Source organism: Lissotriton vulgaris, chromosome 3_1, assembly GCF_964263255.1.
Source record: "Lissotriton vulgaris chromosome 3_1, aLisVul1.2, whole genome shotgun sequence".
In the NCBI taxonomy this organism is placed as follows: Eukaryota; Metazoa; Chordata; class Amphibia; order Caudata; family Salamandridae; genus Lissotriton; species Lissotriton vulgaris.
The window spans coordinates 825,020,894-825,092,982 of NC_141689.1; positions in this window are offsets into that span (position 1 = coordinate 825,020,894).

Below are 72,089 nucleotides of genomic sequence, written 5' to 3' on the forward strand. Positions count from 1 at the left end.
TGGGTCTTTTTATTTAAATGTAACTCTGAGGCAGCTGCGGTCCCCTCAGGCTGTGCCTCACAAAAAGGCAGACCTCACTCCTCAAAAACCGCTGTCGCCTACACTGCATATTGGCCCCAGAAAATCCCTCATGGTGACAAAAGAGTTATATTTTGGATTGCTTTTGAGATTATTTGCACTCACCTAGCGGAAGGTACCCCACACCTACACAGAGCTGTACAGAAAGTGGCTGTAAAAATTGTAGGACTTCCATGTTTACAAGTAGTAAGTAAAATATGTTTATTTCGGGAACTAGCCCATAAAACAAGTCATACAACAAAGCCAAATAAATAAAACACAGATAAAAGATATAAACAAGTTCTAAAACAGTTGGCTAAAATTCTTTCACAAGCAAAGTTTGTCCAAACAGTATTACATCATGTTACAACCTAACAACTAGGATCACATGCTTGGCAATACATGTGGCAAATAATTCATAACGTTTTTCTACAAAAAACTGTGCACATTAAGTTCATTTAATACAATTCCATGCAGACGTGCACCGTGCCATGTAAGACCTTGTAAGGGTTAAAACAGCAGGGAAAAAACAGAAACGAGAACATTTAGGTAAACAACAATTAATTCAGAAACTGCAACATAATTTCCAATGATGTTCTTAATAACCAAACTGCATGCAAGTAGCTGCCAAGCCTAAGACTATGGAGGCGTTGCTGTCTGTCTGAAAAATTGGGTAAGCCACTTTGGAAGATCTCACGCCCAAGGAAACGCAAATTGTCTTATCCAGGTCCGCCTTGGTCTTGCACACGTGGGCAAAAAAATAATAGATGTTCTACGTCCTCAACTGCATAGTTACAAAGTGCACAATGTAGAGATTTAGATAGATTTGGTCTCCACTTACATGTAAACTCATTGACCTGCAGTGTGTCCAGCCTGGATTTAGAGCTATTGGCATTTTTTTCATTTTTTGTTCTGTTAAAAAACATAAATAAACGGTATTGTCATTTACAATGGCAATAGGTGAGCATTAGAGAGTAGTAGAGAGTATTAGAGGACACAGAGCCAAACACACAGAGAGCCACACACACACACACACACACACACACAGAGCCACACACATACTTCCTCACCTTACATTTATTCCCACTTCTCTCAATCCCTCCCTCGCATTCTCTCCATCTCTTTTCGCGTCCATCTTCCTCCTTGCTTCCACTCATCTTTCCTTTACTGCTTCCAATGTTTTGGTTCTTTTTTCCAGTCTTCTTTCTTGTTCTCTTTTCTCTCGTTTCTCCTCTGTTGTCTGTCTCATCAGTCACAACCTTTTCCCTAGCCTCTCGCTTTTTCTCTTTCTCTCCCTCCTTTTCTGTTCTTTTTCGGCTCACATGCTACATACCTCACATTGTCTCTTTTGCTGTCTCCTTTAATTGTAGTTTCTAAAATGTGCGATGAGGGTGCAGACACAGTGGACCAGCATGGTTAACCTCCCCCTTGAATGCGGGTTGCCTGGAAACCGCTTCTCTCAGTTTAAAAAAAGTTTTATGGAAGCAAAGAAAGACGGTGCCTTTATCCCTTCATCCCTGCCTTCATCAGTGCGATCTCGAGAACCACCCGGGGGCAGAGGGCACAGAGAGATTCAAGGAACAAACTCTTCGATGTGGTGCAGAAGAGAGTGCTTAGAGGCAGAAAAACGTGTTGTAGGCACTATACAAGACTACAAATGCAGACATAGGTACCGAGTGAGTTTCACACTGAGTGGCATCGGGTCAGGAAGCACAAACACAACACATTTTGCATCAGACATTAAAAGAAACTATAGAGGAAACATGGTCCTACTGCAGGGCTGAAAGACCCCAGATGAGCATGTTTGAGTTACATCTTACATCAGAAACAATACATCCCAGATGAGAAACAGAAGACCCACAGACACTGCCCTAGAAAAAAATGCACATTAAGCAAACTGTCGAGGTGATAATAAATGGCACAAGATCACAGGCCCCAGCAGGCCAATGCTGCCAAGGGTGATGGGAATGAAGAGGAGGGCCCTATTACCCCCTCCCCCACCTCACCCCACAGAGATAGGCTGATATTTATTTAACCCACAGTGCCCGGTGTGCAAGGGCTGCGTTACGGCTGCGCCACTGTCCTCATACTTAGCAAGCTAAACTTGCTGTGATCAGGCCTCTTAACAGCATGCCATGGTTTTCTGCAGCATGCCCAAGTGAAGGCTAGTTGCTCCCGGGGGGCTCACCTGTTACTTTTCACGATAACAGCTGCAGTCTGCCGCAATTACTCACTCCCCCTGCACAGCCCAGGCTACTGGGCAGCGGGTGAGGTCCAGGACATGACAAAGACGATGCCTCAGCCTCTCATGAATCTGCGCACCGCCGGCCATGCTGAGGAGTCACTTGTCGATGTTTCAGCTGGCCTGCCGCCGGGAAATGGGAGACCTTTCAGTGGGATCTGCGCAAGGGATTCACTCAAGCCTTACTGCTACTCATTGCCAATCTGCGTGGGGGGGGAGTGCACTTGCCTATCTCCCTCAAGCTCACAACCTCCGCCCTCCTCTCCTCTTGCTCCAGGACGCCGCCAAGCGCTCTCGGCGCCTCAGGCCGCCGACCCTCGGGAGACACCAACCGGCACCATTTTGGCCGCCTAATGGGGTCCAGGATTCCTCTGTGCCTCCGCTTGCAGCTAGGAAACTCGACCTCCGGGTGCTCTGGCAGCAGCCCAGCGCACCAGAGGTTCTTTAATAATGTTAGGTGACCCAAGGGCAGCACCTTGCTGTGCATAATCGGTGGTGGGCAGTGGTGCTCACGAAGGTCGCTACCGCTCTGCCTCCATCTCCATGCCAGATGACAATATCCCGTGAAAGAGAAACAGCACGCCCTTACTGTCCTCTTAAACAAGCGGGCCACATAGGGGAGCGAATCCCCGCCAAACATGTCACAATGTTCACAGTGCGGCCGAAGACCATAATCTCCCTCACCCCTACTTCCGTGGCAAGGCTGGCCCCATCCCTGTGCCCTCGCGACAAAACATGTATAATTGTAATGATCAAAGACCCCTGCCAGAGGGCGGAAACATCATACATAAAGATTAAAAGTGGTGAACGGACCCTGGGTAAAACACCCAGAAGAAAAGAAATGATCCGGGTATTGTTTTTCTAAAAGGTGGTACATTTTCATTCTGTTGAAACACTTCCGGGTCGCCGCGGGCAGCGAGGCGGTACCTTCAGGTCACTGCAGGCGGTGCGTCAGAGCGCTTCACAATAGGAACAGAAATGATCCATGAGAAGATTACGATACGAGTGAACACGTTACAAAAGCAGACGTTAAGTTACATGAGGCAAAAGTGACAATTGTGAGTAAACAAAATACAAGAGGTAGCAAAAGGTACATTACAAGAGGAATAGACTTGGACCTCGGCGAGAGGGAGGGTGTGGGGGGCGGAACTTAAAAAAGAGACAGAAATGCCCACGGATCGCATCAAGCCAGGGAAAAGAGTAATTGACACACATCTCTTCCAATGGCTATCCTCCATTTACGAAGCTAACCAATGGAAGAGAGAGGCGGGTTAAAGCCCCACACTGTTGAAGTCATGAAATCTTTGGCTCCGCCCCCACTGCTTCGCAGTGCGACGGTAGCCTCGACCTAAAAATGAAGGAACTCTTGGGCAAACTAAATAAAGATTTTAAGAAACTGCTTTCTTTGAGTGTCAAACAGACATGTTTACCAAATCCATAAACCATAAACCAAATAATTTACCTGCCACAGTGTTATAATTTTTGCAAGTTTCCTCTGCACAAGTGTCCTTTACACAACATGGAGGACCAGGGTCTCTCTTTCACGAGGGAAGAAGCAGATGCGATATTAGGGGACAATTCCCTTTTTTCTGACCCACTATTGGCACATGCCATTTCACAAACTGGTGACTGGGAAAAGCTGGGGGAACTTAAACGTAGCAGAATCAGGGCCATTCTACATGGAACCATGATAAAAGAATATTTGAATAATAACGCAGCCCCTAAAGGGCTATTGGTTACAAATGCTCCTAGAATATTTCTTGAAGATGCAGTCTTCCGCAGAGAATGGGCACAAATAGCGTGGCACTGCACGCAAGATTGGAGCATTTTAATCATTAAAACCGCGCTGCGCCTCTCTGATGCCCTGTTAGTGGAAATTCAGACCACCGAAGCCCACTTCAAAACCACAATTACTGGGTACAAAAAGAGATTAGATGAACTCAATAAGGAACAAAACGAGTTTACGGAGAATTTGGCCTAATCCAAATCACAGAAGCTACAAAAAGATCTGAAGAGGTGGTCCTATGCCAAAGTCTACCCCTACTCCACCCCTGATTTTACTCCTTCCCTGAATACAGGTTACAATTCCAATAGTTCAGTGGACTCCAACACTAGTGGCTCAAGCTCCGAGAACACTGGGAAAAGACCAATAGGGAGGGGGAGAGGTAGAGGTCATGGGCACGGGCAACAACAACCCACGGGTGACTACCACCCGCCCAACTGGAGAGCGCCTTTCCCCCAACAAACAATGGGCCCTTATCATCCCAGTCTTTTCCAGACACCTTTTCCCCCCATGATGGGTTGGAATCCTCACTTTATGCCGTATCCACATTTCAACCCCCAAGGATACCCGCATCCTTTTCAGGACAGGGGCAGGCGGGGCAACAGAGGGAGGCAGAAAGGTCCCAACCATGTACACTGGGACACCCAAGTAAGGACAGGGGATCCCAACAACCCAATACCGACAGATCAGAGACCCGGTCCCAGCAATGCAAAACCCTAGTGGTGAACTTGTCTTCTCACAATCTTTCTCAATCTGAAACAAAAGTTTTGGAGAAAGGATTAGGCTTCATCCCCACTCCCAAACTTGACCGCTTCAAACTTCACTGCGAGCTGAGCCAGTTTTTTAGGAAATTACGTTTAAAAAACTTTTTTGAATCACCAGAAAGAGAACAAGCGGAAGGTACTGAGAGTGACACAGATTTTAAACTAAAATCAACGTTTGTACCACCGACACATACAGTTGCACCAGAGATCCTAGCCTTCGAACAAGCTGTGTTCAAGGAAATAGAACAGCTGCAGGAACCGACCCCCTTTAAGAACTTGACCGCCGAGGAGTTTAAGGCTATACAATCCCTTAAAAAGAATAAGGAGATCGTCATCAAAAGTGCGGACAAGGGGGGCAGGATTGTGATTCTCAACAAAAAAGACTACGACACTGAGTGTCGAAGACTTTTAAGCAATGTTGACAACTACATTCCACTGGAGGTGGATCCAACAAATGACCTAAGAAGTGAAATCTGTGACCTGGTGTCAACAGCAGAAAGGGATGGCTGGATCTCGAAGAAAGAGGCTGACTTCCTGACGTTGTCAGAGGGACGGGTCCCTTACTTTTACATGTTACCAAAAACACATAAGAACGTGTTACCCCCCTTCCCCCAGGACGACCAATTGTCTCGGGTCTAGGATCTCTCCTGGAGCCTCTCTCACAGTATTGTGATTTCTTCTTAAAACCGATTGTACAATACACAACTACCTACCTCAAGGACACCAAGAGTTTTCTTTTTCTGCTCAACACAATCTCTTTACCGAATGCCCCCTGTTTCCTTGTCTCGATGGATATCGAGAGCTTGTATACCTGCATCCCGCAGGATGAGACCATTAAAGTGGTCAAGGAAGCGCTGGACCAAGCGGTGTGGAATTTCAACACCACCCGGGATTTTGTAGTTGATTGTGCCACCCTCGCTCTTAAACGTAATTTTTTTGAGTACGAAGGCCAACTTTACCTACAAGCAACGGGAACTTCGATGGGCAGCACTTTTGCCCCATCAGTAGCGGGCCTCTACGTTTATGATTTCGAGTCAAAACACATCCTGAAGCCTGCGAACCCATACGGCAACAACATCGCCGTATGGCGTCGATACATAGATGATGTGTTTATGATTTGGAATGGAGATGAACCCACCCTACTCGAGTTCTATGCTTGGATCAACACGTGTGATGACCATCTGAGGTTCACTCATGAACACTCCCGGGATGAACTCATGTTCCTAGACGTTACCATCAAGAGGGAAGGCAACCGACTGGAGACAAAAACCTTTTCAAAGCCGACAGCAAAAAACAACTTGTTGCATTTCACCAGTTACCATCCCCGGGCCCTACGGGAGAATCTCCCGTATGGGCAGTATATAAGAATACGGCGCAACTGTAGCACTCTGTCTACATATAAACAACAGGCGAGTGTGTTGACTAACAAATTGGAGAAAAGGGGATACCCGTCGAGGATCCTGAACACCAGCCAAAAGAGAGCACGGATCCAACAAAGGGAGGCTCTGTTGGAAGACAACATCCCTCCAGAAAGAAATGAGATCCCCCTAACATGTGTCACAACTTTCAACCCACTATCTAACGCAGTGAGCAAATTCATATCTAAGAACTGGAGAATCATCACCAGTAATAAGGCACATTGGCAAAAACCACTCTTTTCCTACAAAAGGGCCACCAGTTTGAAAGATTCCCTGGTCCATACACGACCAAGAGACAACAACAATCACAACCAACCACCGAGCGTTCTCAACGCTTGGGGGCTACCACCAGTAACGGGCCATCACCCCTGCGGTAACTGCAGCATCTGCCATCTGACCTCACACACCAAATTTCTGAACTTAACGGATGGCACACGCTGGGTTCAACGCAGCCACACCAATTGTAACACAACAAACGTGGTATATTTGATCACGTGTAGATGCAAGTTGCAATACGTTGGAATGACATCCAGACGTGTCAAAACCAGAATATGCGAGCACCTTAGCAACATTCGTTGCAAAAAGTCAACGACGAAACTCACAACACATTTCTTGCAAACCAACCATACACCTAATGACCTCGAATGGACTATTTTGGAACATCTGGAGGGCAGTTCAGAGTCCTTGCTATTCGAGAAGGAACAGCGTTGCGTGTACCGCCTGGGTACTAATTCAAAAGGCCTCAACGATGAGATACCGTTGGGCAGTGTATTACCCTGATGGGTGTAAACATGAGATTAAAATTTCTGAATACCAGCTAGAGCTCTCATGCCCCTAGTTAGGGACCCAGCCCACACCAGGTGGGAAAGGACACTTCTAGGTCCATAGATTCATTACTAACTCTGGGTGAGGACCATTTTCACTTACCCCAAATGGCTATAAATATCCTTGTATACTGCTGCTGGTGAGCACACTATCACAGCATCTAAACAGGGGACTTGGTTAATATTCGATCCCTCCCTTCCACTACTGTTCTCTAGCACTACCAAGATGAGGGACTTGTGCCTTCAGTGCAATACTCCCCTACTAGTGGTCATCTTACCCTGATACTGCTTGGCTTGATAGAAATTGCAACGTCTGAGCGAGGGACCCAAACCAACCCCTGCCCCCCTCTTTGGCAACCCGAATATTTTATTATTTTTTCTGGCCTGTTATTTAATATGCCTTGTGATTTTACTACAACCTGGCAATTAATAATCGGATCCGGGTTGCGACAAGAACTGGACACGAACCCCTAACCCCAGATCTACGAGCATCGAATCGTTGATTTACTCTGTCATTCCCACCTCCCACGTGGGGATCATCGAACCAATCACGCTGGTCCTTAAACCAATACTGCCTATCACTTTAAGACGCGGGGCGTACTATGGAGCCTCCGACGTCACGTACCCACGAGGGCCGGCCTAACCAATCAGGGGCATTAGGCATTTAAACTGGCCGGGTTTACTTTCCCCGCACTTCCGGGAGACAGCCGCTGACCGTGTAGGTACACGGAGGGGAGCCGCGGGCGTTGAAGTAAGTTAAACTCCACCCTGCCACCGAGGCGAGCCCTCGCATCGCGGTACTATTTTTTAACGGTCTCTCACCTTTCTTATTATTATTTCTCGTAGAGAAACGCCGCGTGAAGACACCCCACGCTGTCGTGGGTTTTGTTCATTTTATACATCCCTACCAATTGTGTAGCATGGTGTTGACGGACATTTTCAGTTTATTTACACTGTATATATCTTATTCACACTTTGAGCCTCTCGGGAGGGTGCGCCTTAGCGCGCGCACACCACCGGAGGACTTTTGATATAGGTCCTGAAGAAAGCTGAGCTATACGCAAACAAACAGCTGAAACATGTCGACCAATTTCTGTCTTTGACTTAGGATTCCGGTTCCTTAATTTAGAGCCTGGAGAGTCCGCTCACTTTGTTTTTAATCAATGCGGGCTGGCCATTATTAAAAAAAATTCTAAAGGCACAACCTTTGCATTTTTTTTATTTTTAAACACATTTGCACAATCACAGTTAGTCACCTCCTAATTTGGGCACTGTTGCACTCACCACATCCTGCTCCGCTGTAACCAGGCGTCGTAGCACGCTGGGGAGACATTCGGTCACCCCAGCGGGGACCCGATGATGAAGCATGTCACCAACTAGTGGTGAGTGAGGGTGCTTCAAAGAAGTAAGGTTCTTTCCCTCCGCCCATTATAGGGTGACCAGCAAGCGCCCAGACTTTCTTCCAGTTGAAGATAGTCTATTGGGCTCATTTAGGGACTTTGAGACTGCCCCGCTGTGTGTACTGCACGTGTGTGAGCATTGATCACGCGTGCGGCACACAGCGGAGTTTATTTCTTAAACCTTTAAACTATCACGTTTTTTATCTTTCCTTTGCATCACAGTCACTCCTTTGTTGTTTATAATACATTTAACCGGGGTACAGGAGTGTCTACGCCCTACCTCTCTGGTTGATATTGAATTACCAACTCAGACCCATGCTATGCTATGCTAGCACATGACCAAAGCCCCACTCTCCCAAGATTCAGCATACATACAATGGAAATCGCGATTGAAATGAAGATACATGCCAGCTGCTCCAAACACAGCTAGCTGCGAAGAGACGAAAACTACCTAAGTGTATTACGAATAATGACCCAGCATAGCCTACATCTGATATCCACCATCATCATCTCATAAGGACACCTTTACCACCAAAAGTAAAAGCCTGGCATGGATGCATGTCCAGTAGCCAATAATTCTAAATGCACCAGTGCACTGCCAGTAAAGAAGTGACAATATTAGACAGGTATTCAGGGGGGCATATGGATAGCTCCACAGAACTCAAGTGACATGATAAAATGGGAAATCGTGTAGCTACAGGACTTACCAAGGAATTAATTGCTTTTTACTGTGCCCATAAAAAGGGTATTTCTAAGCCACAGGGTCATCTCGATACATACACTTCGTGTCTGTTAATCTCTGCAGTGGTGACTGGGTTGTAATGCCACCCTAGTGTATCCAAATGAGACACTTTTTATCCAAACAGTATTCAGAGCATGATGTACACGTGAAACAAGAAAATGCTGTCTTGAAACTATGACCTTCAGTTAATCTCCTTCCAGCTGACTCCTCCTTCAACCACAGCATTAGACCTGCAAGAACCAAGCCTGAATAACTTGCAGCTGTGGGCACAGACAATAAGCCAATATTCAACTTTTACCATATACCCTAGTATGCAGCCTGGCAGGTTTTTGAGGGGCTCTGAACTTTCTGAACCCTTCCACCTGAAACTTTGCACTTTCCCCAAACATCCCCCACTGCGCTACACAACATGGGCACAGTACCTACCAAATAAATCTTCAAGACCTTGAACTAAAAGTGCCTTAAAATCTCAGGCTCTCCTTCTATTTCTCAGCAATATGTAACTTTAAACAAGTACTGGTCAACAAGAGGCAACATTTCCTTTTTCTTGAAGAAATCAACATTTCCAATCCTTACTCAGGGACCATAGAGACACGCTACACGACATCGCCGACAAGGCACCATTGGAATACCGACTTCTGCTGTCCCCACTCCGCAGCCTTGAGATCCCCCTCACATATAGGACATTGATAGCCACCTACCAGACCTCACTTGATAGATCACGGGGTGCTGGAATGAAGACAGGCAGCCACGTATAAGGACTGCACTACTATCGGGATATTGCCAGGTGGTGTTAGGTGACTGGCAGAAAGGGAAAAATGCAGCAGTGGTGGCACAGCAAAGCAGAGAGACATACTAGGTAGGTACTGCATTCCATTTCATGTACCAACTCTTAAAAGTACGAGATAAGACTGGCTGTGTCAGCTGAAATGCTTGATTCTTTGCAAAAGCAGAATGTGCTTGCACAGCCACTTAAAGAAAATCAGACCATTAGTGATACATACCAAAGCAATAGTGATGGCAGCAGTGGCCATTACTTTTTTGTGTTATAATTTTGTATTGACATTTTGAGAATTTCACCATAAGTACAATAAAGTTAATAATAACTTACAATTTGAATGATATGAATGCATATCCAAAATATATGGAAAAGAAAAAGAGAAAATGCATATATGATAAATACTATGCACCAATTAATAACACTTACAACTATAAAGATAAATAGTAAGGTATACAGTTGAATAAATATGGTGTGAGAAACGTTAACTATTTAAATAATGCAAGCAACATAGCAGTAGTCATTACTATGTGCGCAGATATGCCCTGCTCTCATCTGAGACAGTACTGGTGAACAAAGCTTTCTTTGGCTTTGCGTTCTTGTGTACAGGTTGTTAGGAATGTGTCTGCCTCATGTGTTGTATTGTCTTCAAGTACCCCTGCACCCCACCATTTAGTGCTATGCATGCTCTTGTATTTAAGAATAGCTCATTAACCACACATTGGTTAAATGATGTAGTACAGAGTCCATGGTCGGAGGCTTGATCCTGGTGGTAAATCCAGTGGGAGCAGGAAGGACCCTCTGGAGAGTTCCCAGTTACTTCTGTGCGCTTCAATGTAGTTTCCTGCCCAGTTCTTTGTTCTTTTTTTGTACCACCAGCAGATCCTCTGGGATAGTTGCCTGTTGATGTCTATATTTTGGAGCATGAGGTGAATCTGCAACAGGTCCCTTTGGCCTGTCCCATCGTCCCCCAAATATCGCTGCCTGGCTTGGCAAATTTTGCAACCTCGAAATATGAAATGTGTGGGCCAAAGCAAGCAACATTTGAGGTATTTTTTCAACAGAAAAATACAGTGGCCCAGGTGTAGAGCCAGAAAAGCAGCACCGTCCCTCATACAGGACAGAGCTGGAAAGAGGGACGCGTGGTGCAAGAGAGAGTACAGAGTCCATGGTGTGGGGGGAGCTGTTATTGTAGCTCCTTTTACCCTTCTTCCATCTTAATTTAAGATCTCATGAGAGCAGACAGGGCTACAGAAACATCTCCCTCCAGCACTATGTGCCTCACATGGGCAATGGTGTGTGAAGCAGGTGCTATGGTTTTGGACTCAGATCACAAGAAACTGGATGTCACTAGGGGGGCATGGCTGGAAAAGAGGTGTGACTGGGGAGAATAGGCGTCACAGGTAAAGGTGTGTGGTGCAGTACAAGCGAAGCCTGCGGGGCGTGGCAGAGATCAGGGGCAGCAGGGGAGGGGAAATAATAGGTCCCACCATGAAAGAGGACGGGTGCCAATTGGCAGAGGATAATGGGCACCACAGGAGAGGAAGGGAGCCGCAGTAGTGCCCAGGGGCCAGGTGAGGAGAAGAGGTACCTGAGGGGGGGGGGGGCAGGAGTATAGGAGCCACAGTTTGCAGGAAAATGAGTTTTAAGGGGCAAAGCAGGGGGAGCACTGCCAAAGGAGGCTGGATTGCTTACATACCTTCTGCCTCCAGTCTTTTCCTCCTGCCAGGGGTGGCAGATACTTGTGGAGGTGAGCTCTGCCTCCATGGGGCACTTGAAGTGGTGTCACAGGTAACATGGTACAGTTCACAGGAAGAAAATATCTCTTTTTTGTCCGGACTCCTTTATTTTGCCCTCTCAATTCATATGGTCAATCAAAATAGGGTAAAACCAAGGGTCTTTTTGTTTTTTTTAGATTTTGATTGGGATTTTGTAAAAATTGCGACATTTTTGCAAATGTTCAGACTTTGCTATTTTTTGCATGTAGTGAAATTGTATATTCTTGGAGGGTCTGTTTTGTGATTTAACTTGACTCCTCCATAGATCCTGATGAAAACATATGAATTCCTGTTTGAGCAACATTAATGTGAATCACATCTTGATATGTACCCTGTCGTGTCTTCTCAGTTCTCCGTGAGCTGAGCAGCAGCAGAGTGCTACCAGCCACGTCTGTCATCTGTCTTCAGGGTCTACCTTTGGTGGAAGTGAGAGGCATTTCTTTGGGAGTTACTGTGCAGGGGTGCAGTGTGGTGATATGTGTGCATATATGGTCCACTCGCCTAGAAAGACATAGCACGGGTATCCTAGCCTTTGCATTCTTGCATAGACAATGCTGGCATCCAGGATGCCTGCCGCATGCCATAAACAGGAATCATTAGGAGCACAGGGCAAAGTATGGCTGGGATTCAGATCCCAACGGAAGGTTAAAGGTGTGCATCCTTTGCGGATGAAGTAGATGAAGGGGAACCCATGAGGCTTCATGAAGCTGTGTGTTTGCCAGCAATGGCCCCTATGTTGTGGAAGCCGTTCTGTGCTTGTTGTTTATTATGTGGTTCTTGGATGAAGAAGAAATGGCAAGTAAGATGGGGCTTGAGTGCACTGGTGACTTGCCAGTCATCCATACAGACAGTTGAACAATGTTGACTTTGTCTCCTGTAACTCTCTGCAGTGACCCAGTGGTGTAGAAGTGTAGTCTGCATAGGAGTTTGGACTGGCGAGGTGCACTCCTCCTTCTCGTGATTTCCTTTATGATTATGCTGGAAAGCTCTGGCTCTGTTTCCCACATGTTGAAGTTTTAGGTATTGCAGCTGTGCCTTTCTAGGTTTGGTTATGCAGCCCATACGAAACAAGAAATTGATTGATTGTCGCATTCACTTGGTGGGCGTGCATAGTCCTACAAATCTGATGGCAGAAAGGTGCAATTAGCACTTGCTGGACAGTGTGCTTAAGCAGTACCTGCACTTTGTTCCTGGTGTCATTGATGCCCTTGAGGCAGAGCTGCTTTATACCTTTGTGTAGAGTTTGGCAGGCAGGATCCTAACCTCTGGCAGTGAGCAGGTCTTCGCTGGCCTTATTGAGAATGATTTGAAGTACCATGGCAGGAGCAGAAGACACAGGGGAATATTTACAAAAAAAGTCAAGAGCACAGAGCTGCGCCAAATTTGGCAGCGCAGCGCAACGCTCTATTTTGAAAATTAAGGGATGTGCCGCATTCACAGGAATACGGTGCACCCTTGTGTTTCCCCTAGCAACGGCACGATAAAAGCTGACTAGCGCCAGTGCAGGAACATCGCTGCCATGTTCCAAAGGTGCCTGCGCTGCAGGGACGATTGTTTATGTGCAGAGAGGGACACCTTCCAGCGCATAAACAATCAATAATGGCGATTTTCTCCATCTCTCATTCTGCAGCACACGTGGAAAGAGCAAAAAAAGAGGTGAAACTAATAATTTCTCCTCGTATTGCCCTTCTAACTTCTGGTATTCCATGGCACTATGCAAACAAATAACTAAGTGCATCTATCAACTACAACTATCAATGCTACCAAATATGATTCTAAAGTTCATCAGAACTTCCTGGTCCACAGCGGGCCTTTTGACGCTATTAGTTGATTCACTTGACACTATGCAAACAAATAACCGTATGCTTGCAAATAAACAGTAGTGCTCTATGCTAGCAAATAACCATATGCCTGCAAATAATCAGTAGTGCTCTATGCTAGCAAATAACCATATGCCTGCAAATAATCAGTAGTGCTCTATGCTAGCAAATAACCATATGCTTGCAAATAAACAGTAGTGCTCTATGCTAGCAAATATCCATATGCCTGCAAATAAACAGTAGTGCTCTATGCTAGCAAATATCCATATGCCTGCAAATAAACAGTAGTGCTCTATGGTAGCATATAACCATATGCCTGCAAATAAACAGTAGTGCTCTATGCTAGCAATAACCATATGCCTGCAAAAAAAAGTAGTGCTAACCACGCCAGCAAATACGATAAAATAGCATAGTAGAGCATAGCACAACATGACATCATCCAAATAACATCATATCTCCCAATCTGCAGCCCCTCTCTTGTGGCTGGGCGCTTTACAGTGTGTTTATTGCTCAGCACAGACCTCTGAGTGCTGTCAAGATCAAGGCGCAAGGTCTGCATTCCTCCCTCCTGACACAGCTGCTCCCAGCCAGGGATTTCTGCACGATGAAGTCGACGTCGCAGAGCTCTTAAAATTCCAGCCCAGTCAGATCCACAGTAACAGCCGAGGGGTCATTTTTCAACCACTCTCCTGCCTCCTTTCACTCCAGAGCGGGAGGAGGGGGCCTGAAAGGCATGCATGTCCTTTGGCGTCTGTCAGATGACTTCTTTTTCCAATACGGTGACTGATTCAGAAAGTTATTTTTTATTGGATCACATTTTCTCTCTGTACATGTCTGTGGCTGGGAATGTGTCTGGAATGCATGTCCCATGCATAACCCATTGCTTGTTTGAAATTGTTGAGTCTGGTGTAGTAGGAAAGTGTGAAAGGATCTGGCGCCCCTCATCAGAAATGTAATTTATGGTAAAATTATTTAATTGCGACTAAAATTAGGAGTAAAGAAAAGAGCAAATGTTTCCGAAGTAAAGAAGCATGACTCGCCAAGCAGAATGTTTAATCGAGCACCTATCAGAGATCATCGAGGATGTCAAGTCGCAGCCTGCCACAGATGGAGACATCTTAACCTTCATTCAAGGAGGCTTGGAGTTCAAATGATAGAGCACATCAGTGCAGGGGGCGGAAGCTTATACTGCACTATTGTGTACTGTAGCAGACGTATGGTGCTGCATAGCCCTGATGGGTGAACATTTGATAGGATGTCAGATGGGGTTTGACATAAATGACAGGTATAGGATGCGGTGCTTGTGCTTCAAAGGCATGCTTCAAACATGGTGAGGAAAATAGGGCTGTGCATAAGGTGCGGCGGAGAGTGTGAGACCAGATGCAGGGGCACCACCATTTTAAGACTGGTCAAGATCCTAAAGTTGAGAAAGAGAGGCCATAGGGTGGATAGCATGTGGAGAGGAGGGTTCCACCTGGGAGTATGTTATGTAAAGGCTACCCAGAAGTGGCAGGGGTACAATCCGTAGTGGCATGGTGAAATAACCAAGGTATATACTGTGCAGGTTACAACCAGAAGCAACCGGGCACGACTTCTGGAGGCACAGTTAAGAACCAGGGCGTATACTGTGCGGGATCCAGCCAGAAGTCACAGTGGCACATCACTGAGGTATGGTTAAACAACCAAGGTATATACTGTGCCGGGGCCAATCAGATGTGACGCCGCACAACCCATGGAGTGATGGTTAAAAAACACAGAGCGTATACTGTGCAGTGCCCAACCAGATGTGACAAGGTCACAACCCCAGTTAAATAACCAGGGCATATACTGTACAGGTCCCACTCCCAACCAGTAGCAACAGGGGCACATCCACTGGAGGCACATCTAAACAGAACATATACTGTGCAGGGTGCAACCAGAAGCAACAGAGGCAGAACCACTGGAGGCACGGCTAAACAACCAGGGCACACACTGTGCAGGGTTCAACTAGAAGCAACAGGGGCATAACTCCCAGAGGTATGGTTTAACAACCAAGGTATATACTGTGCAGGGTACAACCAGAAGCAACAGAGGCACAACCACTGGAGGCACGGCTAAACAACCAGGGCACACACTGTGCAGGGTTCAACTAGAAGCAACAGGGGCATAACTCCCAGAGGTATGGTTTAACAACCAAGGTATATACTGTGCAGGGTACAACCAGAAGCAACAGAGGCACAACCACTGGAGGCACGGCTAAACAACCAGGGCACACACTGTGCAGGGTTCAACTAGAAGCAACAGGGGCATAACTCCCAGAGGTATGGTTTAACAACCAAGGTATATACTGTGCAGGGTACAACCAGAAGCAACAGAGGCACAACCACTGGAGGCACGGCTAAACAACCAGGGCACACACTGTGCAGGGTTCAACTAGAAGCAACAGGGGCATAACTCCCAGAGGTATGGTTTAACAACCAAGGTATATACTGTGCAGGGTACAACCAGAAGCAACAGGGGCACAACCCCCAGAGGTATGGTTAAACAACCAGGGCATATACTGTACAGGTCCCAACCAGTAGCAACAGAGGCACAACCACTGAAGGCACGGCTAAACAGAGCACATACTGTGCAGGGTGCAACCAGAAGCAATACTGGCACAAATCATGGAGGTATGGTTAAATAACCAAGGCATATATTGTACAGGTTCCAACCAGAAGCAACAGGGGCATAACCACCGGAGGCACAGCTACACAACCAGGGCATATACTGTGCAGGGTACAACAGTGGCACACCCCCTGGAGGCACAGATAAACCACCAGGCATATACTTTGCAGGGTACAACTAGAAGCAATAGGGGCACAACCCCTAGGGTTACGGTTAAACAACCAGGGCATATACTGTGCAGGTTTCCAACCAGAAGCTACAGGGGGACAACCACTGGAGCACAGCTAAACAACCGGGGCATATACTGTGCAGGTTTCCAACCAGAAGCTACAGGGGGACAACCACTGGAGCACAGCTAAACAACCGGGGCATATACTGTGCAGGTTTCCAACCAGAAGCTACAGGGGGACAACCACTGGAGCACAGCTAAACAACCGGGGCATATACTGTGCAGGTTCCAACCAGAAGCTACAGGGGGACAACCACTGGAGGCACAGCTAAACAACCAGGCATATACTTTGCAGTGTACAACTAGAAGCAACAGGGGCACAACTCCCAGAGTTACGATTAAACAACCAGGGCATATACTGTGCAGGTTGCCAACCAGAAGCTACAGGGGGACAACCACTGGAGCACAGCTAAACAACCGGGGCATATACTGTGCAGGTTCAACTCCTGGAGGCACGGTTAAACAACGAGGGCGTATACTGTGAATGAGCCAATCAGAAGTAACACAGGTACGTCTGCTGGAGGCAAGGTATATGTGGAATTTTCCTGCGACAAAAGGATGATTTGTTCAAAAAGGATTTGGAAACTAGGAAGACTCTAGGACTGAGTCATATTAGATGCATCTGTAGACCTCATGCCAAAAATGTCATCAAATGTATAAAAGTGAAAAGGTTGCATCAAAATTAAATGAAGGAGTTTGCAAGAAGTGTGTGTACGTCGAAGTTGGAGGTTGAGTGTTCTTCATTTGATGTTCCTGTTTGTGGATATGAGCTACATTTGTTTTTGACCTTTTCAATGCTTTCCTCCCTTGTTTTCACAGGCCACGCTCTTATATTCACTATACTAATCAGTGCCAATAATAGGTTTGCACAAGTTTGTTTCGTTTCCCAGCACTTAGCAACTTAGAACAGCTGCAGGTCAGGTGTAACATAAAGGACGCTAGAGGCAGCTTCCTTACAGCACCACCACAAACAAGAAGACACATGATGATGCCAGTTGCCACAAATAGCCTCCAGTGGGCCTTGATGGTAGGTGATGGGGAGCACCCCAACAGCAAACTGTCATTTGGCCTGTGGCTCTCTGTGTCGTTGCACAGAGCTTAGCCCCGCAACGTACTGTCTGATGTGAACTGCACCTAGTTTGCTTCATTCCGAAATTCTGGATGGCCTATAGCCCAGCTCTTTAGCAGGTAATCTGGCATCCCTGTTAATTGTCTCAAAGCCTATGAATGAACACCAAAACACAGGATCTCTGAAACGGTGAGTAGTTCTCTATTGTGTCTGCTTTAAATGCCCCACACATCTATCCTGCCCCTCAACATGCTCTGAATGGCATCGCCTCGCACTGAACGCTCTATAATAAAAATAACAAATTAATATTTATTTCACACAGTTAGTTCTCCGCCCCACTTCAAACATGACACAGACCTGATTACATTTTTGTTTGTAAAAGAAAATTATGTTGGTTCCACTATAAAACTTCTCAATGTTGTAGATGTGGTGATTTTTCTTAACCTTCAAAGTCAGTGGCAGAATGGGTAAGGTCATACAGGGACTACGTATAATAACTCACATCAATCTGAAGTGGGACTAGACAAAGAACAACGCCTTACCAAAGGTTCTCTGTTCAAACACAACAAAGTGACAGACTTACATATGCAACACAACTTTAACAATTAGGATATAAAAGACTAGCCGCCCCGATTGACTACTTGCACAAACCTGGACAACGCCAGTAGGGTTGGATTTCTACATTGTAAAGAATATGGGTGATTTATATCGCTTTAGAGGGGCTGGATTTAGTTTGGGAAATTTTACTTGTATTGAATTTCCATAATCAAGCCTAAACGGCACCAAAGATTGAATCACTTGTTTGAAAACAGTCTCTGAATGAGTTTACTGCTTATAGAGCTTAATTTGAACTGGTGGTTTGCAGTGCTCGGCAAGCCACTTAATTGTCAACACCGGCACTTGTGACAATCTGCCACAAGGTGGCACTGTCTGAGATGACCACAAAAACAGTCTATTATTAATTCAATATACATTACAAATGACTATTACCTGCTGCCCAGGCAAATTGTATAGCTTTGGGGCCTTGGAAAAGTCTGAAGTGTCTCACTTGTAGGAGTGTGATGGTTATTAGTTGTGTTTGTACTGTCAGGGGTAATGCATGGTGCAAGCTGCAGTTGCTTCCAGGTGAGAGCCTTGATACATTTTTCTTTATAAATTAAGCACTTACCTCTTAAACTAGAGCTGCAGTGGCCTCCAGACGAGTGCCCTGACACTTTTATTTTTTTTACAAATTAAGCACTGGTACCTCTTAAGCTAGAGCTGGGTTGGCACTGAGCGAGGATTGAGCCACAACTGGAATGTGTTGGCAGGGTTCAGGGAGTGATCTGAACAAACTCTGTCACAAAAGGGTTGAGTTACAGAGGTGTGTTATAATCTTGATTGGAGTCACTTGTAGAGGACTTGTGAAAGACTTATGGTACATTGCAATATCTGTGAAGGAACAGGTTTTCCTTTATAAATGGGTGTTACCTGCACAAACATGGCATGCCAGGATTGACGGCAGGATGGAGTAGATAGAATGAAAGAGGGCCTATAAGATGCAGAATGTCCATGCTCATGCTGATGGCTTAGGGAAAGAGAAGGCCAGTTTTACATGTTGATGATGGGGTAAAGATACCCTCAAGGGATTTTAATAGACACAGGAATTTTGAAATCACTGAAAGGATGAGATCGTGTGGGCTTAGTGATTTGGACCCACTAATGCTGGTTATGCAACAACAAAAATGACATATATTCAAAGCTGTTACTTGTGAGTAATCAGTCAGGAGAGAGAGCAAAAAGAGATTGAAAAACGGGTGTATATAAACAAAGAGTATTTAATCTTTTTTTCAAATCAAGTTAAAAAGTTGGGTACAAGATAAACAGCAAAGATGTAAAAGGGTAATGCATCCACTGCTGTATCATTCGCTGCGTGAGGACGGACTCTGACACATTGAACTCAGAACTGACTACCTCACTGAAAAAGATTTACAAGAAGGCGTCACTATACCTTCGAGGTAGCCCACTATCAATTCTCAGTTTTACATGTTGGCACCAGTGGCGGCTGCCATGTACCAAGGAATGTGTGGCTGGGGGACCAAGGGGGAACGCAAAGAAAATAAATAAAAACAAAAACACGTACCTTGAGGCACTACGCGACGTCCCTCTCCACCAGTTGTCTTCTTCCGTGGGACCCAGACAGCTCCCCTAACCAATCCTGGCGCTGCTCTCAATGCATGAGAGCAGCCCCAGAATTGTATTCCACTGAGAGGCGGCATGGCGGCTCGTTAGAACGCGGAATTACTACGCGGAGAAGGGAGGATTTATAAAAGTTGGCATTTCCTTGATTACCTCCTAACGAGATTACACAGAGAGGGCTCGCAGCAACATCCTAAGCGAGTGGAGATTCTTTCTCCTATATAACATGCAGTAATTGGTTTTGCATGTTTGAAAATCGGAACATCTGATTGAGAATCCTCCAGGAGAGCCGTTTTCTTGAGAAGCGGAACCACGAACGCCCTAGTCCTGATAAGGCCTGAAATTTGAATAGGCTGAAATGCGTCAACACCTTTTGTTTTAAAGGCACCACCAAAAATTTTGGAATACTTGAAAGAAATTCATAGAGAGTACACATAAAAAGAAATAGAGATCTAAGATTATATCTCTTATACTCTCCTCTAAGATTGGTGACCTTTACGTATAAGGAATGCTTTTTGTTTAATAATAGAGTTGTAAGCATCCTTTTGTGAAATTTATCAAGGGCGAAGACACAATGTAGGTTCAAAAAATACTAAAAAAAATATGTATGTTATTATTTTTTTGATGGAATTGTATATAATATGTGTATGTATATAACGTTTTTTGTGTGTATATTGTATATATAAATGTATATTTGTAATAATGTTGTGTATATATATATATACATGTGTTTTCAAAGTAATGACTTAAACACTGTATTTTGCTGAAAAAAAGAAGGTAAAATAAATACCGCAAATAATTTCTATTTTGAAAAATTCTTTTCTGGTTGCCTTAGTTAAGGGAACAAAAGATATAGATTTATTTCATTTGTGTAAATACACATTGGAAAGGGATAATTAATGGTATCCTTTTTTCACAATTTGTTGAGAATATTGATCCCTAGGTATAATTTTCTTGTATTTATCAGAATTGGTTGGAGCACCCTCACTCAGTGCTCCTCAGAGCACTGGAGGCCTATGCTTTCTCTAGCCCAGCTGTCTAGGACAGCTAGGTTAGAACTTCAAAATGTGCACATCTGGCTGGCTGTCGCAAGACGGTCGCCAAAGGGAAGTGTGCATTTTAAAGTGAACAGCTCCCTGCTGCTGCCACTGAGCAGCACTGGCCGGCCTTGTCTTGACACTCAATTCAGGACCGGTCAGTTGCTGAAAAATAAAATGGTAATAAATTAACTTTATCGCCATTTTATTTTTCAGCTCTGGCGTGTGGAATACGCTCCTCCACTCAAACGGAGGAGCCTCCCCTGATTCTTGACACAGATTCTTAAGGTATGGTGAGAACCATCTAAGAGCTCATTTCATCAGTCACATTCTCAATGAATTCGTAGTAGAAAGATCAATTGTGTCAAATGCAGCCAACAGGTCCAGAGGGAAGAGGGAGCAGAAATTACCTTTGTCCCTGCATAAACTTGCATCAACTTTTCGGTTTGCTCTGCAAACATAAAAAAGTGAGTAGCACTTTGACATTTTTTGGTCATCAGATTTGCTTATCCATTTTGCTTTTAAAAAGTGTTGAAGTCGTTCACTTTCTCCATGTATTCCTTCTCCAATTCCATGAATTCAGGAAATCAACAGGTATTTGATACGTTTTTCATTCATATGAAAAAATGCTTTATGCGAAAATGAAAAGAAAAGTAAAAACTACAGCATGTGAAGAACCTTTGCATGCATTTGGTGCTTCGGGCATCTCTATAAAGGCATCAGTTGAAAGCTGTCTGCATCCGAAAGCATTAAGGTGTAACTCCAGCTGGCTTTGTCATCCATTTTTCGAGCAAAATAACAAAATTAACAAACCTATATGTTGACAACGAAGGTACCTTAAGTTGCTTTCATTAAGTTCAAAGGTGAATTTTTCAAATTTGCACCAAATTGTAACATTGGTTTCACTGATTGTGCGACTTTCTTTTAAATGTGAAATAAGAAAATTAAGTATTAAACCCTTCTTTGAGTTTATACACTTCTGTTGTATCACTACTTACTTTGGGTATTCACCTGCTGCATAGAATCGTAGATGAACAAATATTTGATGACCATCAAGGACCATCCCCAACCTCTGGTCTATCCTTTTTCACAACAAAGAAGAACCCCTGTTTTATACAACCTGCATCGATAACTACTGTGCCCGTGCCGGCTGTCACCTACAGCTTGTGGCAAGCCTAATGATCTATCAACATTTGGTCAAAAAAGGGGGTGCTCGGAGACGCCTCCCTTTAGTAATCACCAGGTGCCTGTTTCCACCCAACAGGGCTTTGGGCTTCTCACTCCTTGCCGTGCTCCTATCTATAAAGGAATATATAGCTGGGAGTTGTAATATATGTGTTCCTATGCCTATCCATGATACTATCCGTAGTACGTCTACGAGTTAGAGTATTAGTCTTTACCAATACGGTCTCATGACCAGTGGCGGATGCCTTGGAACGGGGGTGGTGAGGCGAAAAGGTGGGGGGGATGGATAAAAAACTTAAATACAATAAACTTAACTTCGCCTTTTTGCGCCGCCGCATCGTCTTTCCTTCATCCTCTTCATCTGCTGGTAGCACCGGAAGCACCCAGGCTCCCGTACTCTCTTGGCCAATCACGACGCTGCAGTGTCGTGATTGGTCAGAGCGGCCTGTTTGGCTGCTTAGACAGTGCCTGGGATCCTGGGTATGTTCTCCACTGGGCTGTGCAACATAGCTCAGTGGAGAATATCGTAATTTATATTACGGTTTGGCTGGCCAAACTGTCATGAGCACTTGGAGGTGTGCAACTCACTCCTCACACTGTTCTGGTATCACCTAGCCCAGCCTCACACCGGCCTGGCTCTGAGTCCTGCACAGAAAAAGAAAATGATAATAACATCCTGTTATTATCACTTTATTTTTATTTTTTGCACTGCTGAAATAGTAGTGGGGCGACGCGCCACCACCTTAGCAGAGGAGCCGCCACTGCTCATGACGACTCAATTAAAAATGTATCCAAGAGGAATGTTTGACCTGTTTTAATCGTGAGACCCTCATCAAATCCCAGAGTAAACATTAAAACCAAAGCAGAAACCCAGACTTCATTTAGTCCATCCTAACATAAAACTACAGTCTTTTCAAACCTTGACAAACCCCAACCTCCAACTCATGTGCGAACAGATAACAAAGCATTTCTGACTGGTGCTATTTCAGGTCCTTAACGGTAAGTTAAGGCAGTGTATTATGCCCTATTATGAAAGAACTTTCTGGAGGCGGTAATGTGTGACAAGAATATTTCTTCATCATTTTTTGACATTTTGGTGTGGGGGTGATGTGTTCTGTTGGAATTTGTTATTTATAATAGCAATGTTCTTTTGGACTGTGGTTATTTGGTACCCTGTTACGTTTTAAGTGTACTTTTTGTGTGTTAGTTGTGTACTTCAGATATGTTAAGAAATGATGCTATGTACAGCCAAAAGCAGCATGTCTCAGTGACAGGCTACTATTTACTACAAGTTATGGTCTTAAAAGAATGCTGTGCCAGCTTTTTAAATATTTACACCACCAATCAGCCAACAAAGAAAATTACAGTAGCAGAGACCATGTCTTTATTAAGTGCTACCAGTCCTCACTTTTTGTGAAACAGCTCAAAGTATCAGAAATATTTAAGAGAGAGGAGATGAGGTGACCTTACGGTTAGAGCAGTTGACCTTGCAGCTGGGGAACTGGGCTCAAGTCTCGGCAACGACACTCAACATCCTGTGATTCTGGGCAAATCACTTAATCTCCTCGTGCCTAACAAAAAATATTGTGCCCATCTGCAACGAAACTGGGGCTCATGTAAAGCGCGCTGATACCTGATATCTTCCAGTCTAGTTTGCGCTATATAAAACTCTAAAAAAATAATTTAAAAAAGGTCATAACTAAATATAACGCAACAATACAGACAGAGAAATGGCAAAGCTTGTGATAGATTCTTCAAATTAGTAACCTTTGTTGCATTTTTTTATGAAACACAGACAGAAAAATAAATAAAATCATCGAGAACTCGTCAGTCAGATTCATCCTCAAACTCCCACACCGAACTTACATCACACCACACCTCAGGGAGCTCCACTGGCTCCCAGTACACAAACTCAATTCACACTTCTCACACAAACATTCAAGGCACAACACAACTCAGACCCCACCTACCTGAACAGTCACATCTCCTTCCGCCAACCAACCAGCCACCTTCGCAGTGCAGGACTCCTACTCGCACACATTCCATGTACAAGTGGAAGCAGATCAGGAGGACTGGTGTTCTCTTACATTGCCCCTAAAATGTGGAATGGCCTCCCACTCCACTTCAGAACCTCCTCTCCCTTATTGAATTCTACAAGAAGCCATAGACCTGGCTTTTCCATTAACCAACCTAAAACAGGCAGAGCTAGGCACACACCCCTGTTCAGCACCAGGATACCCTTTGAGATGATAGTGCGCTTTACAAATATACAAAACATAAGACAGTGATTAAATGGAAAAGTCCAGTTAGGTCCAAAACAATGGGTGAGATTCTACAGGCAAGCAGGGATCACCACAGACCTCAGAACTTGTGTGGATAAGGATAGCTGGCAAGTCAATTGAGTGCTTTACCCTTGCAGGGTCAAATAAAAAAGAACAAAGGTGAAGCAAAAGGAAAGTGCTTGCTAGACTGTGTCAATGTCTCACTGCACTTTTAGCAGTCAATATCTCAGCAGCCAGTCTCCATCTCTGACGAAGAATTTGACAGGTTTCCATATATGTTTGCGAGCATCTTTAGTCATTAAGGGGCAGATGTATCAAGATACCCATTAGCGATTCTCAAATAGCGATTTTTTGCGAATCGCTATTTGAGAATTGCAAAGTGGTATGTATCTAGAAATTCGCAATTTTTTAACGATTTCTTAAAATTCCTTAATTGCGATTAGCAAATTGCTAATCGCAATTAAGGAATAACTTCCCATTCATTTCTATGAGCCAGGAGGCCCATAGGAAGGAATGGGAAGTTATTCTCAATTTTACGATTCGCAATCTGCTAATCACAAATTTAGAATAATTTCAAGGGTGCAAGGGTGTCTTAAGGACACCCTGCTGCACCCCTGAAATTTACATGTTTGCGTAAATGGCGCACATACATGCCCTAAGGGCATGTATGAGCGCCACATGGCACCATTACAAATGCCGAAAAGTGCATTTGAAAAAGAATTTGCAAATTACCACCAACTACTAGTTGGTGGTAATTTGCGATTTCTTAAGGGAAAATCGCTAAATTGAAATGCTTGATGCATAGCATTTAAGGAATCGCAATTTGCGATTCCTTAAATGCTTCGCAAAGTTAAGGAATTGCAAATTTTGCGATTCCTTAAATTTGCGATGCAATTTCAATGATAATTCGCATTTCCCAATTTTTTTGTCGCAAACGCTGCTATTTTGCGAATCGCAGCGTTTGCGAGAAATTTTTTTTTGATACATCTGCCCCTAAGTGTGCTCTCCAGGCAGAGGTTGTTCATTTGTCACATCCTAAACCCTAGATCAGCCTCCCATATTTTGCTCATGGGTTTGGTGCAAGAACTTAGAAAGTGCAAAGAGCTAATATGCTTTGTTTGTCGCCCACTTTGTTTTCTGTTTTCTGTTCCTTCTGATGCCACCTGAGATCATGGGGCAGATTTACCAAGATTTGGAAGCAACACAGTGTAAACATTTCCAGCCTTGTATTTCACTAACTGCCAAAGTTTCTGTTGAGTCGTATTTACAATGCACTGTACGTAGCTGTACAAACAGAAACAATGCCTTGATTGTGTGATGCTAAACACGATTTAACCTTGCGCATAGCGCAAGGGTTTAGTGTCTTTTATACTTGTAGCACACTCTCAAGTGCAATTCTCATCAAGCAGACAACAATTCAAGTGTAAACCAAGTAATATTTGTGTAATTTCTGTACTCGCAAAGTTAGACCACTTTATGTGAATTTAGAGGGTACAGCTTTGCTTAGAATCCAGTGTCTGTCTAATCTTGCCTACTTCGCATGCATTATCAGAGGCATTGCTCTAGGTAATGCAGTGTAGTTTAGAGCTGTGCTCACATTAAAAGCCATAGTACCTGGAAGTTGCTTGACACTATTGTTTGAGTCACCTAGGTTTGCTTAAGTACTTAGTAGCAAATCCAGAGAGAGAAGTAGAAAGAAGAGAGGCACCAGGACCAAAGAGTAAGCAGCAGCTACCCCTGGCTACCCTAATCGGCCTCCGTAGTGAAATCACTGCTGGGTGGATGTAGAAACAGTGCCACCAGTGGAAAATATCACTCTGGCCATCCCTGCTAGGGGTATATATTTCATCTAGCAGCCTGACTAATCATTAGAAAAAAACTTACCTGCACAACAATCTATAAATAAGAAATAGTAAGAGGTACCTACAGTTTGTAAAATATAAAAGTCAGCATTTTCACATTGTAACTCATTCTACACCAAAGAAGACAGTACTGTGAAGTTGCCTATAGATATATGTAAGATTAGCTACTCTCAGATGACCATCGATGAAGGAAAAGGCAGTTCTGGTAAACTCTGCAAGATGCTGAAACCAGAAGCATCCCATAACACTTAGGTGCAATGAACATTATCACATTGATTAGTTTGGTCCAAAATATATTGCAATGTGTGTTAGCAAAACTAATGCTGTGCACCAATTGTTGGGCAGTCCTGGCACAACACTGCACATTCCATTAAATCCACGTGGCTAGATGGGACACTTTTTTATCAAGGGTTTGTCTAACCCAAGAGGGCCCTTGTTCAGAAAACCTACTACACAGTAACAGCTCTAGAGAAGTGTTAAGAAAAGAGACTGGTGGGACATGAGTGGTGATGTCAGTGTGCATGCTCAGGCACAAAATGTGCATGGCCAGTTGTAATGAGTGGGTTCTTGGCAATACTGTGTTCATTAAATACAATAATATACATGTATAGTTACATTTAATAAATGCTAAAAATAGTCTGTTTATTGCTGTCCTCACAAAAGGCACTAGAAAAGGCAATTTGATATAAATAGTTCTTAGAAAGTGGGCTGTACTTAGATCAGTAGCATAAGTAAAGGCACAAAAAAAGATTAGAATCCAGCACCTGTGTTTCCTTAAAGATGAAACGCACACAGGTTTGCATGCGTAGGTTCAGGCGTTCCCAGGTCGCGCTGACGTTTGTGGCGTGCGTCCATGTTACTTTTTCCAGGATGTCCTTTATTCCCTGGAAAGGAACAACAACGTGTTATGCTTCCAACCAGACAAAGCGGAGTTGCCGTTTTAAAACACTGGCTCTAATTGTCCGTTAAATATTGACAAAAGGAACAACACAGATAAAATGTATAATCCTTCTTTATAAGTAGAAAATTAACTCGATTAACCCAGTAAAAGCTGTGACTCTTGGTTGGTTTGAGCGTACTGAGGAGGCCATGATGTTTGATCTTTATTGTAAATATTATTGGAAAAGTATGAAACAGGTAGAATGCAGCTAGTACAAAAGAAGATAGTTCAAATATATCACCAAGGCGACGACAAATGATAACAAAGTACAAAGTCATACATGCATGGTCACCAAAAATCATTTAGTTATTAAATTATTTAAAATCTCAGAAAGGTAGTCAGGCATACCAAGAAGCGGCAACAAATTGACTAAAGGGTGCCGCTTGTACACAGAGGTGATTCCTGCATCTTTCCCTGCCTGACACTTGCTACTGGAGTAGCTTCACTTCTTGCCAAAGTCCACTGCTGCCGAGGAAGGAGAAAAGATTAGCGAGGCCGCAGAGGAGGTGAGAGGCGCGGCCCCGGGACTGCGAGGGACAGCGTTATTGACACCAGCTGTCTCCTCTTCCCGAGGGTGCCGCGCCCCCTCCCAGTGCCCGCCCCCAGGCGTTTATAAGCTCTCGCGGCCCCCGCTCCACGGGTGCCGCTTGTACACAGAGGTGATTCCTGCATCTTTCCCTGCCTGACACTTGCTACTGGAGTAGCTTCACTTCTTGCCAAAGTCCACTGCTGCCGAGGAAGGAGAAAAGATTAGCGAGGCCGCAGAGGAGGTGAGAGGCGCGGCCCCGGGACTGCGAGGGACAGCGTTATTGACACCAGCTGTCTCCTCTTCCCGAGGGTGCCGCGCCCCCTCCCAGTGCCCGCCCCCAGGCGTTTATAAGCTCTCGCGGCCCCCGCTCCACGGGTGCCGCTTGTACACAGAGGTGATTCCTGCATCTTTCCCTGCCTGACACTTGCTACTGGAGTAGCTTCACTTCTTGCCAAAGTCCACTGCTGCCGAGGAAGGAGAAAAGATTAGCGAGGCCGCAGAGGAGGTGAGAGGCGCGGCCCCGGGACTGCGAGGGACAGCGTTATTGACACCAGCTGTCTCCTCTTCCCGAGGGTGCCGCGCCCCCTCCCAGTGCCCGCCCTCTCCTCTTAGACTTAAAAGCAAGAGCTAGAACGCGCATCGCGGGACGCGCGCGGGGCGCAGCCCGGGGCGAAGCCCGGGCCAAGGGCGGGCCCGTTTAAGCCCGTTCAAGCCAGGGCAAGTCTGGTCTGGGCCAACCCTCTTTCAACCGTATCTTCCCGCCTTGTACATTACCATCCGTACTGGGAGTCATCCACCACTATTGTTTTAGCTTTACACCCTAAGGGTGTTTCTCTGCTAACATGACTACCAGGGCAATGAGGAACAAAACGGCCCATGGAGTGGGTGAAGTAATTGGCCCAATCGACCAATTCATTACCAAAGCTAACGATGCTATCAATCAGGGAATCGTTTTGCTTGAAAGACGCGTCTCCCAGGACCTTGCTGCAGCACGGAGGTCTTCTATGGGCCTTCTCGCTCTAGCCAAAACACCCATCCACCAGGAAACCAACGCTCCTCTATTACAAGAAATTCGTGCTGAACTTCACACCATCCCAATGAGCGTCGACTTATCAGTCACTCATCTCTCACTAGGGGAAGCCTCTATGGATGACCTGGAGAAAACTCCTACTCTGGTGATCAGCCCCACTCAACCTGTGTCTTCAATTTTGATAGAGTCACAACCTCAGCCCTCACCCTTAGCTGCAGCCTCACCCCCGAAACCCGAGAAGGTGTCCAAGGAGGGAGCCATTCCCAAACAAACCAGTGTAAGGTCAATACCAAAGTCTAAGTTGCACTGTCCACCGAAGCGCACTAGGTCTAAAAAACCTCCACGTACTAACCTTCCAAAGATCTCCAGACAGTCATTGCCTGACAACGTGGATGACTCTTCTCTTTTGGCCACCTCGACGGAGGAGACTCATAGGGGTCATGACACTGTTACATCCAATCATCTAGAACTCACTGTACAAGTTTTTGACTCAATTAAGGATTTTATAAAATTGCAACTACTCCCAATCGAGCGAACGCTAAATAATATTGAGAAGCAGCTCGCCAGACTAACAAACCAGGTTAACCATCTCAAACCTTCTGTTACCACCGCAGTGCCATTAGTCTCTACGACCACCAAACATGTCCAGGCTGTTACTTTACAGAAACCAGCGCCTCAACCTACAATGCACAAAGCTCCCCCACCAATAGAAAAAAAACCAAAAACTCCAACTATTAATCAAACTACTTTTACAGACACTAAGGGTTCCACCAATCAAGTACAGGGAAAACTAGCAACAAGTGTAGATCCCACCAGTAAGAACTCTAAGCCCCCATCACCTAAACCCTTGGCCACTCAACAGGCTGCTGAAGCACCCAATAAACCAGCTGGCCCAAAGAGACCAGTCCATCTACCCCCTGAAGCAAGCCCCTACACCGTGATCCTTACAGGGGTACCAGAATTGGAAGAAAACATGAGTGAATCCACCTGGTCATTAAAAAATAAAGTCATGCAGTGGCTCCAGATTAACAGACCCCTTCCCTCACACTGCAAAAGTAGACTGTCCATGGTACGAAGAGTCCCGTGGATAGGGGATACAAGGAAAAGAATAAAAGGGGATTGTATCATCATCAATTTTGATAATCCAGAGACAGTGAGTTATATATGTTCCTGGTCAACCCTGGAGAGAAAGGGAAGCATAGACACCAACCGTCTGTCCTTCTTTTACCCACCGAGGTTTCCACGTGAACAAGATTTCCCCCAAAAATGGGGCCAATCCCCAGGCTGGAGTTGGTCTCAAGTCGAAACACGTAATAATAGGAGGAGGGACTGGGATTACCCGCCCTGGAACCCAAGAAGAGATCATCCATACGAAGAGGGGTGGAGAGGGGTCCCAACTAGTAACTACTTTTCAACTTTAGAAATGGTTGACTGACCATTAAAAAATTACTTACCGTTTAACAATAACCCAAGGTCCCCCAGGTCTCCTGTTAGCCCAGGGATGACCCCTAGCAAACATGGAAACCTTGCCCCTTCCCAACCCACTGAAGATTCCCTTAACCTGGCTCTGTCACACGGCCCTTCTGAACCGAAAAGCTCACAAACCAACGACTCCCAGATTTCTTTTTCAACCCCAACTACTGACCTGAATCACCCAAACTGCACCCCAACACATTCCATCGAGGACAATTATCTTTCTATTTTATCTTGGAACATAGCCGGGCTTTCAAATAAAATAAATGACCCCACCTTCCTGAATTACATACATACCTTCGACATCCTAGCGTTCCAGGAATGTTGGGATCTGACGCCCATAAATCTGGATGGTTATAGCACACATTTCACTCCCTCTACTCAATCCCATAGAGGTAGATCCTCTGGAGGTCTCTGCTTGTATGTTTCAAATAGATTAAACGCATCATTAGAACGCGTTGACCTCCCGCAAACTGATCATAGCCCAAAGTCCTTCGGCCGCCTACTCCAGGCCTTTAAAATATCTGGGAAAGAGGTTGTCAACTCTCTCATAATTAATCTATACAACGGTGCACAGAGAGACGATCAAACAAAATTCATGGAGTTTCTTTCTACAGTAATAAAGAAGGGTATGGGAGGGTCCTCTTCAGACCAGCGCTTGATCATTCTAGGTGATTTCAACTGTCACTTATGCCCATATAGTGGAACTAGGGTTTGTGACCAAAGAGCCCCAAATGGAGAACACACCACCCATTTCGAACATTCAACCATGGGCACTCAACTGAACAACTTATTACACGAGTGGGATCTGGGTTTCTTCAACGATCTAACTGTGCCCCCGACTGACTTTCTACCCACATTCCATGGAAGGGGATCGCTCACGACAATAGACTTTTTCCTCTTGTCCCATACCCATCATGGAGACGCTTTAGAACTTAATAGAGAGGAGTTGGTTCTGAGCGATCACTACCCCATCAGCATTAAAATATACTCCCCCTCCAGTGGTACTAAGTCTAGAAGCATCGTGGAAAACCTTTTTTCACACATTATCTCACTTTCGTCAAGAAATGGATACACCTTAAAATGGGCTAAAATTGACACCTCGAAATTTCTTGAAAATTTGATCAAAACGGCTCCTGACCTTTTCCGGACCTGTTTAGAACTCCTACCCAACCCTTTGGAAATTATTTCTGCCTTCGATCAAATCGCCTCACAAATTAGAAAAAACTTGACCAGAAATAACAATAAAATCTACACTCCTAAGAGCCAAAGTTGGTTCGATCACGAGTGTTCTAACACTCGCGACATCTTGAAGGCCAGTCTCAACAAAATTCCAACAAACCAGGTGGAAATCAGATCCGCCCGTGCCGCTTACAAACAGGCAATTAAGAACAGAAAAAAGGAATTGAAAAACGCGGCCTGGGAAGCTCTGTTGAAAGCCAGCACTTTAAGGGACAACACGGCATTCTGGAGGGAGGTGAACGCCCCTTTCTTTAGTGACAGGACAACCGACTGCATAGAAATTGCCATCACTGAAGATGTCTGGATAAACCACTTCACTGATCTCTATAAACTAGATGACCGAATCGAACCAATGGAGAGCAACGAATCGCCAATCAATAACCAAGAGCCGTTTCCACTCTCCATCTATTTTAACTACTCGGAAGTGGAACTGGCTATTCTTGAAAGTTCAAATGCCAAAGCGCCCGGCCCAGATGGAATCCCCATAGATTTATTTAAAGACAACATCAAATTATGGGCACCTATTCTTACCAACGTCCTTAATTCTTATGCCCGTAAAGGATTCCCTACAACATGGCAAGAAGCGATTATAATACCCATTTTTAAAAAAGGAGAAAGAACGGACCCAAAATGTTATAGACCTATCTCTTTATTGGACTCCATGATGAAGGTGGCCGGGAGAGTCCTTTTAAATCAACTACAAACATGGGCACAGGAGAATAACATTTTATCTAAATTTCAATATGGGTTCGTTTCTGGTCTCGGGACAGTGGAACAATGTTTAAATCTAGCTCTGATTATTGACAAACATGTGCTGGCAAAAAGAGGCAACCTATATATGACTTTTGTGGACTTAAGCTCTGCTTTTGATTGCCTCAACCATAGCTTACTCTGGTCTACCCTCAACAACATGGGCGTTGATCCAAACATCTTATCATTCATAAAAGAACTCTATCGTGGAGCTGGGGCCAAGGTTCGATATGGGAAGGACGGAGCATGCACCAACAAGTTCCCTATTAGAAAGGGGGTCAGGCAGGGCTGTATCCTTGCCCCCTTTCTTTTTAACCTGTATATCAACAGCGTCGCCGACTGCTTGGCCAAATTAGATGTGGATTATCCAAAAATAAACGGCCTTGCGGTTCCAATTCTTTTATACGCGGACGACGCTGTGATCATGTCCAGGACCCAACTAGGGCTTCAAAAAGCGCTGTCCGCCTTTTCTACCTTTATGGACATGAGAGGTCTTAAGATCAATGTAAGCAAAACTTTTACAATGTGTTGCAGTAACAAAAAAAACATCACTTGCAATACATACATTGATGCTAAAAAGATCAGTCTCACAAAAACTTTTACCTATTTAGGTATATTTTTTAGCAGGACAGGCACTTGGAAGAATGCTGTAAACACCCGAAACCTGGCCTTTACCAGACAAATTGGAGCCTTAAAAAAATTTGCGACCAAATTAGATGGGAAACCAGTAAGAATCCTGCTGGACATATATGCTGCCAAATGCGTCTCCACCGCAACATACGGAGCAGGTATCTGGGGCATGGCGGACTGCGGAGAGATCCAAATCAGTGAGAACGCGTTTTTAAGATTTTTGTTGGCTGTTCCCCGTTCTATTTCAACCACAGTCTGCCACAATGAGTTAGCACGAGTATATATCTCTGACATAATTAAAACCGCTCCAATCCTGCTATGGCACAAAGTCTGGTCCTCGGACAAAACGGTGTTAAACCAGGATATAATTATGGACTGTATGGCCCTAACCAACTCAAGGAAAATACCCTGGCTCGCCTATGTACAGAAATTTTTAACTTCCCTGGATCTAGTTGATTTGTTTACCAACCCCACAACGTGCCAAACGATTTCCAAAAAAGACCTTAAAGCTCGCTGTTTAGGCTTACTTATAGACAGACGCTCCTATCTTGAAGGGAACAAACAATCGATTGCTAAACACAACCTCTTACTACATGATGACGGCATCCCATCCTATCTTTCCCCCTTCATCACCCCCTATACGAGAATGCTGTTGACAAGGATGAGGACAGACTGCCTTTTCCGCCTACTAACATTTCCCACTGTAAACGATTGGTCGGTTACACCGGCGGTCTGTCCTTGTGACAATGTCTCCAAACAATCCAACATTCACGTTATTTTATTCTGTAAATTCTATGACTGGGGTAGAAGGAAACATCTTCTCCCGCTTCTTAAATTGTGGGGCTTAAGACAGTGCCGGCCAGCCTTACTTAAGCTATATATGCTGGAAGACGAACTTGTAATCAATGCAACTAGTAGCTTCTTGAAATTTGCAGTAAGGTGCAGAACATCAATGAATTAACTGTCTTCTGCTCCCCACCAGCCAAAAAACTTTACATGATTTTTTACAAACCTAAACTTTTAACCTGTTTCTAATATGTAGCATGTTTTTTCGATCGTATTTCATAGTCATTTTATATTGTATCATATGTGCTTTTATGGTTTTCTCTGCAAAAATCGAATAAAGCTTTATTTGACTTGACTTGACTAATTTGCATCTCTTTGGATTAGAGTGAATAATTGTGAGTTCCAACTCATTGGAAACAAGCATTTACAATGCAATAGGTCTCGCATTAGGAACGCTTGAGCTATTGGTATTGTAAATGACACATTTTTTATTTATGTGTTGGTTTTGAAAATAGCGAAATTAATAGCTTTGTCATTTACAATGCCAATAGTTATAATTTTCGCAAATGTGACACCTATAGCATTTGTAATGCAATATGTGTTGTATTTACATGACTTAGATGTATTGATATTACAAATAACAATAGCTTTTAATATTTAAAATAATTAATACTTAAATAAAAGTTATTGTAATTTATAATGGCAATAGCTTAAACTTTTGTAAATAACTTTTTCTGAAGATTATGTTCAGTGTATTTTATTGTGACGAAAATCCAAGAACAGAAGTGAAATATTAACATCTTTTTGTGACATTTGTAATAAAGCTTAAAACATTGATAGAACATATTTGAACCAGTTGTTGTTGAATGGTTGCACAGATTGAAGCTGTGGTGGCGCCGAGTGATGTTGTGGTGGCGACGAGTGATGCTGTGGCGTTCAGTGATGCTGTGGTAGCGCATATTGATGTTGTGGTGCCCCTGAGTGATACTGTGGTGGTGCCCCTGAGTGACCGTAACAAGTGCATGCGTTTTTTCAGACTCCTATTCAAAGAGCGATGCAGCAAGTACTCCAGACTGTGTCAACAGTCAGGCTGGCACAGAATCCGAACTGCAGGAACTATGCGGGGAGTGCACTGTTTGGCACTGCAGGGGGGAGGTGGGGAATGGAAGTGTGAAATGTTGCACTTTGTGCCAGCAGGGATTGTTGGTATGGCGCGGGTGGGAGCAGCGGGATGGGGGTGCAGGAGGCTCAGTTTGGGAGTTGTGCAAGTTCGGATTACGTAGCATCACTGTGGTTAGCAGAGGTAGTGTGAAGTTGAAATAACAAATGAAATTTGTGCTACAAAACACAGCATCTCTAGGCTCAGCAATTTTACTTTAACCAGACTGTACACAGCAAAGCAGACTCTACACATTCAACTGAACCATGAACCAGTCGTGCAGGGCCAGGCCAGGCCATGCACTGCCCCATTTCAGTTGCAGATGGGGGAGAGGGGAAACTGACGGCAGTGGGCTCAGTGATGGGAGGTACGGGGGGGCGACGTATAAATTGCACTTGTTTATATTCAGCTTTTCAATTCAGTGTTCTCTCTAGATATTAAGGCATTTTAGCTCAATCCAAAACAGTTTTAAATTGCACGTTAACTTTTTTTTTAATTTGGTAGGCGTTGCCTCTTTTTTGGAGCGGTTTTACTTTTCTGCTCAATTGAAAAAAACATTCTAATGCACAGGTGAGCATTAAAAAGGAAAGGGAGGGATTCCAAGCAAGAATACCTGTTGAAATGCTGGACAGAGGAGATGATTCTTCTGGTGATTCTGAAAAGAACAAGAAGTACAAATTGCAGAGTGTCCTTGGCGCTTGGGGATGGCTCCCAGAGATGCCTTCGCACGGGTTAAGGATTGGTCAAAGAAACAGCCAATTAGCCTCAGTCTCTAAAGAAACTTGAGGGCAAGGATAAAGGTGCCTGACCGGAGTGTCGTGGCATCACCCGAAGGGACCCTGAGGTGGTAGTCTAAAAGCCCTTGGTTTCTTATTGAAGACGGTCTGGATGGGTCGCTCATTAGTTCTGGTGTAGGCGGTGGGAATATATATACTATGCAAAACAGTCCACTGATTTATGTTAAGGAATAAGGGGGCATTAAACGAGGCCATGAAACTTTTGAGAGCGATTGGCTAGCACCAGCCAGAGATTAAGTAAATATGTACTATCTTTTTCAGGCAATTCAGCAACGGAATGTGAACAGGGGAGCTGGGCTGCTTCCTTTCAGAGACACAAGCCCCCGCCACGAAAGTAAATGGTCCCGCGCTGCGTGACTGGAGATGGCAACACCCGTCTCCAGAATGGAACAAAGCTTCAGAGGGGCGGCGCAGCGGCGGGCTATCGAGTAAATCTCTCATAGGGAACAAAAAAGGCTACTGAGAGAGGAATATGGCTCATTCGATCAGCAAAACCTCTTCCCATGTTGATGTATTTTAAAACGACAAGAACACAAAAAAAAGATCTTAAGCTAAAGCGGGTGCCGCAAATGGTTCAAAAGTAAAGATTTTTACAAAAAACTTTTTTCTATTTCTTTACTTTTTGAGCAATAGTGGCACCGCGCTTTATCTTAAGATCTTTACCGATAAAGAGCGAGTGACGCGATTATTTAAACCAAAATAAATAAAGAGAAAAAAAATCATGTTTGTGAATGCAACTAACCATAGGAAGGGTGCGTGTACCTTTATTCCTGCTGGGGTACCGTAAGGGATACATTTTGAAACGAGGCTGAAGGTATTGCCTTTCCCATGCTGAAAGGAATCCTGGCTCTGAATGCGATAGGAGGTAGTACATGGGAGGAGTGGTGGGAGGGGCTGCAATGGCTAATGCCTTTTCTCAAACTAGCTCTTGCCAAGCCATTGTGCAAATTAAAAACAAGAGTGCGGGTAGGAGGAGAGAAACACTTGGACAAGAGAGAGCAAAGTGAGGAGAGAAAAGCACGTAAGGAAGACAACTAGTAAACACATGTACAATAATGGGGTGCTTAAGAAACTAGATGGAAATATTGTAAGTGCCTGTGGAGGGTTGCCAACTGTGGTGTTAGAGAGTACCACAGATGGAAACACTCAGACATTGCCCTGCCACAGTAGCACCCCCGAGATTGAACACAATAGAGAGGCCTTGTTGTCAGTGGGGAAAGTGCACACAGAACAGGACATGTAGGACAGTGCACAGATTTGGTGCATTCAGGGCAGTGCACACGGGACGTGCACACAGGACGGTGCACATGCGACAGTGCACAGAGGTGGTGCATTCAGGGCAGTGCTCGCAGGACAGTGCACACAGGAAGGACGGTCCTTCGGTGGCGCGCTGGAATCCTTCACCGAGGAATGAATTTACTGAGCTTGGCGGCTTGTGCTTCAAAAAGCAGCAAGCGCCGCTCGGTGGAATGTCTGCCGGGTTGCTAGTAATAACAAGGGGATGGAGGGTGAAGCGAGCAGCTGTTGTGTAGGTGTGACGGGGGACAGATAGTGGCTCTTCTGTCACAAACACTCTACTGCTGCTGAGAATTGTAAGAAACTACACACTGCATGGAAATTACTGGGACAAAAAGCAATTTAACGTGAAGATGCGTGCGTTCCACACATCTTTGAAAGTGAATTTTGTGTAGGATTTATTGAGGGATGCTGTGTGTGGAGCATTCATGAGCTAATAAGCACTGATAAGGAATGCCACAAAACAAATAGGGAGGGAAGCGCTGGCGAAGCGTCGCGCTTCAAGAGCCTGGTGGGGGGGCGTGGGAGCCAGCGAGTGGGAGGGATGCAATGATGCGAGGTAGGCGGCTCGGGGAGCAAATGGCAAGCTCGTGCACGGTCACATGCACTCGGCACAATCTGCCTGGTTTAGCTTTCCTGGTTTCAACTCTATAATATCGACATCTGCAATGCCAGAGTCATTGGCAGAGGTCGGGACCTGAAAAAGAAACTCATGCTAGCAAGCCCTTGGATCAGGCTCTTCATGCTGCAGCAACGCCCTAGCAATGCACAATCTGGCCACTGTGATCGCATAGAAATAGATCAGTGCCAGATCGAATGGGATCGAGATCAAATGGCCCAGCATAATTAGCCTAGTCATAATAAGCATTACCTCGTAGCAAATTATTTAGTCTATGGAAAACAGAAGTCCAATATGAACTCAAGGAGGGGCAAGTAGCAAAGATGTGAGTAGCATCTACCCCTGGCGTTAAAAACCTAAAGGAGATAGAACATGGCTTTAGGCCCATTTTGGACATTCTATAAGGTGTGTAATAGGTATCAAATCATGTCTTTAAAAAATGGGCCTTCAGTGGAGACACATTAAGTATTCCTTGAGCCAGGTAAAAAATAAAAGGGATATCCCCTTCGGTCACCACTGAACCTAAATTCTTAGTCCAGTTATCTGCCAACTGTTGTAAATACTGTGTAGTTGGGCTGAAGAGGAGAAAAGTATTGTACAGAGTACCAATTGGCTGTTGTGTGGGCCAGTGATCAATCAATCAATCAGGGGTTGATAAAGCGTGCAACTCAAGGTTCTGGGGTGAAGCAGCTCTGGTTCAGTCGAAGAGCCAGGTCTTGAGGTTCTTCCTGAAGGTGTGCAGGGTCGGGGAGCGTTTGATGTTAACTGGGAGTTTGTTCCAAGTCTTGGCTGCGATGTAGGAGAAATCTCTTCTGCCTACACTGTTTTTTGCGGATGCCGTGGTCTCTGCCAGGGCGAGGTCGGCAGAGCGGAGGTTCCTTTTGGGTACGTGAAAGGAGACTCTCTCGTTGAAGTATTTGGGTCCGATGTTTTGGAGGGAGTTGTAGGCTGGGTGAGAAGTTTGAAGGTTACTCTCTTCTCAACGGGGAGCCAGTGGAGGTCTTGTAGGTGTTGGATCATGTGTTCGTGCCGTGGGGCCCCGAGGATGAGTCTCGCTGCTGCGTTCTGGATGGTTTGGAGCATGTGTAGAAGAGTTCTGTTTATTCCGGCGTAGAGGGCGTTGCCGTAGTCCTGTCTGCTAGTTATGAGTGCATGGGTGACGGTCTTTCTGCATTCGGGTGCTATCCATTTGAAAGTTTTTCGGAGGATGCGAAGGCAGTTGAAACTGGTGGAGGCGATCGAGTTGATCTGGCGGGTCATGGTGAGGGAGGAGTCAAGGATGATGCTGAGGTTCCGTACGTGATCTGTGGGGGTGGGTGGGCTCCCGAGGGCAGCGGGCCACAAGGTGTTGTCCCAGGCGGAGTTGGAGGGTCCTACAACTGTTTCAGAAATAAATTAGGGTGCATAGAAAAATGCTCAGTCGACAAGTTACTGATAAAATCCTTAAGTTGGAGGTAACTGAAAAAACCTGTCGACGTTCCCCTTGCTGACTCTGGATTTCCTTTAAAGGACGCACTATGCCATTAATAAACAGTTGACCAAGTTGCTTAATGTCTATCTGGTGCCAAAACTGTAACTACCTTTCTTGCAATAATACAGGTAAATTGGGGTTGCTCCCAAGGGAGGTGAACTTATTAAAAGCAGAGATTCCACAATATATTTTAATTGCATTCCACAGCTTATGATAAACCGCCAGTGTCTTAAACCTTGTGTGTCTGAAATGGACTGTGTCAATCAAACCCGTTGCCAGTTGTGGTGCATAGATAAAAGCCTGATCATCTGGAATTAGGTAAGATAGCTGCCATTCAGTCATCCCCATGATGGCCCTAAGTCGAAGCCCAAAAGTGGAAAGCAAATACAACCACAAAGAAGGAAGATCCATGGACCCCATATCTTGAGGAAGCTGCAAATTCCAAATAGCACAACAAGGTTTCTTATACCCCCATATGAATCCCTGCTAACTGGTCTCTATCATTTCAAAGAATTTCGTAGGAAGATGTAACAATATGGACTGAAAAGGATATAGAAACCATGGCAGAATAGTCATTTTAATAAGATTGCAGCTTCCAATCATCCAATCAGTCGACGTTTGTCCCATTGCTGAAAGAGTATCAAAGATTCATAGTATATCCCCACAAAATTGCACTTATTCACATGCTCTGTGCATGGGGAGACCCAGACCCCTAGGTAGGTGGCTTCCATAACTTTACAGGGGTCAGCAAGGACCACAGTAGAGCTAGTTACAATTTGAGTTTTGCCAATATTCAATTTAAAGATACGGTGCCAAAGTCAGCCACCACGGCCTCAATACCAGTCAGGGCCTGAGCAGAAGATAACGAAGAGATGGCAATGCCATCTGCGTTAGCCATCACCTTGGCGGTAAACTGATTTAGGTGCAATGGAGGTATAGCATCCAATAAATTCAACTCTGGATAAAGGGCTCCAGATATAGTGCAAACAATAAAGTCAAAGTAGGTGTTAAATATGGTAAACATATCCCTGCCAAAACCCCTCTATAACTGCTAATGCAGGGGAGCTCTCCTCCTGATAAATTGCTGCATAGAATTACCAAAAAGCAGATGGAATCGCGACCCGGCTGCGACGCACCTGACCTGAGGAATCACGAATGGCAGCAATTACATTCTTTGATTGTTTGTCCCTGATCTGAAAAGAGAGAATCCGTTCCATCTCCTCACTGTTTTCAAAGCACAGGGCCTGATTTATGCGCCATCCCTCTTAGGACGTATTCCAAATTTCCTTCTGAAGACTGAAGCGGTTGATAGTTAAATGGTGTAATACTTGTTCTGCTTCCGGAGGAGAACCTGCAACCACTTTTTACGAGTATTTTTTTTTTTTTTTTTTATTTTATTTGTGCAATTTTATATAGCGCGAACTTTACCTGAAGGTGTCAGTGCACTTTACATAGGATCCAGTTGAAAACATAAGGACTGACTGTTACATGCGTAAAAAGATTGCACATTTTTGCATTACATAAGAACCAGTTGAAAGCATACGGACTTAGGATTACATGCGTTACAAAAAAGGTACAAACAGAAAAATTTGCAAATGTACAAGAGATAAAATCACACAAGGAGGAGATACAAATGGATATACTCTAGGCCTATACTAGTGATATCTCTATAAACATAGGGAGGGGATACACATGGATATACTCTAAAAGTCACATAGGAGGCTGGTCGTTAGAGTTATCTCTATATACATAGGGAAGGGATACACATGGATATACTCTAACAGTCACATAGGAGACTAGTCGTTAGAGTTATCTCTATATCCATAGGGAAGGGATATGACTGGATATACTCTAAGAGTCACATAGGAATGGTGGAGAGCACAACGGTCTACAGCATATACTAGTGATTAGAGTTATCTCTATATACATAGGGAAGGGATATGACTGGATATACTCTAAGAGTCACATAGGAATGGTGGAGAGCACAACGGTCTACAGCATATACTAGTGATTAGAGTTATCTCTATATACATAGGGAAGGGATAGACATGGATATACTCTAAGAGTCACATAGGCTACAGCATATACTAGTGATTAGAGTTATCTCTATATACATAGGGTAAGGATACACATGGATATACTCTAAGAGTCACATAGGAATGGTAGAGAGTAGAAAGGTCTACTGCATATACTAGTGATTAGAGTTATCTCTATATACATGGGGAAGGGATAGGACTGGATATACTCTAAGAGTCACAGAGAAGGGCAGGCAGGTGAGATAAACGAGAGAGGGAAGCAGATAGTGGTGAATAAGACAGTGAGGAGTGTGTCAGAGGCAACAGGAGAGACAGTAGGAAAGTCGAAAGGACAGAGGGGGAGGTCAGAGAACGTTAAAATGGCAGAGGAGAAAGGTAGAAGAAGAGGTGAGTCATACAGAGAAAATGGCGGGGAGCACAAAGGTCCAAGTCCGAAAGTCCAGGAAGAGGGCTGACATAGCCAGCAGGTCCAGGGGGAGAAGGGCAGTCCCCAGCAAAGTCGCAGCCTCATCGCTCAAGAGGAGCTGCGGCAGAGGAGATCAATCCGGAGACCAGAGGGTCAGGGGAGAAAGACCACAGGCGTCGAGGTAGAGATGGGAGGCAGCAAAGTTTGAAACAAGGTTTGAAGGGAAGGAGGGGCCTCTCACCAGAGCCCAGTTGAGCACAATGTGGGTGGTGGAGTTGAGCGTGTGGGGTGAAGGCCGTGTTGACGCGGGGGATGCAGCTAGAGCCCTACGTACCGCTCGGGTGTCCAGCGCCTGTCAGACTCGCCCCCGGCAGGACGTCTTAGTGCAAAAGGGGTTCACGGATCCACGAGTGCAGAGGGGTCGCAGGTCCGAGTTCACCGGGGGTTCGCAGTTCCAGGCGTTGGAGGGGAGGGGTTATTGTGCGCCTGGGTCAGGTCCTCTGGTTGACCAGCTTCGGGGGTGCACAGGTCCTTCGGTGGTTACTGAAAGGGGGGCAACAGGTTTCGGGCGCGCAGCTCTCCGGGAAGCTGTACAGTTTCGGGGTGCGCAGAACGTTACAGTTTTAGAAGCGGAAGTCCTCGGAGACTGCAGTATTTTGGAGGTGCCCAGGTCCGCGGTGGCTGGCGTTGCAAATGTTCAAATGAGGCTGCAGTATTAGGGGGCGCGCTGGTCTCCAGGGGGTCGTGGGGAGTATTTTGGAAGGGGGGCGGTGCAGGGCTGAGGGTCCCCGGAGGCTGACGCTGGAATCCCACCTCCCTCACCCTTAGCTCAGCAAATCAATTCTTGTTCCATAGTTAACAAATCTGTTCTGCCTTATGTCTATTCCTTTTTTCCCACTGGATGGTATAACTAGGAGTTTGATAAAAAAGCTTTCATCGTGTCCCACACAATGGTTTCTGTTCGTGCTATCACACAAAACCTAAGCTCCTGTTCAATGGAATTTGTTTCTTCCTGGTAGCCTGCAAGATTCTCTGAAACATTACCACTGCAAGTGGATTACTGTTTTTTCATGTTGGTGGTAAAGTTGCACCTGGTAAACACCATTCCCTACTGAGTAAACTCGGGCTTTCACTCATACAAAGTAAAAATGTTAAAAACAGTACAATAATATTCATTGAATGTACATCTGAACACAAAGTATTCGTAAAAAAATGGTACATTAGAACTCTCTTGAAAGCATTCTTTTGTACCCACCCTTAGCACATTTTCTATACCAGCCTTGGAGAGAATACTTACTGCAGGTGTTCTAACAGTCATGATCATTTTACCAACTACAAAAATAAGAAGGAGGGCCGCTAAAATAACAGTTCCTAACTGTTACCACTGCTAAGATACTTGGTATGGATGGCAGAAAACCACTAAAATACCACCCATGAAAAGCAGACACATTTCTGAGATAATATCCGACAACAGTAGGGGCCACCTTTACTAAACTTTCATGCAACACAGGGCATGAAGCAAAGTTGCTGCACTGTGTTGCGTGAAAAGGGAGAGGGCAGATATGCTCCGTATTTACAAAGATATGAAACATTTCTTCTCTGGCCTCGAGCTGGTGCGCTGTGACTGTGCAGCCGAGCACCAACGCAGGCACCCTTGCATCATAGTGCAATGAGGCCTACTTTACAGGTTTTTGTGCTCAAAGGGACACCTTCTTGTACAAAAACAATCCTTAGATGTATTTTCCTCTTTATATGCTGCGGCACACATGGAAAGAGGAATTAGCGGAGAAATAAAGATTTTTCTCCTCGTTATGCTTCACTTGGGAAGGCACAGTATTTTGACGCATCCCCGGGTTTACAGGTTTTTGTAAATCTGGGATTGTGCCAAAATCCATGGGCGGATGAATGGGAACACCCTTGCTCCACCCATGGAAAACTTCCCAGGTTGGAATGTAACGTAACAGAGAGCAAGCAGCTGCCTTGTGTTACATTCCTTTACAAAGCCACTCAAGGTCACGCAGACCAGACCTTGCTTGGCTTTGTAAATATTACTTAAGCCTTTGTGTTGTCCTTGCATCACCTGGCCTGATGCAAGGACAATGCAAAGGATTCATAAATATGGGCCTGGATGCATTGCTAAGATACCAAGTATGAGAAAATAGAAATGCAGCTGAAACATCCATCATGAAAAGAACCACTGCTAAGAGACCAACCAGTATCAGGAGCCAAAGCAACACACCAGTCACAAAAAGTAGACACAAAAGCTAAGATATCAACCATGAAAAATAAATACACTTCTGAGATACTAGCCCCACAGAGCAGCTGGAAGGAAGGCATGGTCAGTTGAACAATAACCTTTTCTAAAATAAGTTATGGGCTGAAGGTCATGAGTTTCATTCCTAGCAGAGTCAATTTTCTACCTCTCTAAGGTCAGTAAACTGGTTAATGCATTTGATATTTATAGCACTTAACAAGAAATCTGCTATATGTAGCACCATATAAAACAGAAACTATTATTTCTAATGACATTTTTAAAGATACCAGACATGAAAAGTAGATGCAGAGTCCACCCCTGAACAGTAGATACAAAGCTAAGATACCAAAAGTTATAACCAGCACATGCATAAGATACCTGCCCAGCCATTAAATTTAGTTCCACTTCTATAAAACCAGATTCCTAAATTAGATGTGGTTTGATTACTGTATTCACAGCTACAGTACCAGAAGGGTCACCTTTACATTTCCTCTACACGCCTGAGATTGTCAGTGTAGGGAGTTAAAAATGGAAAGCTGGGGCAAGGCACGGTTAAGGCTAGCACTGATACCATTTCATTTTCCAAAACCAGTTTGCAATAATTACAAATACTCCAAAGCTATATAGTAGAGGAAACAAGGTTTGTCTGACGCTCTGTACAGCAAGAGCCCCTCAGCTCCATCTCCTGGGGTAACTATTCAGTCTGTGTGCTAACATTCCAGTGGAACATATTCACATTCCAATCAGAACATTCGTATAACACAAGATGAAGCAAGTACAGTAAAGAGTGCTTGGAGAAGGTATGAGCAGGGTGGAGCTACGGGGGGGAGGGGGGGTATGATTTGGAAAAGAACAGTTCTGGTAAACCTTTTATGAAGGAAGGAGACGATTTGCCCAGAAGAAAACTCACAAACGGACCTTCTCTGGAATGGATCCCAGGATCTGGAATGCTTTGCCCACAGAAACAAGACTGAACCCTTCTACCTCATCCTTCAAAAAAGAAGTGAAAGCGATTCTCATGGCTAAATTCACTTGGATTACTTACGTATTACTGTAATATAATGACTAGTCTGTATTAGTGATCACCTTGTATCGGAATCAACTATATTTACATTTTTCTATGCTTGCACCTTTTTCCAGCATCTTCCATGTAAAGTGCTCTGATACCCACAAGGGTCTTATTTGGGCTATATAAAACCTTCAAATAAATAAATAAATCATTGCAACCCTTGAACAGGTTGTTGCATCATAGGTTATCTTGTGGTAGGACCTTTACATTCTGTGTCCAGGGTACAATTTTATGCATGGATTTATCTATTCAGGTGTCTTTGTGACACATTACTTAGTACAAGCTTTAACATTCTTGCATAGAATATTGTGCAGAAATGTCTGTGTGCATCTGTCAGCAAAGGCTTCTGTACAGTTACAAATAAACAAGAAGCTTAATCTCTGATCTTCACTCCAGGAATTAATTCCGGCTTCTGCATAGGTTCACACACTCATTCTGAGGTTCCCAGCTCAGCTCTGATATGGGCGCTGTCCTGCATAAGAAAGACTTATTCTGGATTTAGAAGGAGTTGTTGACGGTTGTGGGGGCGTTTCAAGATGGCGGAGTGAGGACGCCCTAGAGCACAGCTTGCCGCCGGGGCTCTCGGACTTACCCGTCTCCTGATGTTTTCTGGGCTGTTCGATCCTGCGAGGAGCTTCGTTTGCTGCTCATTCTGCCCTTTTGCAGTCGCCCTTGCTTTTCTTCAGCTGAAGCTTTCTGAGGGGAGAGAGCGTTCACAGACGCCGGCGTGCTGTCAGTGGTGCCGCAGGCGCTGGCTGCAGGGGTCTGCGGAGGTCTGTGTGCGGGGTGCAGCCGGTGCTCCTCTGCGAGCTGACGGCCGCACTACATTGTTGCACCGGACGGACTGCACTCAGCATCATTGTTTCTTTGTTGTACCGGATGGGTACCGAATGCTCTGGCTCTGGGTAATTCGCCGCTTGGGGCTGCTCTCCACTTCCCGCCTGACTCATCTAGCCCAGAGCTCTGCACTCGGCTGGTTGCAATTGCAGCATGGACGTGTGCCTCGGACTGCTGAGGCGGAGGGGATGGCTCCAAAAACGTCCCCAGATCTACTCGAGCAACCAAAACGGCGGTAATGGATCAAGTTACAACATCGCCTGGGCGAGCTACTGCTATGACTACAACAACAGCTGGGACAACTACGCTGAAGAACATTTTTTGCAACTACGGGGGGACAATACCAAACTTCAGAAATCACTGACTGAAATGACTTCCAAGTTAGGCGGGATATCACAGGAAATAGAAGAACTTCATCAGAGAGTAGTCGGTATTGAAGAGTGCTCAGCCCACACCGAGACTTCACTAAAGGAACATGAGAGCCAGATTCTGGTACTACAGTTGAAGGTCGAGGACTTGGAAAACCGTCAACGCCGATCAAATTTGAGACTTTTTGGTGTACCGGAGGGTGTGGAGGGGTCAGATGCTAGGGGATATGTGGTGGCATTACTAAGAAATACTCTACCTGATCTAGCTGACTGGGATTGGGACTCTCAGGTTGAGAGAGCCCACTGTCTCCCCCCATTTCAGAAGAAGAGAGATAGTAAATACCCAAGGCCTTTTATGATTTACTTTGGGAATTTTCTTTTGAGGGAGGCAGTAGCTCTTAAAGCACGCCCCAACTCTCCTATAAAATATATATGAGAATATGTCTATATTTGTTCGCTCAGACTTGAGCAAACATACAATGGATAGGAGATGGAGACTAAAAAAGCTTATAGAACCCTTCAAAGCTATTGGGGGGCGAAGTATTTTTGCAGGAGCCTGCCCATCTCAAAGTCATTAAAGGTGCTCACACCTACTACTTTTCGGTTGAATAAGAAGCGCAGAGTATGCTATCAAATCTGAGCTAATTGCTGGGCTAAAGATAAGTGAGGGAAAGAGAAAAAAGAGAAATTTAAAGAAACAGGGAAGGTAAAGGGAGAATAAAAAGGGAAAATAAAGAAAAAAGATATAAAATAAAAAAGAGAGAGAGAGAGAGTGTGGGTGGCCCAACAGCCCAAGTGCTACTGTGTTCTGTGCTGCCCTTCGAACGGCGGCAGATAAGGAAGGGGCTCTCTCTGGTTCTGGGCTGAGGGAGAAGGGAGGTGTGGGGTGGGCCCAGGTTCTCCGAGGGGTGGGTGGTATGAGAAGGGTTAAAATATCTAAAAATTCAGCACATTATGATAAAAGCTTAAACTTGAAACGGTTGCACTGTTGTTTTTTTTGTCTATTTTCATTGCTTTATAATATACAGTATGGCATAAGTGATTTAGATTATCCACAAAAATGGATACATTAAAATGTCTAGCGTGGAACGTAGCCGGCCTAAATAATAAGAATAAAAGAAGACTTATATCCGAAGAATTAAGGCTTTACAATCCTCAGTTAATTTTTCTATCTGAGACACACATATCGTATAAAGACAGAACATTACTTAATCAGCTAGGCTACGAGGTTATAGTCTGCTCTTCTCAAATGGTCTCTCTAAGGGGGGTTGCCATATTAAAGGATAAAGATCTAGAATTGAAACGATCAGATCTAGCACCGATAAATTGGGTCGATGGGTGATTGCTCAAGTTTGTATTGGTGATTGTAAAAGTGTACTATGTGGAATCTATGGCTCTAACAGTGACAAAGCTTTTGTTTTTGATGAACTAAATGTGGAATTATTGGGTTGGGAGGGCGAACTAATCATGATGAGGGATTTTAATTGCATTATTGATTACAAACAGGATACTACTAGACCGGGGACTTTTCAACGCATGCATAAAGTTAGGGCTGCCATTTTAGATTTAAGCAGCATACACAATGTTAAGGTTGTATGGCGCTCTCTTTATCCTGATATCCCTGGTCATACGTTTTACTCAGCTCCCCATAAACTCTGTACGCGGATATGGCTTGGGCAACAGATCTAATTATTTAGAACAGTTTTATGGAAATCTGCCCCCGGGTGTCCTCGGATCACAACCCCATTTTACTAACCTATAGCTATGATGAGGGTCAAAATAACACCAGATTGTTTTCTTTCCCCCGCTATTTACTGACAGACACAGTTTATATCTCTCAACTTAAACTTTATCTTTCTGAGTTCAGCAAAATAAATCTTCATACTGCCTCCCATATATGTGTTTGGGACACATGTAAGGCCAGTATTAGAGGCCATACGCAACAATATATTCTTAAACAGAATTCTGAATGTCGGAAAGATAATAATAAATTAATAGCAGATATTAGGGAATATGACATTTTATTGGTTACGGCGCTTTGTTTGCGATCTACCAATATTCTAGAAATAGAACTAAAACTGGGATCATTAAAATCTAATCTTTAAACCACTTTAATGGAAAAAAACTGTGACAAAATGCTTAAGACCAAAATTCAGTGTTATAAAGGAGAGGATAAGATCGGTAAGCTATTGGCCTATAGAGTAGCAGATGACAGAGCCCAGACTCGTATCAAATGTATTAAAGGTGCAAATCAAACAATGTATAATCAACCGGCACAGATTTTGACTCAATTCAGAGATTATTATAATACTCTCTACACTCCGGAGAAACAACCCTTTACATCTGATATACTAAAATACCTAGAAAGTAATATCAAGGGAAAATCTAATTTACCAGGCTTAGAAGATCTCTCGGATGATATTACCGAGCTGGAATTGAGACATGCTATTATATCTCTGCCAACAGGGAAAGCTTCAGGGGAGGACTCAATTCCTTTGGAAGTATATAAAATTTGTATAGAGGAAATAATTTCTCTTTTTCTCCTTGTAACACAGCACATAGGGTTAACTGGGAAAGCCCCGAACTCTTGGAATCTAATGAAAAGAATTTTCTTTTCAAAAAAAAAAAAGCCGGCGGAGGAATGTTTCTCTGATCAACTCTGACGCAAAGGTTTTTGCCAAAGTGTTGGCAAATAGATTGGCCCTGTTTATCCCTGGGATTGTTAGTGAACAACAGCACAGCTTCGTACTGGGCAGAGATACAACAACTCACATCAATACAGCTATCACAGCCTTTGACATTGCAGAAACTGAAGACTCCCCACTCGGCATGATTTTATTAGACGCCGAAAAGGCTTTTGACCGAGTGGGGTGGGATTATCTGTGGGCTGTGCTGTCTTTCATCGGTCTCAGGGGTAACATAGTCAGCTGGATCCAGGCCTTATATGACCAACCTATGACCAACCTATGGCTAAAATCAGTTACTCAGGTCTGTTATCCTCTGCCTTCTCCATCGCACGGGGCACTCGCCAGGGGTGCCCGTTATCTCCTTTGTTCTTTTCAATCTCTATAGAGCCATTTCTATTAGCACTCCTGGCTCAGCCCAAGATAATACCATTTAGTTCCGGACCCCATTGCTTGAAATTTACTGCATACGCGGACGACATCGTGGTATATTCATCAAATGCTACATCAGCACTAGAGGGTATCATGGTTGAAGCGGAAAAATTTGGCAATGTCTCTGGCTACAAATTAAATACGAATAAAACTCAGATAGTGGTTAACTATGAATTATCGGGGGGAACTATGGGGGTTTGTATGGCAGCTTTTTATCTGGGGGTTAAAATCTCATCTAAGATTAGTGATATAATTCCCATTAACTATGATGTGATGGTCAAATCAACTAAGCAGCTTTTTAAAAAATGGCACAAACTACCATAAAATATTATAAGTAGAATAAACTTAATTAAGATGAAAATCCTGCAGAAATTTCTTTATCTTTTCTGTTCTATTCCTTTGGCACTGAACAATATTTTTTTTAAAAAGCTAGACGAAATATTAGCAGCTTTATTTGGGGTTATAGGAAAGCTCAAACAAGTTTATCTTCATTAAAAGGATCTACTGATTTGGGAGGTCTTTGCTTCCCAGACTTTAAACTTTATTTTTGGGCAACTTCTATAGGGCGCCTTCGTTCCTTACTTAATCCTGAGCTTAATAATTTTTTTTTCATACTATAATGCTGAATTTAGATGCAAGAATGTTTCTGCTCAGATTGAACGATCCAAATTTTTAAAAAAGAGTTAAATTTAAGACAGCTCGAGACACAGCTAAGATCTGGTTTGGTATGATGCTTTTTTGTAAAACCTCTTTTTATCACTCAAAATTGAGGCAATGGGATAACCCAGGACTTCCGGGGACTTTTAATGATAGTAGGGCTAGTGTTTAGGCAACCCATGGTATTTTAACCTTAGGGGACATGTATGGTACTTATGGCTTTTTAGATTTTGAGACACTAAAACATCTGTATCATCTGACAGAATCTATGAGGTTTAACTATATCCAGATGAAAATTTTAACCGTCTCAGAATATGATATCTGGATTGCCTCTATTCCTCTAAAAATAAATCAATAATAAGCACTGGCTATAACTGTTTACTTTCTTATGTAAAACAAGACTGCTCCAAACTAGCGGAGAATTGGAGCTCTAAACTTGGAACTACAATCAATCCGGATCAGATCTCACACTCCCTATCTAAAATAAACAGTTTGGTTCACTCAGCTAGCATTCGATTTCAACAGTTCAAAACCTCTTGTTTGCTATATCATACCCCGGAAGTGATTCTTAAATGGTCTTCAAATTCATTATATACTGATCGTACCAAATGCCCCAAATGCGATACTGTGGTTGCAAATATAGAACACATGTTATTTTCTTGCCCGCAATTGAAGGACTTTTGGGTAAATCTAGATAAAGTTCTGAAATTTAAAATAGTAAGACCACCAGTACTGTCAGCTTCTGCTGTACTTTTAGATATACACAGTATTACCTTACCTCAAAAAGCTTTAATTACTATTTTGTTATCCTGTGCCAAACTCATTATAGCTCGGGCATGGATCTCGCCACAGCCACCACAGATTATGCAGTGGTGGTTCCTGGTTAATGAAATCCACAACATGGAAGCTGGATTAGCTCGAATAAGGGGTACCAGATCTATGCTTAAATGTGATAAAACTTGGGGCAACTTTATTTAAAACCCTCTTTGCAGGGACTTTATTTTATTTTATTTTTTTATTGTTTGAATTTTTTTGTTGTATATTCTCTAATTTATTTTTTCTTAGTTTATATGTCAAGCCTTTCTGTATAGCTCTGTGTAAAGATTATGATGGTATATATGTATGCTTTTGTTCAAGTTTTCATTATGTGCTGATAATAAAAATTAAAAAAAGAAGGAGTTGTTGACATGAGAGGGGCTCAAAAACATTAGCAATGGCTTGTGAATCTGAGTGGACACCAGAAGGAAAAGAGTGTAAAGTTTCAAGGTTATATCTAAGAATGAGAAATGTGGCCATCAAGGAAAGAATACACCAAAAATTCTTACATTTACTGCATCAGTTGGAGCTGGTGAACGGTTGAGTAAATGCTGAAAGCCAGTTTGGGTATTGAGGTGACTCCAGAGATAAGCCAATGAGCAGATCTGTTGGGTCTGGTGGTCTTCACTTGTCACCAATTTCTATGCATCAGTTTAAGCTGCGAGTAAATCAAAGACACCTTGTTCAATTGCTCTGTATTACAGTTTTCGTTGTAATGGACTGTAGTCTATTGCATTACTGACCATATATGTATGCAATCATGTTCTGATGGCATTAGTGTGAAAAGTTAGAATGTATAGAAATCCAACATTTCAAGTGATGAGTGATGTTAGAGGTGGGGATATCTCCTGAACCATGGAAACAAGAGCAGTTTATATATTACCGCTACATTGTGATTGTTCATTTCACGGAGATGTTCATGATTCAATGGTACAACCGTCTCACAACAGTTACTTATTATGAAGGATTTCCATTAGTTTTAGCAATTATAATTTCCAGAATGATGTTCAATTGATCACATGCTGTTTCCTTTCAACTTGTCAGGGATGTGAGCTTTATGGTAGACCATTTACATATGTTGCAAATCTACAACTTAGCATAAGGGGCCTTGCTAGACTTCCACCCCATGTGTCAGCATAATACGCCTGACACCTGGGGCAGCTATCAGGGACCCCATAGGTACACTTTCACTAATCCAGCTGAAGTGCTGATGTCTGATGGAGTTAATTTTTGTACATGTAAAGCTTCTGTTTCTAGAGTCTTTTTTAGTGTGTTGTAGATCCTGAAGCAAATCTTCAGAATGGATATACCTATCAGAGTGTCCCATTTCTCCTTGGTCATAATTAAGTCTGCATAAAATATGGGGGCCTGGGTGTTGCAAAGCCTTGTGAAATATTATCTATGCATGATAGGCCAGGAACTGTCCTGCGTCTATCTCATATTCCTCTGCACGTGAGTCTAGTGTATGAAACATACTATTTGTGTACAGGTCACTAATCTTAACTATATCAGTGTCCACCCATAGTTTCTTGCCTAGCGTCAGAGTAAGCATACAGAGTACTTGAAGGAACCATAATAGTATTTCTGGAGAGTAAAAAACCATGTAATCTTATTGCCTCAGACACAATTGCTATAAATGCTGAACTACTTACATAGCATTAGGAACATCACTCGTCGTTTCTCCATCTCCAACCTTAATCCGCTTGTGCATATTAATATACCCTTCAATGAGCCTGATCTCAATGTGCTAAAGAGCCAGGGCGTCTCCTACTCATTTGACGCCTCACTGCAGCGGTGCTGCTAAACAGTACGCTTTGTAATTAGGAACTCCCGCACCGCCCTCTTCTAATGGTATTCACATCTTACTTAAAGACAATTATTTATTTCTGCTCCCTATATAATATTGAATAATTCTCCCCAAAAATCTTTGTATTATGATCTGTGAAGCAACAAAATTGTACAACAACTTTTCTTTACGGAGTTTTAAATAGCGCAAACTTGATCCGGGTATCGGGTATCAGAGTGCTTTACATGAGAACCAGTTGCGTTACATGAGGACACATTCATTTTTTGTTAGGCACAGGGAGATTAAGTGATTTGCCCAGAATCACAGGATGTTGTGCTTTCTTGCTGAGACTCGAACCCGGTTCCCCAGCTCCGAGGTTGACCGCCCTAGCCATTAGGCCAACTCCTCTCCCCAACAACTGGAGGAGTATGATAATTTTAGTAACAGAGACATTACCTACGAAGGACAATGGTACCAGAAAGAGACAGACTAATCCAGGTTACCGCATTCCAAAGATTAGTCTGACCACCAGGCTGGGGTATAAACAATGGATTATTTTGATTATAACATCACTGATTGCTATGTTTCTTAGTACGTCAAAATAGGTATAGCTAAAGGAACGTGTAGAGACGTCCTCAATGTGAAGTGAGGTGACGCCAGGTATTTGGTCCGCCTCCTTGGAGACATCCATAACATAAAACAATTGCCTCAGGTTAAAATGGGTGTTTCCACAAACTATAAACCCTTTTATCGCTGCCAGCATCAGGGGCTCATCTAGTTTTCTGGTTGTTTCCTGACTTATTCGGTCAAGGGTATATCAGTAAGGTGTGCTTGAGTGTGTTTGTTAGAGGTAGTTGAGAACAATAGCCTATAGTATTGTATTAAGGCATTGTTAACACTTCTCTGTGAAGTCACCATGTCCCCGATCTCTGTACCTCCAACACAAATGGATCTCCTCTCCATTTCTGCATTATTATCAATAGCAAGGACAACCGCCGTCCTGCCTAGTCGCCTTTGGTGTTTGTCTATAAATGTATTGTTTATCATCCACTAATCGTAGCCAGCCTACAAAGGTGCAATATTTTGTGTTTGCAGCCAATAAGTCACCCATACCTTTATGATTATTGAAAAGTAATTTTGGGGAAGTTGAATAGCATTCGCTGTTTTTCTGATTTACCTGGTAAGTGCCAGCGTCATCCCATAGATGGTTTAAATTGTAATGCCCCAAATCACTAATTAGAGTGCATCCCATTCAAACTCAGGTGCTTCCACTGTACCTGTTACTTTAGGAACCTCTGCCATGAGAAACTGTCCGCTTGAACTCACTCATGTGCTCTTGCAAAAGGACCCTTTTTGAAAATTATATACACTGGATGGTTCGATGATCACCACCAATTTGCTATAATATGTGTCTTCTTGGTGCTGGGTGACAGTCACCCTATACCAACTGATCAATGGACGAAGTCAGGGGTCTCCAAACTGGTCCTGGAGGGCCGGATCCATGCCAGATTTTTTGGATATCCCCATTGATATACATGTAGTTATTTTAAAAATTTGGCATGGATCCGGCCCTCCAGGACCGGTTTGGGGACCCCTGGACTAAATGGACTGACCAGATGAGGTGACCCAGGAGGTGTCACTCCGGAACTTGTGAATTAATATACAGTGGGAGACCGAACAAGAGTGGGGTGAGACATTTTCCTTGTTTCTTTGGAGATCTTTCTCCTCGCGGACTAGGAGACATGGTTCGTTCTTTACGGACTCCATTGGCTGACGCATATGCTGTGTGCCCTATTCCCAGACTCCTTTCCCTTATGGGAGAGAACCTTTGAGCTGAGATGCTTCATGTCCTTTCCTGAACTCTTCTAAAGATTTGGTAATTGATGGCCCACAAAAGAATACATTTGATTATTCTGCACTCCTAAATTTGAACACTTGATATTGATTTATTTACTCTTCTTAAATTACTGATAAAACTAAACCATCCTCATATTCTGTTTCTGTCTCTCTATTTCTCATCTTTGATTGTTGATTGTGCATTCCAATTGAGTATTAATGATCGACGGGAATCTTAATAGAGAGATCTCTGGACAGCAGATTCTAATGTTACTGTTCTGCTTAGCCCTAACTGAATTATTTGTTTCTATGATTTTATTCTGTAAGTCTAGCTGGGATAATCCTGTATTTTGTATAGTGTCATTTTGAGGGTTATATATATATTTTTTTTTTCTGCAAGCTGTAAATAAAGGAAAAGGATTCCAACTTACCTGTGTGGCTCTCGTCTCTCAACAAGTGGGGGACTGTTTGGTCGTGGTGTGTAGTGCTGGCCACAAGCACAGGAGCCCCCATCCCTAAAGAAAGTTTGGCGGAGTGTGGCAAAACGAAGTGGTGTGTCTCAAAGTGCTTGGGAAACCGCCAAACCACCTGGTGCCACAGCGATCGACAGGCTGGATCACACTGGGTCATGACCTCATGAAGTGCCCATGCTCACTGTAGCGGTGGGCGCCGTGCCACGCTGTGGGCAGTGCAGGTGGGGTGAAAGGTACGGGAATCCCGCTCCGTTCCTGCATTTAAAATGCGGGCTTTGGAGGTGCAGCTGCGGACACCGCCCACTGGGGCAAGGACTTCAACATGATTCTCCGTGGCGAAAAAACTCGGGGCAGCGAGTCTGGAACATCAGCCCTCCAAACAGGCAAGAGTGTCTCCTCCAATCCATGTGAGGCACTTTGATTTTAAAAGCGGACAGTGAATACAAGAGAAAAGGACACGAGACATCTGAGGAAGGCAGGGATGCCGAAATGCATTATGTCAGTCGCTTTTTTTCTGCAAGCTGTAAATAAAGGAAAAGGATTCCAACTTACCTGTGTGGTACTCGTCTCTCAACAAGTGGGGGACTGTTTGGTCGTGATATATATATATATATATATATATATATATATATATATATATATATATATATATATATATATATATATATATATATATATTTCCGCACTTTCCACCCTTTCTGCGACAGACCTTCAATCCTCAGCCATCGACCAGAAAGAACACGGAAGACCCAGAGTGCAGGTGAGTTTTTTTATTTCTCAGTACACCACGCCAGCATAACGTTTCGGCCTACACAGAGGCCTTGGTCACATATATATTGTAGCAGGGTTTCCGTTCTCCCACAGAACTGTGCATAGAGATCTAGAACCTTAGTGAGTTAGGATGATCCAAAAACTCATCTCAGTGTCAGAAATCTAGTTACCTAGCTAGCTACAGTGTCTCATGGATCATTATGGAATGATACATGTATTAGACAAACCAGAACATGATCTTTAGAATACCTCAGGAGTCGTGGAACACATGAACACTCTTTCGTTATATAATCATTTCAAACCAAAACTGAGAGTCAAGAACACAAGTGCAAGTTTGAAATATTTATTATTCAATGCAAAGTTCTCAAACGCAGTATCTTGTATAATACCAAAATGCAGATTATAAAAATCAGAGTTAGCAGCATAGTCACTAATCCATAGTAAGCAAAAGGTGCTAGCATGTTATAATGCAATTTCTATAGAAATCTATATCACCTATATTTCGCGCACCCTATCTAGCATATTATATTATATCTAAGAAGGTCTCATTCGGGTTTTAGCAGGGCGACCCCATACCTCTCAATGTCAGTAGGAGCAGTTCACATCAGCATCTACCAGTTCTCTTCATGCGCAGCACCAAGTGTCTGCGTTCATTCCGTGTAACTCTATCTTAAACCCGCGTAGAGCCCAATATGTTGGCATCAACATTATTTGTGTTATGTCTAATGTCTAATGTGGTGCGAGGATCAGACTTCCCAGCAACCTTGTGTTAGGTTAATCTTAGAGTGTGCAGCTCTCAGTGTGCAGACAGTTGTACCAAGTGTACAAGGCAAAGCTGATAGCATAGGAATAACATATTATTCTCAAATAAAACACCTCACCACTTCTAGGCTGAAAGCTACAACAACAAGTACGTGTCGTGTGCAAAACTGAAGCCTGAAGGCAAAACGGCTGTTTAAACATGTAATACACTCATGCTAACTTAACGCAATATATGTAATGAAGTATCCATATGACACCCCCCCATTGGTCCGAGCACCGCCAATCATAAGGGAAAAGGCAATACTAAATCAGATACACAATTTGAAAGCAAAATTCAATAGTTTTGAGCTAAAATAAGCTAAAAATATGTATGAATGAATATGTATGAATGAATATGTATGAATGCCTACAGTGGCATCAAATCTAAAAAAAATATCAAAAGTCTTGAACCAAAAGTCTTCCGCCCGGTTCAAAAATTATGAAATGTATGACCAGGTCGCATCCTTTCAAATGTTTGTAAGAGAAAAAACCAAGGCACTCATCCGATATCCAAAGTCATGTGCCACTTAGACGTTATCTCCAGCAACATCACGTGAGCGAACTCTCCATCAGCTGAACATAGTCCATCCCTCCAATTCAGCGAGGGGAAAGTTATATTTCACAACAAAGCATTCCTTCCAGGCATCTCATGATTGGAAAGTATATGCAAAGAAAGTTGCAACAGCCTCCAGTATGAAATCACTGCCATCATCCGAAAATAGTTCAGCCATCCAATTTAGCAATGGGAAAGAACATACGTGCTCCTCCAGCATCGGATCCTCCTGCAACGTCAGAGGACAACTCGGTGGGTTCACCAGAACGCTGTGTGTCAGAAAGGCATTCGCCGCTGCAGAGATCTCCCATTGGCCCAGAACTCCATTTATCGCTGCCAAGGCCATAACCCTCTCGCCAGAACAGATCAGCTCGTGAGCCACAACGGGACGCATTAGCTGATCAAAATCGACGTCAGGAGCAGTCCTCAAGCATAGGCACAAATCAATGGCCCAATCGAACTCGCAGTTTAGGCAGTGAAACACAGGTTGGACACACGTGAAGTCGGTGAACCGAAATGACAATCTATAGGCCGTGCTTAATGCTGCAAGCGGCAAAGTTCCATAGTAATTGAGCATCCGATTACGGCACAGTGTCAGGAGGCGTTGAACGGCGTCTTGCGCAGGATGGGCATCCATGTTTTATGAAGAAAAACACCAACAGAAAGCCTGCGGCCACAGCCAGCAATACAGGTATTCCACCAAACAAACTCCCAAAAATAGTGTGGAAAAACGTGGGAATGATACCAAAAACTTTTTCAAACGTAGTCACGAGTCCACTGCTTACTAGTTTAAAAAAGTGTGCCAGCCCAGTCGTTGAAGAAGCATTAAAAATCTGGTGTACCAGCTCGCAGAAATGAAATGGCAAATCAGTGTTTAAAAGCGCCTGCACCTCTGTGCGGGTGTTAGCTATGTGAAGGACATAAGTTTCCCGGGCCGAACTCAGGGTCACTTGTTTTTGAGACAAAAGAGCCCTTATTCTGCTTAAACCATTGAATTTCGCTTCCAAGGTTGGGATCCGAGGCCAGATGGAGACATCTGAAGAGCCATGCGTGGGTGGGTATAGAACATTCTTGCAGCACACTACACGCTCTGATACAGTAACTATATAAGCCACACCAATTAATAAACCACAACATAATTCGTTGTTTAAAAGCAAATAACTACCATTAGCTAATAATGTAAATGTGGGCACTACTGCTGGAACTGGCGTGCCTTTTAAAACACATGCTAAATTTGGGCGGTCCTGATTACAAGAACCGTGTAACTGAATGTGTCTGCATATTAATGAATGGTCAGGTGACTGTGTGCATTCCTCACCATTAAGATTCACTTCTTTTCCATCTTTCAGACATCTGTATGTGTATGGTAATGACCATGCCTCATGTAGGAATGCATTGCCTAGTGGCTCATATCGTCCTATAGCAATATACCGCATACAGTTAGTAAATTTATATAAGGGAAATGGTAATGTAATTAAACCATGAATAAGCCACGTGGCAGTGGTGGTTTCAGCAACAGAAAAAGGTAAGGATTCTAGCTTCTCAATATGTAACATAGAAAACGATGCATCACGCATTGAAAGCATGCGCTGTTTATCAGTAAGATTAAAAGGGGCAAAAAGTGATGAAACGTTCAATGAGGTCCAGGGAACTCGACCAGCCTTAATTGTCTGTAGAGTCCAGGCAAACTGCATTACAGAACGTAATTGATTTTGACCATGGTATAACGTGGACACTTCATCATGTACAATATCAACAACAGAAGAAACAATATTATCCAAGGTGTAAATTCTGGAAGAAAGCGTGTTAATACTATTATCAACCACTGCAAGCACTTTTTCCAAATTGGCTTGATCAATAGCCCTCAGGCGTTTAGCTGCTTCGACTCTTGAAAATTTCCAAATTTCATTGTAAATAGCATAAATAAAGCGTTTAGACCTACCCATAGTTGGGCCTTTTATAAAATCATTTAACTCTATGTTTTCATTCAACTGGGACAGATGCAGTTTAACTGCAGCTAAAGTGGAATGTTGTAACCAGTTCTGACACAATTTGCCTACTGAATAAGTTGTAACAGTGTGATCTTGGTCAAACCTGGGATCCGGCCTGATGTGTGTAAAACCGTCAGACAAACCCAAAAAACGACTTTGGCAAGAATCAGAGCTTCTTTGCCATAAAAGCCACCCATCCGGATCAAAACTGGAAATATTAAAGGAGGAATTTTGCAAAAGTGCTTGTATCTGATTTATGGACAAGGTAGTGAAATTACTCCAACCTGAATATTCTTCCAAATCAGGGATAGTAGGGGTATTTAATCTTTTAGATGTAGCCAATCCAAAACACGTTGTTTGGGAAATAGTCGAATTTAAAAACAACATGTGATTTGGGATGAGACATGCACGATGCAAAGCCTCAGTGCCTTGTACCTGCCAATCTTTGGTACCCCAAACCGATTTAAGGTCAATAACATCCTTCCATAACTCATAGCCATCCACAGATAACCTTTCTAGAAAGGACTTTGAATACAACAATTTTGTGTCAGTCAGTCTAACTTTTGGCATTGATTTCTGTTTCACCTTGAAGTAAAACGACTCAGGATTTGATTGATTAAAATCTGTAAAGTAAGAGTATTTTCCCAAAAAAGTACTTGAGCTCCCCTGTAAAGGAGCAGGGCAATGTTCCCACTGAGTGTAATTCACAGGAACCCGCCTGGAACTTGTCTTGTGCAAGAAATGATTTCCATAATGTTGGTAACAAAATAAATCACCATAATTGACAGAATCTAAATACAAATCCTCATCATCAAAGGCCGCATAATATTTTAAATCAGAGAACAATGCTTCTACTGCCTGAAGATCCCAATCATCAGAACGAATATTTTGCTTAATCACATCTCCCATGTTTACTCTAAGCACATTAGGAACATTAATAACTTCTGTGGGGCCATGTATCTGAAACCTAACCGCATCCCACACAATCCCATCAAGGACAGGCCAAGCAGTAATTTGTACTGAATGTAAGTCCCTCTTTAGTCTGTGTGCTGAATGCGAGGAGGAGTGTGGGGCCAATGTTCCATTAAGGTACCGAATTCCTGTTCTCTCTTTCACATAATGGCCATCAATCAGGCGGAAAAAATAAAACACAAAACCAATTGACATAAAAAGATAAAGCGAAAATAGTATCAGCCAAACGTATGTCCAAGGCGGAATTAAAAAATGTTTTTTAAACAACGTGGCATATTTTGCAATAGTTGATGGTTTCTTTGAAAGTTCCGAAACAGAGTCAAAAGAGAATCTGGACTGGTTAGCCAAACGTGCATGTAAATCGGACATGGATAAATCAGCAGGATCTGCATAGGTCACCTCATCAATGTTAGTAACAGGAATAGTATTTAATAAAGGACTTGACATGGCAGGCATCTCGAGGGACACCTCCTGATCTGCACCGGATGTAATAGCCAGCACAGAGTGCCTCACCATGGAAGGACAGGATACAGCCGGTGTCATGCTATGAAGAATCGGCCACCCTGTGTGTCTTGACATTGTCAATAGAAATAAATCTGTTTTCTTTACGACCTGGAAGTGGTGGTAAAACGACTGTTCTTGTGCCCTTCACTCCAAGGACCCGAACTGGCGCTCGATATGAGGGACCAAATTCCTTTTTGTTATCGATCTTCTCTCGAACCAGTTCTCCAACTTGGGGTAGCCAGCCAACTACCGGGATCTGCAACGCATCATCCGACGTGGAGGGCAAGTGTTCCTTTGCAAGACTGTCTCTGGTCTTTTGTAGATCCTGTAAAACATTGCAATGTTCATCTACGTCAAAGGCCGCGGCCTGGGCCTGGCAGTCTGCACCATCAAGGTCAGGGACGTACATCTTGATACCAAAGAGCATTTCGTATGGGGTCCGCCCACCCAGAGACCTTCTAGGGAGATTATTAAGCGCACGCTGCACGCCATAGAGGTGGGTCAGCCAGTTTCTACCAGTGCCTATAACTCGGGCTGTCAAAGATTGCTTTAAGTCGCGGTTCATTCTTTCTACCACAGAATTGCCCTCAGGCCTGTAGGGGCTTGAAAACTTCACCTGTACTCCCAACGAAACCATAGCATCCTTATACGCCTTAGAGGCGAAAGCCGGACCCTGGTCCGAATGGAAAGCACCACAAGCAAAGATTCCCACAAAGACACGCAAATCCTTAATGACAGTCCGTGAATCAGCGCTGCGATGCGGCCATAACCACACAAAGCGTGTGCATGAGTCAACTGCTACTAAGATGTATTTATACGCAGTATCAGAAGAAAAAGGACCGCAGTGATCCAAATAAACACAACCAAGCGGTTTATTAGAAATGTACAACTTTGTCTGAGGCGGACGCGCAGCAGTAGAAGGCTTAATCTGCTGACAAATGTCACACATAAGGACATAATCGCGCGTCTGTTTGTACAGTCCCCGCCACCAGAACCTCTGTTGTAGCTGTGATACAGTGGCTGAGACGCCCGCATGCGCAGACGCCACACCTTCATGAGCCGCTGTAATCAGAGAAGCTCTGCGATCCGAGTTGGGAATCAGACGCTCTCCAACTTCAGGAATTTTCACATAAGGAACCTTATCGGGACTTAAGTGGTATGTGTATTTCGAAGGGAACCCCGCAGGATATTTACCTCCCTTCGCCGTGGCAGCAACAGCCGCCAAGATGTCGTCATCTATTTTGTTCTTGGACCTCGTGACCGCTGCAACTAAGTATTTTGATACCGCAGACTTCGCTGCCTCATCAGCAAGCGAATTGCCAACAGCGTGGACTCCCACGCGCTGGTGGCCGAGAGTATGAATCACAAACACGAGCGGCAGCTTTTCTTTAAGTTCCGCCACTCGGACCCAGATCATTTTATGTTTTATTGTGCTACCTTTGGAATCACGAAAATCATTCTGAATCCAAAAGAACAAGTTCTCATTGTAAGACTGGACACAGTAGTAAGAATCACTTACGATTAAAGTTGTCACACTAGGATCTGCGTACTCCAATGCGAGCATAAGAGCACGGAGCTCTGCTAATTGTGCGGTGCAGTCTCCAAGTGTCTGCGTGTGCACGACACTGGACTTGAACTCATCGTTCACCATGGCACCGACCACAATGGCGCAAGCGGAAACGTAGGCATGTTTAGAGCCATGCGCAACCTGCGCCGAACCATCCGTGTAAATGATACAGTGGAAATCCTCCAACGGCCGCATTGCTAAAGGAGCAGGATGAACAAATTCATACTGTAAATACTCCTGCGACCGTAAAGCGGCGTCAAAAATAAACGTGACATCCTGAGATGTCAAGGAAGTAGCCCACTGAATCCACCGAGGGTGCAAAGCTTTAGAATTAGGTACACTGGCTTTCGTGACCGCCTCCAAGGCAGGACACGGGGTAACAACCAACATGCGCTTTCCCTGCGACAGGGCACGTTCTTTAAGAATTGCCATCTGCACAGCCGTTAACACTTTCTCCACAGTGGAAAAACGCAGTTCAGCCGAAGTGTACAAGTGCGACTTGTAAGCAATAGGTACAGTATCCCCCTCGTTAAAAGTCAGGTACGTGAAACCCACCGTCCCAGGGATAATTCTTATCACCAGGTTGGTCTGGTTATCACGGGTCTGTAAGTAGTCAGAAGTGAGCAAATCAGCCTGCAAAGACTGCAGAATGGCTGAATGCTCAGGCAGCCAGCATGATTTGGAAAAAGATGGTTGTACCAAGGCATATAAAGGCTTGATACGCTGGGCATATTCCGGAATGTATGTCCTCCCGAAATTTAAAAAACCCAGTAAAGACTGTAATTTTTTCAGTGTTGTCGGAGAGCGCAACTGCGCGCACTTCTCCAGGAAGTGAGGAGCCAATCCCTTTCCTTCATGGTTAAGTTCATAACCTAGAAACAACACTGTGTACTCCGCAATGTGTGATTTTGCAAAGTTAAACTTGTAACCCATGTCTGCAAAGTTACAAATTATGCTGTTTACTCGACACAGATGCACCCAAAGCTCGTCGTCTGTGAGATAAATGTCATCCACATACGAACATGCAACTGGATCGAAACTCTCCAAAAGAGAGACAATGCGGGCGGAAAACACTCCAGGACTATTTTTATATCCCATTGGGAGACGTTTAAACATTTTTTGTACGCCGCCGCATGTAAAACTGGTCCATTGGGAACTTAGACCATCTAATCTATGTGCATAAAAACCATTGGAAATGTCAAGCGTGGTTTTGAACCGTTTACGCTCAAGACTATTCACTAGGGCAGAGCCGTGAGTATTCTGTACCGCACAGTTACGGCAATGCGAGTTCAAATGCCGGTAATCCAAAACTAGACGATAAGAGCCGTCCGGCTTGTTAACAGTAAAAAGGGGATTATTCATTGGTGACACACATGTTTCAATTACACCTTGATATTCCAATTGTTCAAGGATAGCCGCGACCGAAGCTTTAGCTTCACGCCGTATGGGATACTGGGGTTGTGGCTGAGGCTGTGACCGTAATGGAATCTCATGGCTAGGGGACAATTTATCCCAGCCACACTGATTTCGGTACACAGCCGGCGCAAGCGCCAGAGCCCACTCTTCTGCAAAATGCAGCGCTTCCACTCTCGGTACAGTGTGCGCGAAACTGGGGAGGATTACCTCCTCCCCTCGCGGAGCTGCGAGAACAAAAGGTGGGGGCCAGTCAGCCTCCGAAAGCAAAATGTCATACGTATCCGAAAGATTTTCCCAAAATACCCCTTTTACTGTTCGCTGCATGTCACCTTCAATTAACAGGACAATTTCAAAAAGTCTTTCAGGGGGAGCAACATGTGTATCAGCTGTTTCGATTACAACATAAGTGTCAGTCGCTGTCACCTTCAACAGTGGACGGAGGGCCTCTCTCACTATGGTAATCTCCGCCGCGCTGTCCAGCAAGGTCAGAGCCCACGTCAGATTCCGAAGCCGCGTTCTCACTATCTGGGGCATATCGATGCGCCGTTAAGGCAGCGACTTTCTTCTTGGCAAACTGCGGTCTCTTTGGCGTAGAGTCGTCCCGCTTGTCCCCTTCACTTCGCGTGCGGGGCTGGCCACGTCCTTGCTGACCACCCCTGCCCCTGCCGCCCCCTCCACCACCGGTTGACGGAGCCGATGAGTCCTGAAAGGAACGAGGAGAGCGTTGGTCAGTTGCCTGATATCTGTCAGGCGATTTAATCGTAGCGCGATCGCGCAATTCATAAACTCGCTCAGACTGCGCAGGTTGCGAAGGTGTCGGACTAGAGACCTGTGTCTGTTGTTGCTGTTGGTTACCCCTATTCTGCTTTTTCGGCCAAGTTTGTTTTTTGGACTTGGGCTGTCCACCTGTTTCCGAAGACTGCCCCTGGGGCTGCTTCTTTTCTTTTTCAATAAAAACTTTCGCACCCCTTGAATTGCGGCCAACCGTTTTATAAGCCGCCACAATAATTTTTGCCAGCTGACGGGGTTTCTCGGCATCGGGTACTAACGCCAGACCATTGGCCACTTGAAAGTTCATTGCATCCCCTTTTACATTGGCAAGGATAATACCGCAAACTGTCTCAAATGAACCGTTCAGGCGCATACCCAACTCAACCGCCGACTCAGGTCCGTGATCATCCTGAACACGCTTGAGGATCGCAGACAGGTTCGAAACCGACGGTGTGCCAAAGCACCTCGAGTAAACCGCTGCAAAAGTCTTACCCCATGTTTCACAGTCAGCAAGGTCCGGGGCTATTTCCTTCGGTAAACTAAGCGTAAGAATCCGGTGTTTTTCACTCGGAGTCGTATTAGGAAACACAGCCTCTAACTGGTCGAATTTCTCGGCAAGCCAGTAAGGAAATTCATCCGTAGTATCTGGCTTTCTGCCCATAACGGAATTCACCAAGACAGGACTGATTTTTAAACCAGCCTGTTCTGCTCGAAGCTGCGCACCTGCGGGGGCTGCGCCTTGAATATTACGACTAATGTAATGAACAAGCGCTCTAATCACGCCAACCGAGACCTCATGAAGACGCCTCAGGTCAGCCACGTTACACGTGGCGCGATTAGGATGAGGAGTAAATCCACCCAAGGCGGGCCAATTTGTGCCCGGGATGGACAAAGGACCTAACCTCGTAGCGTTCAAAGAATGGGGTAGGGCGCCACCAAACCAAACACCGTGCTGCCAAGCGTCAATAGGTACTTCCAGTGCCCTGTACGGAGCATAAGCTGCCGGTACTGCTGAGGCAGTGTATGTGTGATAGACACCCGAATTAGCGTCTACTTCCGGAAACGTCACCCAGGAATAAAACAATTCGTACGGGTACGCATGTTCCGCACTCACAACTAGAACCACAGCTAAGCCTTCAGCGGGTACATTATATCCCCGCAAGTGATCGCGAACCGCGACTCGGCTATGCTGCGCTATTTCCACTGCCATGTTAGCACAGGAAGATGAAAAACCAGACAAAGAACTGTGTGTAGCACAACTGGGTAGTAATTCAAAGAAACCGTTTTTTAGAAGAATTCAAGCTTGAAAACACCTATCACATAAATAGGCAGGTTTTTCCGACACCACCGTTTTCCGGAAACGGGAATGAAGGTGTCAAGGCCTGAATGACATACTACTCGAGTGTCATGAAATACGGCCAACCAATCCGTTGGGCGCCATGTAGCAGGGTTTCCGTTCTCCCACAGAACTGTGCATAGAGATCTAGAACCTTAGTGAGTTAGGATGATCCAAAAACTCATCTCAGTGTCAGAAATCTAGTTACCTAGCTAGCTACAGTGTCTCATGGATCATTATGGAATGATACATGTATTAGACAAACCAGAACATGATCTTTAGAATACCTCAGGAGTCGTGGAACACATGAACACTCTTTCGTTATATAATCATTTCAAACCAAAACTGAGAGTCAAGAACACAAGTGCAAGTTTGAAATATTTATTATTCAATGCAAAGTTCTCAAACGCAGTATCTTGTATAATACCAAAATGCAGATTATAAAAATCAGAGTTAGCAGCATAGTCACTAATCCATAGTAAGCAAAAGGTGCTAGCATGTTATAATGCAATTTCTATAGAAATCTATATCACCTATATTTCGCGCACCCTATCTAGCATATTATATTATATCTAAGAAGGTCTCATTCGGGTTTTAGCAGGGCGACCCCATACCTCTCAATGTCAGTAGGAGCAGTTCACATCAGCATCTACCAGTTCTCTTCATGCGCAGCACCAAGTGTCTGCGTTCATTCCGTGTAACTCTATCTTAAACCCGCGTAGAGCCCAATATGTTGGCATCAACATTATTTGTGTTATGTCTAATGTCTAATGTGGTGCGAGGATCAGACTTCCCAGCAACCTTGTGTTAGGTTAATCTTAGAGTGTGCAGCTCTCAGTGTGCAGACAGTTGTACCAAGTGTACAAGGCAAAGCTGATAGCATAGGAATAACATATTATTCTCAAATAAAACACCTCACCACTTCTAGGCTGAAAGCTACAACAACAAGTACGTGTCGTGTGCAAAACTGAAGCCTGAAGGCAAAACGGCTGTTTAAACATGTAATACACTCATGCTAACTTAACGCAATATATGTAATGAAGTATCCATATGACAATATATGAATCCAATTACCAGTTTGTAGGTCTGTTACCCAAATACTGGTCCTCATTGGGATGGATCCTTTATATCTGATCCCTCTCGGCATGATTCAAGATCCATTGGAGGACCAACTAAATGAGCATGGGCGTAGCAACAGGAAATAAAGTGAGTCATACATAAACGACCCAGTGGTACTACAACAATAGTCTATACATCTGTATCTCTGGCAACATATAGCACTATTCTATGGACAGTTTGAAGATGTTATGGTCTGATCAGTGCAACATAAATATTCTGTGTTCTGGGGCTTTGTTACAATCTCTGAAATCTCTAAAACATGTCCAGTCTCATATATATGTCATGGACCGGAGAGTAAAACGAGAACTTCCAATCTTTGGGGTGCATCAGTCTTCATTTATCTCTGAGTTGCCAATGCTTTATCTATGGTACATATTTATGTGCAATGATCCTGCCATGTGTGCCCGTTAGTGGAGGGAATCAACCTCTCTTTACTGCAGTCTATTACCGAGTTATAATCTACCCCCTTTTCCCTTCCCACTTGCTGAAGTGCCTCAAAATCTCAAAAGGGTGAGGGATAGCGAGTCATAGAATTGAATTTGGTTCACATTTGGAGCATAAATTCTGCCAGTAATCAGGCAATCCCACTCCAATTCCCCCTCTAGTATAGTGTATCAGCCAATATAATCAATGTGTGCATTCCTAATCCCTAAGGGGTAAGTGGAGATATCCAATTTAATGTACCTCTGGAACACGTCGAATATAATTAGTGGGCATAAATTGCCCATGTCACTTTTTACACACCTTAGCAATTTCAATTTTTGCGTGATGCCTTTCTTGCAGACATGCAAAGTGGACCTTTCTTCATTTCAACTGCGAGTGTATTCTATGCCTTGTAGCAGGATTTCCCAACACTTTCACATTCCATGTGAGGTAATGATATTTCTTAGGCATCTATTGTTACTGTTATGGTTGTGAGTACTGGAAATGTTGCCACTCATATTGTTGTAAAGTAGGTGACATCAGGGATACCAGTTAGAAAGGTTGATGGTGTTCTGTGATTACTTCATGCCACCAAATCATGTACCAAGTGCATTTTCTGGTTAAGAAAGTCCTGTGTCCCCAGGTTAGGGTAGACAAAACTCCATCACCATTATAATTGTCAATCTAAATAATAACTGCAAACTTGTGTATTCTGAATCTTTACTTTTCACACATTTGTTGAGTGGTGGTATACACATGTGGGACACCCAGGCACCAGGATGCATGATTTTGTTGCGATTTCATATAGCGCCTGTCCTTTTTTGCTCACAGTGGTCCCTGCAATCTTAACACCAAAGCTTCTAAGCGTGGATATCCAATTCACCTGCATGTATCAGATCATGCCTCCTCATCAGCAATGATTGGGGTGAGCTTTTGACCCTGATACAACACCACATTAAGGTCATCAGAGTCTCACTGTTTCCAGACGTCACAAGCTTCCTGTCTGTGGAAGTCAGCTGGGAACCCCTCAGGTCTCTCATTTTTTCCATAAATAACGCCCTTTCTTTAGCAGCTTATTATTTTGTTTACCCCATGCCTGGGATCCAACTTTTTGTCTTTTCTGCCTTTGTCATCTATGTTGAGTGTTGCCAGGTACTTGGCCCACAATGGGACTCCATTGTCCTCCATCCCAGAAATTTTCTGGATTTACGAAACATTGTGTATTATTTTCCTTCACAACAATGAGTTTTGCTGGGAACATCAGTGAGTAATTAAAACCCAGTCGTTGTAGTTTACACTTTATCTCCATAAAGGAGGACCTCTGCTGATGCATTGCTGCAGTATAATCTGGGAAGACGTATACTTCATATTAACTGTCCATGGCCCGTGTAGAAGAGCCACCTATAGGATTCCAACACAATCCCTAGTTTTATATGGTCTATTCGCTGGTGACCAACATCAATTGTGGCCAAGTGTGTCTTAGTTTCTATAGCCCTGCATATCTCCTTTAACGCCTGCAATATGGTGTTGATTGTCCCAGACTTTTCCTTCAGAGAGTTCTTGAGTCCTTAAAAAGTATCTTCATCATTACCACCATCGGCTATCTTCTAGGATGAATATTGCTCTGCAGCATTCTGCAGTTTACCAGTCTTTGGTTTCACCATCTTTGTCTGTCGGCACTGCTCTGGTTTTGATATTTTCACAGCCTCAAATTGCTTCAAGGCAGCTCTGGAATACCCGGATGAGGACAATCACCATTTGGCCTGCAATGTGCTTGAGCAACCCACTTATACAGTTCGTCCCACAAGATGCGCACCTCAGAGACAGTTTGCAGACATGTGCCATGTCATCCCCGAGCAATGGCTGTAGGGTAATTTTCCAGTTGCGGCACAATCTCAAGGCACAGAGCATCCCCACCAAGCAGAGCCTTGTGCGGCGACAATAACAGTCAGTTGCCCTTCTTTACAGGCTCCAGAATAAACTTTGGCATGCCTTTGCAGTGAGGCCCGAAGGCTGTAACCCAACCTGCACCACTCTGCAGGCTCATAAATCCTTTGTATCTGATGAAGGGACCCTCCTCGCAGTAAGTCCTCAATCACCTGCACATCAGTTACTCACAACTTCTAGAGGAGGGGAGTGGGTCCACTGAGCAGGTCTCACCTGAGCATCGGCCCACTTCAGGTGCCAGAGTCCATCACCTTCCAGGTCCGACTCACCAGCTCCTCCGGCTAACACTGCTCAAAGTTCAGCCAGACACCACTAGAATTCAGCACTGTATGCCCCCAGGATCTTTACCCTTCCAAGCTCTGGCACTCCTCAGAGACATGCCAGTTCCCTGGATGCCATCTTGGGCTACCTCATCCATCAGCGGGTCCAGGCAGCATAAGCAAGGCTCAGTCGAGCTTGCCAGCTCAGCCTGACGTCCCTGGTGCGTGGAAGGCGAGAGTAATAGCGGATGTTCATAAAAATACTTTTTTGCCTTTTACATGTCAGAATTCGGGGGGAAAAGGCCCTTGGTGTCCGGGGAATCTGAGTGAAGTGTCCATCGCCATGTTGGGCTTTTCTATGCCCCTAAATATACCATGATCTTAACCTGCTGCTCTGCCTTCACTCCTGATGCACCATGCATGCGCTCTCCACCACAAATGGAACCATATCTTACATTTTTAGTAGCATTGATTATTACCTGTATATATTTATGATGTCTAAAGCATCATGATGGGTGGGGGGGGGACTATAAAAAAGCTAACAGCAGCCTCAGCGTCCCCAGAAAATACATTTTAATTGCCATTCGCCATAATACATCAACTTTCAAAGTCACTTCAGGTAAAAGTGGCCTCCTTTCTGTCCTGCTCAGTCAACATAACCTACGCTGTATCAGCACTATTTCCTAGTCCTGTTAAATTCTAAATGATGCCGTTTGCAAATATATTTGTGTGATTCAATTTGGACTACATGTGGACTACACCCATATCAAAGCCTCCAGTGACCCAGATAGTCTCCTATAAGGGCATACACAATCTGGATACACTCTTTCCGTGCTCTGTTTTACCTCTTTGAACAATGAGATACTACTTATTGTTACATGCAATCCACACGCACTCCTCTGGACTGGCTTCCTTTTTGGGTCCCTAATGTACTCTCTCTTCTCAAAATATGTGGAATATGTGTATTGTACCCAGTGATGACATGTCGATGCACCAACAAGGGAAAAATTTCTCCAAAAACACTTTTAGCATCTTTGCATGCTTTGACAGGCCCTGAACCTGCTCCTTCTCTTTCAAAGGAGCACATTTGTCTTTGCTGTAGTGATTTCGAGATTGTAGGCAAGGCTCCCTGTAAAAACCATGGCCATACTGAGGGAGCGACACTGAGGGAGCACCGCTCACCAAATTCTGGGTCCGAAGTGCATTGGCCAAATCACTGCTGCTCTGACAGTTCATTGGCTCCTGGTGAAACAATTGGTGGCATTCAAAACCCTATGCCTTGTGCTCATAAGGTTGTCAATAAACACACTCCATCTCACCTCATCAACTTGCTCCCCCCTTTTTGACCAACCAGGGGCCCTATTACACAAAGGGCCCTGGTGCGCAACTGGATATACACTTTCTTTTTGTGCCCACGGGGACTTAGGTATCACAGAATGGGCTGAATACTCCTGCACATCCCCTTCTGTAGTAGATGTAGCACAGCAATAAAATCCAGGGGGCGTTCCTTCATTTGCATGGGAGCTTAGCCCCATGACATTGAGGGGACTAGTTGCCTCTGTGCCCATGCCAACGTATAGATGCCAGAGCACAGGAAAGAGATCTCTTTCAAAGGGATAAATGGTACTCCATGGACCTCCAAGCAATCCCACTGCAGGTGGGTGCAGTCATTCCATGTACCTGCCTGCAGGGGGATCTCTGCCCCCCTTTGAAAATCAGATTGCATTACTGCCTGCACTGTGAAAGGTGTGCCTGACTCTCCAAATGCCAGATTCGACTTTAAGTAATGTGTGCCTTTCCCTAATGTACTATCCCCAGGGCAGGCACAAGTCTGCAGCTGCCCTCGATGCTGCGCATTAACTGACCAGCTCTGTGCCTGGCACACCTGGTTAAAGGTGAACCGCGGCGTAAGTGAGGGGAGTGAACCCTTTAAGTAATGTGGTCACAGATGGCTACGGTAAGCCTCCTAAAATCATCTTGTCCTACACCAGGCAAGATACTACCGCTTTGGTAGCAGATCATTGAAAGCTCAAGCCTCATCCCTCTGAAACGCGCATCCTTCTTCCTCCATTCTGTAAATCCCTGAACACTCACCTTTTCCAGCAAGAATGTAGCTCTCCCCACTGCTAATAATCAGACTTTAGTGCCCCACCTTCTATTACCAGACTTTATCCTCGCTGATAAAATAACCATTCAAAGTATTTATAATAATTCTACCTTTGAAAGTGCTTTGATCTTATATCTGGTAAACCTCAGTGCCATAAAAATAAAATAAAAATGCAATGCAAATACAAATAACACGTATACGGATTTTTCAGCTTTATTGTATTATTCCACTTTAAAGAATTTAGTATAACCTTTTGCTCTGTTTTCTGAGCACCAGACTAGAAAACGGCAGTACATTATTTGTATTCAAAGATGAATACAATGCAAGTCCACAAGAGCCGAGCAAAAAACGAAACCACGTGGAGGAGAAAGGTAGGTAATCCCTCACAAGCTCAATAGGCGACTTTATTTCCTTGCTCTGGTACAGCAAGGCATCTGATGGGCGCCAGCTTCGTTTGCATGTTCTTACAAGCCCCATTGTATGTTGAACATGCACAATGATCTGCACACATTTGTGGCTTGTGCCTAACCCACAACGGTCTATTGTAATGCAAGCCAGTTTGGAGGCACTTCAATTCTTGGCACACAGAATATAGTGGTTACTCTGCCCTCTTCTCAAAATATGGGCCAGTCGCCCTTAGGAACATCGCATTGCCAAGGCTAGACTTTCGTAAAAACGAGACTACAGAAAAACAGGCAGTTTCGGCCATCAATCAGCAACAAAGTGACTCACAGCCACACACAGCTCACAACTGTCTGCTGTTCCCTCGGCTCCCCAGGGCTAAAGGCAGACGCCGTGCAAGAGAAACACCAGTACAATGCAAAAATTGTTGCTGGCTCACACCTAAGGAATACTGGAACAGGATAACAACAGTGAGTCATCAGGGAATTCGTCAAAAAATAGATTTTCCTGGAGTCTAGACAGAAAAACATAGAGAGAGAAAGTCTACACGGGAAAAAGATTTTAGGCTCCAGTTGCAAAATCACAGGGTTTTATGACCACAAAAAGGCTTTCTGCTATCCAGTAAATCCATTTTTGCTATTTAATAAATTCAATGGGTTTAGTGGCTTGTTCCAATTCC